Here is a 69,633-nt window from a genome sequence, read left to right as displayed (position 1 = left end):
TATATATATATATATATATATATATATATATATATATATATATATGTATTACAATTAATTATCAATAAAGGATAACTTTTAAAGGATGAAATGTTTTATTACTATTAGAAAGTTGTTACGGTTATTGATTTCTTATTATTTTCTCAGTTGATGTTTCAGAACTCTGCATTACTAAAAGTTGTGGGTAGTGTTCTTTTCCTATCCCAGATTCATGATTTACTTTGAGCATTAAAATGATAACATAAAAATCTTACAAGAAATTGGAGTATGCCTTTGGAATGCATGTAGTTAATATGATTCCTCATCTAGTAAAAACCAGTAATAAAGTGGCTCAAGAAAGACACAAAACTAGAGAATATTTGATCCAAAAAGCACCACAATAAAGCACAAGCAGCTCAAAGGAGAGCCTCCACAGGACCAAGGGCCTCCCATCCCATTGATGCAAGATAAGGCAATACTGTGCTACATAAGCAGCTGGAGCCATGGCTCCCTCTATGTGTACTCTTTCTTCAATTAATGTTATGTTATTCATGATAATGTGATCAGGGCAAAGTGCTCATCTTGTAGTGTAGAAATAGTTTAAGAGCAATGTTGGATAAGAATAATAGACAAAAAATTACATAAGACACCAAAAAGAATTTTGGTTAGTCTAAAGTATAGGTCAACACAATTGTCAAAAAGGTAAGTTCCTAACAATGATGCTTAGCTCCAAGGAATAGGATACTAACTATTACCTCCATAATCACCCTAAAACATGTGATACACATTCACGAAGACACAAATATACATATTTAGAAAATACAATAAATCTTAAAAATAAAATTAGTCATTAAGTCTATTTGTTATGAACAATGTGTGTAAAATGTAGTATGATATGCAGGAGATACACGGTTTAAGTACTAAATGTCTATGATAATCAAGTCCAGAGACACTTCTATATAAGTGAATACACTTAGGAATACGATAGAAAACATATTTTCTTGTAAACTATGGTGTAGATGTCACAGGATATTATCTAGACACTCAATCAAAAAGCATAACATCTTTTATTAGATTCTCCTACACATTTGTATTGTCCTATCAAAGGATCACAAAAGCCTCCAACACCCCCCTCAAAAAAAAGGTAGGAAAAACCCCACAATTCTTGAACAGTCCACTGCAACAGACGTCAGGTCTCAATGCCAGCCCTACACTCTTGCCTCATTTCACAAGCACATCCATACTACTTAAAACATTCTACCAAAGGCTACATTCTTCCTTCAGCATAGAAGTCATTGAAGTGAACAATAAATAATTAATTAAGAGTCTCATGACTCCTTGAGATCCTGAGAATAATGGACTGATGACTGCTGATCCCTGAATAGGTTATTATTAGCACATCCTGAGGACTGGGAAACACTGTGGAATAAGGAACAGAAAGACCATAAGAGACACTGTAATAAGGGGTGAAAATGATATTTTCTGGACATGGCCCAGCGGTGGCAAGCATACCTACAACTGTTAGTGCTGATTCTGCAAAAATTGAAGATGTTGATATTCATGGATCAGATAAGGGTTCTTAAAGTTCAGCTTGCAGATTTATAAACAAATGTTGGATTCTGGGTTAAAGGTAATCATTTGCTTCAGTTTGGTACCAAATGAGTATACCATCAGGGTCCTTTGCATAGTTTCAAACTCATGAATATATAGAATTTCATAAAATAAAAAATCCTACAGTAGAGGGCAGACAGAGCCTTGTGCAAATGTGATTGATAAAGGGGATGAGACTGAGGTAAGAAAGGATGGATCGTAAGAGTAAACATAGAAACTACACATGAATGATGTTGTCCAAGAACAACATTAACCAAGGAAAATGTTCTTTTTTCCTTTTTTAAAAATAATTTATTTATTTTTTTCTCAAATCCTAATTCATTCACACAGGGGTTATAAACACAGAAAGGCAGGATTTGGGGAAGGGAATGACACTGGCATGCGGGTGTTCAGGGGGAATACAGATATCTTTCAGAACCGGATATCTGCTGGGTGAAGGTTCAGGGGACAAGTCACTATGACTCTGCCTATGACTCACTTGTCCTTATCTAAGTTGGTATTGTCTGCCAAGGCTACCTATTTACAAGGTCTATGACTACTCGGACTGGTAAATTTCTGCAAAAGCTGCCTGTTTACAATAGCTTACAGCCATCTGTTTCAATGTTTTTCCACTGAAACACAAGACTTGGTGTTAGTATACATGTATGACAGGCCTATTGTTGATTTTAGGCCTATGGCTGGTTTTAGGCCTTCAGTGTGTAACAGGGCTGCCCCTGACATCTCCTCCCTTCTCTAAGTATAGAAGGGTTGTGGCAATTCTAATCTTGCGAAGGCGGGGATAGAGGCCTGACCTCGAGTACTTGAAGGGGACCTTGAAATGGCTCTGGTCCCCCTGTCGTTGTCCAGTGTAGCATGAGGGCCATACCCATCCTGATGTCTCTTTCCTGGAGAGGGGATACTTTTGACATCAACCTCTATGCAGTCAGGCTTGTCCCTCAGGGAACCCAGATAGATATTTTTATCTTTTATTTATATTCCCTTGCAGTGCTTAGCCTCACAGCCTAAGCAAGAATTCAGATCGCCTGACAGAGAGGGTTCGGGGTGGCCCCTCTCTGCTTGGTCTAGGGGCAGAAGTCCCCCCTTTTAGGTTGGGTGGAGATGGGTTTTGGGAACACCCTGTATAAATTAACAACCTCATCTTGAGACTCGTGGTCCTCCATAGCTAACTTATGATAATGTATCTGAATAGGTTTTCCTACCAGATTATTTATCTGTTGTTTCACAGAGTTAGTCAGCCTATTTGAGGTCCGGGGACCAGCAGAAATAAGCAAAAAGAACCCAAATAAGGAAGTAGGGTTGGCAACCTTGGAGAGGCTGAAAACTAATTCTTGTACCAGCATTCATCTGTCTCTTTCTCTCTCTGATTTTTCTCAGGGCCTTCATTGACCTATTTCATGCTCTCTTTAACCCTCCCTGTTTTGTCTATGTAAAGGCAACATTCTTCTTTGAGGGCTGTACACAGTCAAGAGCTGTACACAACCTTTTCTACTGTAATAGAGTAAATCAAGTCCAATAAGGATCTTTGCGATTTTAGGAGGTCTCTTCAGACAGTGAAACAAGGGATTTCTTCAGATTAGTGATGTCAATCTCTAGCTGTTTGATGTTCTTGTCCGTGGCCCTTCAAGGGTCTGAGTAGTATAAGTTCAGAGGCAAGCATCTGGATTAGAACTTCTAACAGCAGACATCACAGGTGATTCATTTTTACCTGGAAAGGAAAAAGAAAGGAATTCTCAGGGAGATTTCTCTTCCCTGGATGTAAATTGTTATTCATCTAATTTATGGTTGGGCCTGGCTCTGTGGGTGTATCTATTTATTGCATTAATCTTTTTGGTAGCCGGTTAGCTGTGCCTTCTGTGGTATCAAACAGGCATATCAATCCTCGGCCCCGTAAAGGAACTGGGTCTGGGCCATTCCTTTTAAGGGTAAGAGGGTCCTTCCACATATCTGTGGAAGAGTTTTTGTTGGTCTCGGTGGTGCCAGAGGCAGTCTGCAGCAGATTTGCCATGAACTTTCAGCTTTAGAGAGTTAAAAGACACAAGTCATTATGGAGAGTATTTCAGGGAGACTCCTTCTGAGGGGGTACCATTCTCCCTCTTTTGTTTTTAAAGCCAATTTTTCAGAGTTCTTGTAAAATCAGGGGAGAAGTGCCAACAGTCACTCCTTCCACACTCGAGAGTCATGAAGACCCTATTTAAAGAAATATAAATCTATATTAATAATCTTTTGTCAAAGGACTGTTATAGCACTGCTGACAACTAATCAGACTATATAATAGATCGATTAGTAATAGCTTCTTCTACTTTTTGTGAGATTACCTCTCTTTTGTCAATTAATTGTTGAGGAAAATTAGGATTTACATCTCTCTTGAGAATATTAAACAGAATCTTAAATTCTTTTGTGGAGAACTTAAAATAGGATCTTAGCCAATTAGCAACTCCTAGAAACTTTTGAAAATAATTTAAAATAAGTAAACTCTTTCTCTCTTTTTCGACCCAGAATGGTTCCCATCTAAAAGAAATGCAGAGGAAATATGGAGCAGAGACTGAAGGAATGGCTGACCAGTTACTCAAGTTGAGACCCATCCCATGGCAAGGTACCAATTCATGATAGTATTAATGATGCCATGTTGTGCTTTCACAATAAATCCTAGTATAGCAGACCTCTACGAGGCTCTCCTCAACAGCTGACTGAGGCAGATGCAGATACTCAAAGATAAACATTGGACAGAGGGTGTGGGTACTTATGGAAGACTCAGGAGAAAGACTGAAGCCCCTGAAGGAGATGACAAACACAAAAGGAAGACTAAGTATCAATTAACCTGGTGCCCTGGAAGCTCCCAGAGACTGAGCCATCAACCAAAGAGCAAACATGGGCTGTTCCTAGGCTCCAGGCACGTATGAAGCAGATGTTCTCCATCAGCAGAGGGAGAGGATGTGCCTAGTCCTGTAGAGACTTGATGGACCAGAGTGGGGGAAGAGGTTACCTGGGGATGTACACCTTTTAAGAAGTGAAAGAGAGGTGGATGGAGGGAGGAACCCACTGAGAGGGTTGTCTGAACGGGGGCATCATTTGGGATGTAAGTACTTAAATAAATTTAAAAAATTTCTTTGTTAAGGTTAATAAAATAAAATCTTTTTGGTTACTAAATAAAAAACAGTAATAGCCCTGGAGAAATGTTCATCAGCAGCATATTTAGTGAGTGTTTTAAATGAAGCTTATCCACTCTTTTAGACAAACCCAAACTACCAGACCAAATATTACATTGAAAAGTTAAACACTGGTTCTAAATTTGGGACAAATATGTACACAAGGCATGGGGGACCAGGATAATAGGATATTTCACTGAAAAATTGTCTGAGGGCATAAAATTTAAACAATTAGAGGTAACATTGTGATAAGAGGTAATAATGTGATTATTATGTTATGCCTCTAAAACCCTGGGACATTAATTCTGTAACTCTGGATACATTATCAATTGTACTTTATGAATATATATATATATATATATATATATATATATATATAAAATCGCATTCATAATGAATACATTACACACAAACATATATTTTAATGGCTGTAAATGAAGAACACAAAGGTACAAAGTTCATAACAGTAGTTCGGCAAAAAATATGTATAATGTTTACCTGTACTATACTTATGCTTTTGGGCTTTTCCTGAGGTAATCCTATGAATCTCCTGCAAATATGTAATATGAGGGTGCATAAAATATTATAATTCTATAATGACATATTCCCATATATTTTTAAAGTTTTATTAATTTTTTTATTTATACACATGAGTATTTTGCCTGCATTTATGCCTGTGTACCCTAGGCATCAGTGGTACTCAAGGATTTCAGAATAAGTCTAGAGACTGTGTGGAACTGGAGTGACATGTGACTGAACACCAGGTGGTAGCTGTGAATTGAATCTTGTTACTACCCATGAGCAATTATTGTTCTTAACCACTGAGGCATCTATCCAGCCTTCCACCAACCATTTTATGAATATGTATTTCTGTAGGGTAGTATATGCACAGGTGTGTCCCAATACCCTCAGAGAATAACAGGAATTTACTCTGGAGTTGTAGATAAAAGACAGACAGTACCAGTCTCTTAGGATTTTTTGTTTGTTGGTTGTTTGTTTTTGTTTATTAATAATTTTATTTGTTTACATTTCAGATATTATCCCCCTTCCTGGTGTACCCTACAGGAACACCCCACCCCATTCCCATCCCCTTTGCCTCTAAGTGGGTGCTTCTGCACCTATCCACTCTCTACCACCTCACCCCTCAGGCATCCCCTTCTCTAGGACATCAAGCCTCATCAGGATTAAGCACCTCCCCTCCCACTGATACCAGATAAGGCAACCTTTGACTACATATGTATTAGGAGCCATAGACTGACCCATGATGGGCTCATTGGTTGGTGGTTTAGCCCTGGGAGCTCTGAGAGGTCTGGTTATTTGATACTATTATTCTTCCTATGGAGTTGCAATCTCCTTCATCTCTTTCATCCCTCCCCCTAACTCTTCCAATGGACTCCCCAGGCTGAGTCCAATGATTGGCTCTGAGTATCTGCATCTGACTTAGTCAGGTGCTCGCAGAGCTTCTCAGATGACAGTCATACCAGGCTCTTGTCTGCAAGAATATCTTGGTATCAGCATCAGTGTCAGGTTTGTTGTCTACAGATGTAATTGATCACAAGGTGGGGTCATTTCTGGATGGCCTTTCCTTCAGACTCTGCTCCATTTTTGTCCCCACATATCCTTTAGCGAGAGACAACTCTACATTAAAATTTTTGAGATGAATGTGAGTCACCATCTCTCCACTGTGGGTCATGTCTATCTACTGGAGGTGGTCTCTTCAGGTTCTGTCTCCTTGCTGTTGTGTATTTTGCCTAATGTCATCCCCATTGTGTCCTCAGAGCCTCTTGCATCCCTGGCAATGGAACTTTCTAGTGGTTCCCCAGTTCCCCACCCACCTGCCATTACTACTTATTTCTATTCATTCTCCTGGCCTTCTGGACTTCTCTCCTTTCTCTTCCCCTACCTGGTCCTGCCATGCCTATTTTTCTTACCCCTCCCCTCAACCACCCAAGTACCTCCCTCCCTCCTTTTGTCTCTTCTGATTATTTTGTTCCTGTTTTTAAGTGTGATTGAAAAATTCACACTTTGGCCTTCCTTCTTGTTAAACTTCATATGTTTTGTGAGTTGAATAGTGGGTATTCTGAGCTTTTGGGCTAATATCCACTTACGAGTGATTACATACCATATTTGTCCTTTTGGGTCTTGGTTAACTCACTCAAGATATTTTCTAGTTCCATTCATTTGCCAACAATCTTGGTGAAGTCATTTTTATTAGCTGAGTAGTATTTCAATGGGTACCACATTTTATATGTCCATTCTTCCATTGGGGGAAGCAGAATTGTTTCCAACTTCTGGCTATTATAAACAAGGCTGATATGAACAGAGAAGATTGTGTGTCCTTGTTAGATGTGGTAGCATCTTTTCAGTATATGCCCAGTAGAGGTATAGCTGGGTACTCAGAATTTTTTCCAATTTTTTGAGGAAACTATGGATTGTTTTCCAAAGTGGTTGTATCGGCTTGCAATCTCAACAGAAATAGAGGAGTGTTCCCCTTTCACCAAATCTTCCCCAGCATCTGATGTCTCCTGAGATTTGATCTTAGCCATTGTGTTTTGATTTGCATTTCCTTGATGACTAAAGATGTTGAACAGTTGTTTAGGTGCTTCTCTGATGTTTGAGATTCCTCAGTTGAGACTTTTTGTTTAGCTCTGTATCTCATTTTTAGTTGGGTCACTAGCTTTTCTGTAGTTTAACTTCTTGAATTCTATGTATATTTTTGATATTAGTCATCTATTCAATATATGGTTGTAAAAGAGCTTTTCCAATTTGTAGGATGCCATTTTTTCCTATTGACAGTGTCCCTTGCCTTACAGAAGCTTTTCCATTTCATGAGATTCCTTTTGTCAATAGTTGATCTTAGAGCCTGAGCTATTAGTGCTTTGTTCAGGAAAGTTGTGCTCCTGGGTTTGAAGCTCTTTCTCACTTTCTCTTTTATTAGATTCTGTGTTTCCAGTTTGATGTAGATATCCTTGATCCACTTGAAGTTGAGCTTTATACAAAGAAATAGAAACAGATCAATTTGCATTTTTCTATGTGCAGATTGCCAGTGTGAACAGCACTATTTGTTGAAAATGCTGTCTTTTTTCCACTGCATACTTTTGGCTTCTTTGTCAAAGATCAAGTGTCCAGAGGTTTGTGAGTTTATTTCTCAGTCTTCAATTCTATTTCATTGATATACTGTCAGTTTCTGTATCAATATGATGTGGTTTTTATCACTATTGCTCTATAGAAGAGCTTGAGGTCAGGGACAGAAGTTCTTTTATTGTTGAGAATTGTTTTCGTTATCCTTTTTTTTTTTTTGTTATTCCAGATGAAGTTGAGAATTGTTCCTTCTATCTCTGTGAAAAACTGCGTTAGAATTTTGATGTGGATTATATTGAATCTGTAAATTACTTTTGGTAAAATGGCTATTTTTACTATGTTAGTTCTACTAATCCATGAGCATGGGAGATCTTCTAAGGCTGATCTTCAATAACAAGAAGACAACAGAAAGCCCACATACTCATGGAAGCTGAGTAACTCTCTACTCAATGATAACATGGTCAGGAAAGGAATAAAGAAAGAAATTAAAGACTTTCTGAAATTTAACAAAAATGAAGGCACAGTATATCCAAACTTATGGGACACAATGAAAGAAGTTCTGAGAGGAAAATTCTTATAGCACTGAGTACCTTCATAGAAAAAGTTGAAGAGGTTCTTTGCCACTTTCTCTTCTATTAATTTCAGTTTAGTTATGTTCTGTTTAGTTATTGTCAAGATGATCTGTCCATGGGTGAGTTGGATATTGACATCTTTCACTATCAGTGTATGGGAATTGATTTGTTATTTGAGCTATAGTACTCTTTCTTTAATTTTTCCGTTAATTAATTAATTAATTAATTTCCTTTAAATCTTGATTGAAGCATCCTCTATCTCTTTTTCTCTCAAACTTTGCCTTTCACCTCTCCTCCACTTATGTCCCCTTCCTTTCTCCACAGAGATGGAAAGATCTCTCATGGATGTCAACATGCCTTGGCTTATCACATAGTAGTAGAACTGGACATATCTTCTATTGAGGCCAAACAAAGCCATCCATTTAGGGGAATGGATACAAAGTCATGTTATGTCATGGTATGTATTATGTTAAAATGGAGTAGATTTGATCCTATTTCAACCGATTCACAAACAAACTTCTCAATTTTAAATAAAATTTAAATAAGAGAGATTATATTTCTTGATTGCATGTGACTTTGAGTTAAATAGATATATCCAAAATCCAAGAAAGATGTGTTTTTGACTGTTTTGTCTTACTATCACAACAAATCTTTAAGGAGAAAACAGACAATAGTGTTCACACACAAGAAAACATATTTGTAAAGATATTTTATGACCCCAGTGTCTAAAGTTAACCTAAGAGCCCATAGAAAAATTCTAATTGTTATTGTTTTCATTTGTTTTAGAATAAAACATATATCGTTGTTTTGGATATGGATGTTGAATTATTAAAAGAATTCTGTTGGGAGATAATAAGAGAATGTCAAATTATTTTGAAAAAATTGGGAGCAGTATGATTGAAAAAGCAACAAGAGAAAATAATGGGGTGTTAATGTGATAAAAATTTATTATTTTCATGCATAAAAAACATAGGGCAACCTACAACTATGTATAATATATGGTAATATATTCTTACATATAACTAAGTGAATTTAAGAGTAACATTAGAAAATATTACTAATATTAAATAGGTAAAAAAAGTCTTATTTTTTCCATATGCCATCTGATTCTTGTTTTATCCTTCCAAACATCAATTAACATATTTTGTCGAAACATGACAATTACAAACAGTTTTCTTTTTGTTCTTCAAAAAATCTCCTGTCTGACTACATACTGATATTCAAATCTCCTCTCTAACCACATCACTTGCCCACCTTACTTGCTATTCTATAATTTATGAAATGCCAACAAAAAACAAAGTTGTACAAGAAAGGAAAATATTTGGATTACATTTCTACTTCACAGGTCGTCACTAACGCAAGTGAAGACATAAAGTGAAGCAGGAACCTGGAAGCACTGAAGCAGAGGCCAAGATGAAATGCTGCTAACTGACATGCTCAGTCTGCTGTTTTACGCAAGTCAATACTATAGGACTTGATATTTCCTCACTCACAGTGAGTTGGTTCATTTTACATCAATCAGTCAGGGTTAGACTCCTGAGACTTTTCTTCAGGTATAATGAAAGAAGGAAGATTCAAATCTTGCTCTACTATTGTGAAAATAACCACAGATACAGTATGTTCATGAGTGCAAATTCTACATTATTTCCAAAAAGTATGAATTCACAGTATTCCTTGAAAAATCTCTCATTTTTACATTATTTCTGCACTTTCTTTACAATGTTCCTCAAGCTTTGGAAGGGATTACATTCTATTTAGTGATAACCAGTCCATAGTCACATTGTCTGTATTTATACATACAGTCTGTTTCTGCAATGTCTCTTGTCAACTACAAAATACCCTTCACTGATAAAGACTGTGAGCAGCATTTATATACAAGTATAAAGCTGAGTGTTTAGAATGTGATATAACACCATGTCTATTTAGCCAAAACAGCAGTACTAAATTCTTCTCTGTGGTCTTTGATAAAGCCAACCATAGGCTTGTGACATGTTATGCAATATTAAGCATGAGTGTCCTACTATAAAGCTTGACTTAAATCCAAACAAAACTTGTTGGTGAAACCCATAGGAGCCATGTTCCTCTTCCAATACTAGACATGTTTTTCTAGGAAAATCATTTTTATATCTATGCTCAGCTGTGTGGGAGTCCTAATGACTTTTCTCCCTATCAGTTTAGATAGATCCTTCTTGTACTCTGAATATCAGCCAGCCGTGGAGAAAGTGCCTAATAACAGTCAGCTTGATTTTTCACTGCCAAACAAGCCTAGTATTTTGTATATGTAACAAGAGTATCCTAAGACAAAATTCTGATGGAAACCAATAGCCTGTTCTATTGCGGGGCCCTTTGCCTTGCTTCCTGACCATCAGCTCTCACAGTGGTATTCTGCATTTGATACTAAGTTATTCACTTAATAACCATTGGCTCCTGGCAGTTTTGACATCCAGCTATATATAGAGCTTTCATTTATTTTTTTTATTATTATTTTAGGATTTTTAAAATCTAAGTATACTCACTAGTAGGATATTTCCATTGCCCCCTTTTAAACATTTTTATTGTTTTTCTAAACCCTAACTCAACCCTTTACTTTCTTCTACTCCCATAGCTCATTCCCATCTAACCCTTATAAATGTGGTATTTCTCTCTGCTACTTGAATATCAAATGTGTTCTGCTATCCCCCTACATTTATGTTTTTCATCTCTCATTTCATAGTAATTGCTTTTATTAATTTTCTAGCCTTGACATTTACTCTAATTTAAAAAAAATATTGTAAGCATTGGAAGAAATAATAGATATACATTGAAGAGCTTACAGTATTTGTTTATCTTGACACAGTATACTTTTCCCAATTTCACATATGCCCCTGTAAATTTCATAATTTCATCCTTATAGATTAATCAAATGGAATTTTATTTATGTACTACAATGAACTTATCATTACACATATTGTTGGACATCTAGAGTGGCTCCATAAACTCACCTTTTTAACTAGATGAAAACTGAGAACCAATGAGTAAGATTGACTCAGGGGGATACAGAGTATTTAGAACACACTCTGGAATGGCATATCTGAGACATGAGAAATCTGTGTTTTTAATTTTACTTCAACATTCCACCCTAAAGTGTCTGTACCAGTTTATATGTCCTATGACTGTGAATAAATATTCCCCTTTCCAAGTATCCAAGTATAATCATTCCAAGCATGGTTGTTATTTGTTTTCTACATATAAGTGATTATGCCTAAAGTTACATGAAAGCTCAAGATAATTTTAAATAATTTTCTTATGTCTATGTATGATAAAAATTAAAAAGTATCATTAACTTGTATGTCTATTGGAGTCCTCTCTATTGAAGAGGTAGTATTATATTAAAATATATTTAAAAACTCATAAATTCATATTTATTAAAGTACATATTTTGCAACTTCCTATACAAATAGAATTTATAATATAAAATATAAATTACCTGTGCACTTCTAACTTCTATAAGAAAAAAAAATTCTGGGTATAGTGATAGATATTTTTATTCCTAGTAGCTGCAAAGCAGAGATAGACAGTAGGGCAGCCAGGTATAAAATCTCAGTATAGTGAGATACAGCCCCATATGGGAAAATCAAAGAAAATGAGGAGAATTGTATGTTTTTATTTATTCAAATAAGTAATTTCCAATGTAAAAATGTCAATATGTAGTTCAATGTAAAAGAATCATCCATAGCCATAGATTCATATTGTTTCAAGGTCTAGCTTCAATTTTTTTTCTTACAAAATTATACAAAACATTTAAAATTTCTGATGTATAAATTATACCAATATCTTCCACAAGACTGAAATATTTCCATAAAAATAATTACATAAAATTTTAATTTAAATAATGTGGGTATAAATGTATATTATTATTTATAATTTACAAGTTATGATATTAATATAAGAATAGGGTGACATAGAGATGTTTTCTAAAAAGGAATTAAGTGGGTATGTATGGTTTTCAGAATGACATCCAGTACATTAAAATAAATGACCAACTTATGGTCATTTTATGATGGCAAAGAAGAGCACATTAGTTTCTTAACTGCATCCTTCACATCCTTGTTCCTGAGAATGTATATAAGTGGGTTCAGCATGGGGATGATGACTGTGTAGAAGACTGAAGCCACCTTGACCAGAAGCCAAGACCTTTTAGTGGTGGGAAAACAGTAGAGACTGATGATAATGCTATGGTAAGTGCTAAAGGTAATGAGATGGGAAGCACAGATAGAGAAGACTTTGTAACACCTCCCCAGTGGGTAGGCATTTTCATGACAGTGATGACAGTGAAAATATAAGAGGTGAGAATGATCATCAGACTGTTTAGCTCATTGAAAGTAACAAAGATGAAAATGACTTTCTTCTCTCATGCCTCACTGGACAACGACAGGGGAACTGGAGCCACTACAAGGTCACCTTCAAATACTGGAGGTCAGGCCTCTATCCCCACCTTCACAAGTTTAGAATTGCCACAGCCCTTCTATACTTAGAGAAGGGAAGAGATGTCAGGGGCAGCCCTGCTTACACAATGAAGGCCTAAAATCAGCCATAGGCCAAAAATCAGCAATAGGCCTGTCAGACATGTATACTAACACCAAGTCTTGGGTCTCAGTGGAAAAACATTGAAACAGATGGCTATAATCTAATGTAAACAGGCAGCTTTTGTGGAAATTTACAAGCCTGAGTAGTCATAGACCTTGTAAATAGGTAGCCTTGGCAGACAATACCAACTTAGATAAGGACAAGCGAGTCATAGGCAGAGTCATAGTGACTTGTCCCCTGAACCTTTACCCAGCTGATACCCGGTTCTGAAGATATCTGTATTCCCCCTGAACACCCACACTCCAGTGTCATTCCCTACGCCACATCCTGCCTTTCTGTGTTTATAACCCCTGTGTGAATGAATTACGATTTGAGAAAAAATAAATTATAAAAAAAAGTTGAAAAAAAAAAAGAAAATGACTTTCTGACTAATGTAGGGGTCAGAGCAGGATACAGCAACAATGGCATCACGCTCACACACAAAGTTATTTATTAACTTGGTCCCACAGAAGACAAAGGTCAACAACATAAAATGTATGAATATAAAGGAACAGATTATACCCCAGGAATGTGATGCAGCTACCAGGAACCAGCAGAGCTTCTGTGACATAGCCACAGTGTAGAGGAGGGGGTTGCATACTGCCACAAACCTGTCATAGGCCATCACTGCCAACATGAAGGTTTCTGTCACCACAAATATGCATGCAAAGAAGAACTGCATGAAACAGCCTGTGAAGGAGATCGTTCTGTCTTCCATAATCAAGTTTTCTAAGAGCTTTGGTTGACAACAGTGAAGTAACAGAAATCCACAAAGGAGAGATGACTAAGAAAAAAGTACATGGGAGTGTGGAGCTTAGGGCTGAGCCTGATGATAGCAATCATTCCCAGGTTCCTCAGCACAGTGACTGTGCATATGGTCAGGAACAGGAGGAACAAGGGCACCTGGAGGTGTGGGTATTCTGAGAAGCCCACAAGGATGAAGGTCACTGATGATGTCTGGTTTTCTTGAATGCTATGGAGAATAAAAAAGATGGCCTGCCAAAGTCAGAATAATGTCTATAGTAGAGAAGAGCAAAAATAGTTTTACTCTGATGGGTTCAACAGAACATGACTGAGAAATTATATTACATTTTCAACATTGTATTTAATAACATATATTGGAAACAACATTTTCAGCTTTAAAGTTTGTAAAGATAATTAAAACAGGATTAGAGAAGTCAAAATTTATCAAAGCATATTCTAAATAAAAGGATAATCTACCACCATTGAGAACTAAATTCCTGAAAATGATCCCTATATCAGCTTTCATGAATTTCAAAGTATTATAATTGTTCTTTGAAAAGATAGGCATAGTTACTTTTGGGCTAGGCTTATTAATCAACACTTAAAGTAAAAATATGAAAGGTTTTTTTTTAATTAGTATCACAATTGGGCATCCTGAATACACTACAGGATGACACTCAAGAAAATGAAGGAGAAGAAGAAGAGGAAGAAGAATAAGAATAAGAATAAGAATAAGAATAAGAAGAAGAAGAAGAAGAAGAAGAAGAAGAAGAAGAAGAAGAAGAAGAAGGAGGAGGAGGAGAAAAGGGGAGGGGGAAGGGAGGGGATGGGGAGGGGAAGAGTAAATGGGGAGGGGAGGGGAAGTGGGAGGGGAAGAGGAAGAGAAAAACAAGAAGAACAAGAAAAAGAACAAGAAGAAAAGCAAGAAAAAGAACAAGAAGAGGAACAAGAAGAAAAAGAAGAACAGGAAGAAGAACAAGCAGAAAACAAAGAAAAAGAAGAGCAGGAAGAGAAGGAAGAGGAAGAGAAGGAAAAGGAGAAGGAGGAAGAGAACAACAACAGCTTCAAAAACAAGGAAAAAAGATGAAGGAGAACAAGGAGAAGAACAAGATCAATACAAAAACAATAAGAAGAACCTGAACAAGGAGAATGAGAACCAAAAGACGATGAAGAAGAACCACAGCAACAATAAAAACAACAATAACTGTCAGGCGGTTGGGTGTGAGAAGCAGATGAGTGCCTGGTTAAGAATAGATATTGAACCCAGGACATTTATAGGATGGCAGACGTTCAGCTCTGCTCCCAGACCCTGGTTCTTTTCATTTAGCTTCAGCCCTTCACCGCCCCTCCCACAGAGAGGTCTATGGCCATCAGTTTGAGGAACAGTGCCTCAAACACTCCCACATGTAAATGAGGTATTTCCAAGCTCTCAGACCAAGCCAATAGTCTTATCTGCTGCCAGATTCTAACCCACCCTGAAACTGTATATAAGAGCTCTATTCAGGGGAAGTAAAGAGTGTGCTAAAATCATCCTGGTGTCTGAGAGTTTCTGTCACAAGAGATATTTTAACACATGGGGAGAGATCTGCTCTCTGGGAACCTGCCTGGGACACCAAGCTGCCTCCTTGCCAGCTAGCCAGCTTCCTATCAGTCCAGCCTGGGATGGCTCAGCCCAAGCCCAGGCTGGCTCAGCCCAGAAAGACAGGTGCCAGCACCTAGGAGTGACTGAGCAGTGACAATGCAGAAGCAAGCAGAGGCATCAGTGGGGGCAGGCATTCACCACTCACTGCTCACACTCTGTACCCTTTGGCCCAGAAATCACACACCAGGAAGAGCCTGAGACTAATAGACAGTAGACACTTGGGTGGAGGCAGTGGCAGAGACAGTAGCTGACCCTCCCTGCTCTCACCCTGTCCCCAGCCGGGAGATCCTCATGGGATACCCTCCTGAACAGGGAACCCAGGAATAACATAATCGAAAGTAAATGTTATCCTTTTTCAATATTCTAAATCTGGTGTTTGACTACTTTTTTTAAAGAGTTACTTTCCCTATAATATTTTTTTTGTACATGAAAAACATGATTTCAAAATATATTGTGGACTTATATTGTGTCAATGTATACAATATTTTTTCATTCTGTACTCATCTACATTTTAATGGTATGTGTCTGATTAATGTTATACTACTCATAATAATGCAATCAGAGAAAATGTACACTAGATTTTCAGTGTACAAACAGATTTAAAAGAATAGGTAAGGTTAAATTGTCCTTTATATTATAACATGTTTAGAATATGAATAATAAACATAAAATCAAAGAAGAGCCAAAATGCACTAATGTTTGAAACATTATCCAAGAAAATTGCCTAAACATAGAACATATAAAATGAATGCATAGTACTTCTAAATGATACTAGTCATCTCTTCAGTAGTAAAAATGGGTAATTTACTAACATGCAACATTAAAAATACAATGGGTCAGTAGAGACACCAAAATGTAACCACAATTAAAAGATTTTCTGTGCTTTCAGCAGACCACAGATCTGCTCTCAGCACCTATGAGTTGAAGCTCACATCTCCAAGTAAATTTAGCTCCAGTGAGGAGGATACACTTACCTTTTATCTGTAATCAACCCCACACATGTGATATACATTTGTGAAAACATAAGTATGCATATGCATAAAATAAAGTAAAACTTAAAATGAAACAAGTATAAGGTAAATTTGTTTTGAACTTAAAATGTATAGCCTGTAGTATAATGTAGAGAAGGTGCAATGTTTTAGTAAACATCTCTGCTAATCAAACATACAGAGATGTGTGTACAAATGTATACACTTAGGAAGAAAATAGAAAATAGTTTCCTGCTGAACTGTGCTGTAGATGCCACAGGATATTATCTAGACACTCAAAGAGAATAGCATCATTTTTTAGATTCTCCTACACATTTTCATTATCCTTTCATAGGATCACAGTAGCTTCCAACCTAGAGAAACAATATTGGAAAAACCACAGCAATTCTTATACAGCCCTCTGTAACAGACATCAGGTCTCAATGTCATCCCTACAGTCTTGCCTCATTTCACAAGCACATCCATACTACTTAAAATATTCTACCAAATGCTACATTCCTCCTTAAGAATAGACCTCACTGCAGTGAATTAAGTTCATAGATCCTCAAGACACTCAGAATAATGGACTGATGGCTGTTGACCCTTGAACATGAACATAGAATGTCTTGGAGGATCAGGAAACATTATGGAAGAAGGAACCGAAAAACTCTAAGAAACACTGTAAGTCAGGGTGAAAATACTATATTCTGGGCACAGTACAGATGTGGCAAGTATAGCTGAAGTTATTTGTACTGGTTCTGCACAAACTGAAGCTGTCAGTATTCATGGATCAGATAAAGGTTAATGCAATTCTACTCCTTGCAGAATTATAAATGATTGTTGTATTCTGTTTGATACAAAATAAGTAGTCCATCAGTGTCCACTACATAGTTCCAAAATTAGATATACAGATTATTATGAAATAAAATTAAAATTCTAGAATGTGGAAACATAAATTTGTCTAAAGTGTGACAGAGATGAGATTGAGATCAGAAAGGATAGATGGAGAGAATAAATAAATGCACTGTACATGTATAAAATTGTCAAATAACAACCTTAACCAGTAAACATATTTTATGTGACATTTTGAGGGTAATGTACATAAGCAAGCTAACCTGCCAATTGTAACTTTAAGAATTGGGGGAGTGGATGGGGAAAGGAGGTAACATCTGAAATGTAAATAAATAAAATATCCAATAAAAAATCCATTTTTTTCTTTTGGAATGAAACATTAAGTCTATATTGTTCTGATTTTTGAAACCACCAGACTACATATTCAGTCTCAATTAAAGCTAATACATTCTTTTTAAACCCTGGAATATTTGACACCCTGTTATAACTAACATATTTAATTTAACAGGAGGCATTTAGTTTTCTCATGTTTCTCAATATCCTCATGCATTATTGAATCATTCTCTGTGACAGATATTACACAATATATTTGTCTCCTCCATACATAATCCACCAAAATCTTTGCCATTTCTCCACTACCACAAAATACTGCTTTTGCTATTTTAGTTTTCTGATTCCAGTTTGTATGTAGTCTAGACTGCCCTTCAAATAACTATGTAGTCATACTTTGCCACAAATTTAGAACTCAATCAAGAATGCATTTTTAATCCTGATATTCTAGTCTCAACTTTCCAAATGCTGAAATAATATGTCTATGACATCATATTTTACTTCAAACTCTAGTTTTATAAAAAAAAAAAGAAAAGAAAAAAAAAACAAAAATAAAAAACAAAATCAAAAAAGACCCTGTGGTTCTCACTTACCTGCACAGAGTTATGATACCTTAGATTTTACTGTTCTTCCAAGATGTTTCTTTCCTTGATTGATACACAGAAAACATCAGTTCTTCATTGAGGAAGAAAGTTGAATTTAAGCTTTTAGGGGAGCCACAAATTTGGCATTCCATTGTGAAGTACACTATGGTCTCATTTTCTCATGCAAATGAAATAATAGAACTGAATCAACTCACCTAAATGCAGAGGGTTCTGAATGATGGATTTACTCAAAAATTTTTGTTAAGATTAATTAGATACTGAAATCTTCTTGCTTACTATTTATAAACAATAGATATAGCCCTGGAAGAATGTTCATCTGCAGTATATTTATTGGGTTTTTAAATGAAGTTTAGCCACTCTCTAAGAAAAACACAAAATACCAGACCAAACATAACATTTAAAAATTAAACATTGGTTCTAAATTTGGCACAAATATATGTCCTCAAGGCATTGCAAACAGGAGATTAGAGGTTTTTACTGTATAATTACCTAGAAGAATAAAATTTGAACAATTAGTGGTAACACAGTCTTATATGATTGTTACATTTCTAAAGCCTTGGGGCATTTAAACAATCAACTGTATTCTGTAATCATAATGAATAATGATAAAATATATATGAGGTATATATACATCAATATATATAATATATGTATATATGAGAGAGAGAGAGAGAGTCAGGGATGGTGATATATATTTATATTTTGCTCTCCTATAAACGTGTGTTTGACTATCTCTAAAATTATCTTATAATATTTCCTGCAAATATGTAAATAGGAGGACTCATCAAATGTCAAATTCTGTAAAAACATAATCCAATACATTTTTAAAGTTTTAACTTTTATTTGTATGAGTGTTTTGCCTGCATATATGCCTGTGCATCCTAGGTATGCCTGAGAGCCAAATATGTAGAGATTCTGTGGAACTAGAGTGCTAGAGTGACATGTAACTGTGAGTACTGGGTAGAAGCTGTAATTCTAATATAGGCCCTCAGCATAAGCAATTAATGCTTTTAACCACTTAGCCTTCCATCCACTGTTTTATGCGTGTATATGTCTTAGGGGTAATGAATGTACAGTTGAGGATGCCCTCACTGGCCAACAGAATCTTATGCTGGAGTTGTAGAAATAGACAGACAGTATTTGGATCTATTGGAAGAGCAGGATGTGTATTCAAACACAGAGTCATCTAGCTTGCTCCATCATCTCATCATTAAATCTGACTACAAAATAATATCCTGCAGATTTTATTGCTGTATCTCTGTAGTACAACTTTAAATCAGGGGTGTTGGTGGCTCCAAAAGTTCTTTGATTTTTCAGGATTGTTTGAGCTGTCCTGATATTGTTGTGTTCTGTTTTATTTCCTTTTTTGTTGTTTTTGTTGTATTTTCATATGAAGTTGAAGAGTATCCTGATAAGGTATGTTAAAAATTGTGTTGTTATTTTGATGGGAAATACATCAAATGTATACATTATTTTTGATTGAATGGACATTTTTACTATTTTCATTTTATCACACTGGTGAGTATGGGATATCTTCCATTTTCTGATATCTACTTCAATTTCTTACTTCAAAACATTAATTTTTTTTATCATACAAGTCTTTCAACTGTTTAGTTAGAGTTACCATAACATATATTATATTATTTTAGGTGACTTGAAAAGGTACCACTTGACTTCTTTCTCAATCCATTATTCATTTGTTTGTAAGTTTGGTGTCTTAGAGCTTTCCATCACTGTGAAGTGACAAGTATAACAAAATAACTCTTTATTTTTTGTGTCTTTGTTTGTTTTTCAAGACAAGGTTTCTCTATGTAGCCCGGGCTGTCCTGGAACCTACGCTGTAGACCAGGCTGGCCTCAAACTCAGAAGTCCGCCTGCCTCTGCCTCCCAAGTGCTGGGATTAAAGGCATGTGCCACCATTGCCTGGCCAAAGTATCTCTTATTAAGAAAAATATTTACTTGGAGCTGGCTTATAGGTTCTCAGGTTCGGTTCATTGCCTATTATCATCATGGCAGGAAGCATGGCAGTATCTAGACAAGTATGGTGCTGGAGAAGCTCAGAGTTCTACAACTTGAACCAAAGACCAACAGGAGAAGACTTGTTCCCAGGCAGCTAGGAGGAGATCTCTAAAAGCCCACCCCCACAATGATATATTTCTTCCAACACAGCCACACCTCCTAATAGTGCCACTCTGTGGGCCAAGCCTATTCCAACCACCATTGATAACTACTGATCATGTATTTTCAGTTATGTTATTTTCTTCTTAATAAAGAAGCAATTTCCTTCCTGTTCTTCCTAGTGTTTCACTACCACAAGTATTTAAGGAAAAAACTGACAATAATATTCACAAATGAGGAAAGGTATTATAAATATAATTCATGATTCAGCAGTTCCTCTAGTTTATCTAAAACATATAGAAAATTTCTAATTGTCATTGTTTTTTGTAAAACATATTGTTTTAAATGTGTAAAACACATTGTTTTAAACTAAGACATATGTCATTACTTAGGATGTTGGCGATAGTTGAAAGGATTGTGCAAGGAGGTAAAAAGGGAATGTCAAATTATGTTGAAAATAAAAAGGAATCAGTGGAATTAAAAATTCAACAAGAGAAAGTAATTAGCTGTTAATATGATCATAATATGTTCATGCACAAAATAACATAAGATAGCCCATAATTATATGTAATATATGTGAATAAAAATTAAGTATAACTTAGTCAATTTAAAATTAACATAAGAAGATATGACTAGTATTAAATAGGTAAAATATATGCATCATCACTCCTATATTACATTGTAATATCAAGACTTTGTTTTATATTTTCAAACACCAATTAATATATTTTGTTGAAACATTACAATTACAAAAATTTTCTTTTAGTTCTTCAATAATTTTATTTCTATCTACATATTCACATTCTAAACCCTCTAATCTAATCAATTGCAGATATGACAGGATTCTAATTTGCTATTGATAGTCTTATAAAACACACACACACAAAAGTTGTACCTGAAAGGAATCTATTTAGCTTACTTGTATTTTACAGTCCATCAGTAGAGGAAGCCAAAGGCCAGCTTAAGCAGGAACCTGGAGGCAAGGACTGGGAGAAATGATACTGACTGACATTCTTAGCCTGCTCTCTTATACAAATCAATACCACATGACCAGATATACCTTCACCCACAGAGGGTTGAGGATCCTCTCACATCAATCAGTCAAGGGTGGAGCTCATTATAAGTTTCCTCATGCATAATAAAAAAATGAAAGTTCAAATCTTGGGCTAGTTATTGTGCAAATAACCACAGATGCCTTTTGTTCATGAATGAAAATTCTACATTATGTCCAGAAAGCATGGTTTTACAACATTCTTCTCAAAACTTCTCTCTTACATTCTTTCTGCACTTCTTCCACAATATTCCTTGAGCTTTGGAAAGGATGATGTTCTATTTAGTGATGAACAGTCCATAGTTGCATTGTCTACATTTACACCAACTATCATTTTCTGCAATAACTATTGCCAACAACAACAACAAACCTTCACTGATAAAGGCTGTGAACAGCACTAATCTAAAGTAATAAAAAAAGATGCTTAAAATCCAATATGATATCATATGCATGTAGCCAAAACTGCAGTACTATTTTTCTCTTTGGCTTTGACCAAGCCAAACAAATGCTGCTGACAGTATATACAAAATTATACACACACATGTGCATGTGCACACACACATACATACACGCACACACACACACACTCACACACACATACACACACATACCTACATACACACACACACACACGGACATGCACCAGCACACGCACATGCACACACACACACACACACATACACACACACACACACACACACACACACACACTTATATATTGCTAATGGAGGAAGTAAAAGGTCCTACAATGCAAGATGCTATTGGTTTCCATCAGAATTTCATCTGCTTCCAAACAGAACTAACTTGATTAAACCTGTAAAAGCCATGATCTCTTATGCTACTGGATATTTCTTTCTAGAAAAATCATTTTTGTACCTCATGTGGTCTATCGATGTGTAGGAACCCTAGTGAATTTTCTCACTATCTGCTTAGATAGATTCTGCCTATACTTTGAAAAATAGCCAGCAGTATGGAAACTACTTGTTAACAGACAGCTTGGTTTTTCACTGCCAAACAGACCAAGTGTTTGGTATCTTTAGCAACAGCATCCTAAGATGATCATCTGATGGAAAACAATAGCCTGTCTTATTGTGGGGCCCTTTTTCTTCCTCCATGACTACCAACAGCTCATGCGTAGGAGTTCTATATTTGATACTGGGATTTTTATTTAGTAACCACTGACTTCTCATAGTCATGTCATCTAGCCTTATATGGTACCTTCATGTAAATGCTTTGTTTCTTTAAATGAATAGAGGTTCTTTTGATGTTTAATGTACTCACAAAGTAGGAAGTTTCCATGGACCCCTTTCTACATTTTTTTGTTTTTCTAAAACCTAACTCAACCCTTTACTCTTTCCTACTCCCCTCGCCCATTCCCATCTCAGCCTTTTAAATATGGTATTCCTCTCTGCTTCATTCACCTCACAGGTATTCTAATATCCCCCTACCTTAAGGCCTCGTTCATCCATCATCTTCTAGTGATCTAGTGATCACCTTTTGAATTCCTAGCCTTAACATGCATTCTAACTAAAAAAAAAAAAAAAAAAAAAAAAGTCTAAGCCCTGGAAGAAAGGATTTGCATATGTTAGAGAACACACACCAATTGTTTATCTAAGCCTAAGTCAGTTCACTTAATAAACTTTATCCAAATTCATCCACTTTCCTGTTAGTTTCATAATTTTATCTTTCATTACAGATGAATAAATGACTTTCATATACGTAATATAATTTAAATATCTATGAATCTGTTGCTGGGCATCTAGAGTGGCTCCATAAACTCGCCCTTTTAACTCGATAATCAATGAGAACCAATGAGTAAAGTTGTCTGCAGGAAGATACAGAGTATTTAGAGTACACTCCAGAAGGGCATATCTGAGATATAAGAATGTTCTATTTTTCAATTTATTACAACATTCCACACTGGTCTGTACCAGTTTAATATACCATGCAACTATGAATAAATACTCCCCTTTCCAAGTGTCCTCACCAATTCTGATCATCATTTGTTTCCTACATATAGTTGTTCTGCCTAAAGTTACAAGTAATCTCAATATGGTTTTCAATTTCTTTTTTATTATGTCTAAGAATGTTGAACAAATTAAAAAGTATTTATCAGTAACTTGTATGTATTTGGGAAACCTCTATTTTGAAAAGTAATGATATTCTTCAGTTTATTTTATGTTCTAGATATTAACCCTCTCTCAGAGGTATGTAAGTCAGAGACAATTTGAAAACCTTTGTTTCTTCAGACCCCTCCTTCCCAGAATACTATAGGCGGTGAATAACCAAGATATGTAATATTATATCATGCTGGCTATACTCCATTCAAAATTGTTAATGCTCTCTCAGATGTATGTTAGTCAGAGAGATTAGTCAACCTTTATTTCTTGAGCCCCTTCCTTCCCAGAATACAATAGGCAGCAAGTAACCAAGATATCTAAGATTATATTATGCTGGTTATACTCCATTCATAATATCTTTTGGCTGGGCAGTAGTGCCACACACCTTTAATTCCAGCACTTGTGAGGCAGAGTCAGGCAGATTTCTGAGTTCTAAGCCAACCTGGTCTACAGAGTGAGTTCCAGGAAAGCCAGAGCTACACAGAGAAACCCTGTCTCAAAACAAACAAACAAACAAACAAAATGTCTTTAGTATGTGACAATAGAATTTATTCGTTTTAATACATAAATATTATATAATAGATTTACATGTACAATATTTCAAAATCTCCAGCAGTGCTGTATGTAAAAGAATTATTATATGCTAGTTAGGCAATATGAAAGATATCCAGTCCAGATAATTATTTACCAGATGGACAGAGCAGGTTTTGGTTTTATTAACTTACTTCTCAGCCATATGTCCCTTGTTACTTGTTTCTCCTGGCCATGAATATGCTCATGGTCTATCACTTCTCAATGGCAGCCTCCTCTCTTTGTCTTTTTTTTTCTTATCCTTGGTCTTTCCTGAGACCGCTCACTGGATTATCATGTCCCACCTTTCTATCAATACTATACAATCACAGGCTGTAATTGTTTATTAACAAATTAACTTTAAGTTGGGAGCAGAGTTTACAAAACATTATTTGGTGTATGTGAGGATCTCCTTACCAGGGGCAACCAGATCTTATGGGACAGTATGTAACATTTGAGTAAATAACAGCACAAGACCAAACCCACCAGCTGTGTTGGAAAATGCTTTAATATCAGTATCAAAAGACAGAGCATGTGGATATTTTTGGAGTAAGCATAGTCTACAGAATAAGTGCCAGATCACCCAAGAATTCACAGAGAAATTCTATTTTAACCCCTCATCGAAAAAAAAAAAACCTGTAAAGTCAACTGGTAAACTGCAAGATGATCGGAAATGTACAGAATATTTAATGCAAAGATATCACACTTACCTGGAAATACACAAAGGTTTAAAAGATTAAAATAAGCCGGTAGCAAGCGCTGGGTGGTGTTCTTTCTTGTTGGTTCTTCTTGAAGCAGAGGATGGGGAAGAGGGTTAATGGGAGCAAGACTTGATCTTATAAGATATTTAGAGATGCTGTATAATAGTAAAACGTTTACCTATCTTAAGTCTAGGTCACTATGTTTCAGTAGGTGACCTGCCTTCAGAGTTCCTCTAAGGAGAGAAATTGCTCAGCACCTCATCCTAAAACAGCAGAGGATTAAGAAAACTAGCCTTTGATCTATCTGTCCTGCTAGGTGAAGTTGCAGGAAGCAAAAGGAATACTTTGAAAAGTGATTTTAGCCTTTATTTATAAGTGCTCTCTAAACAGTTTCCTATAAAAGTTCTCTAAGAAAACCAAGAAAAAGTCTTTCAGGAAAAGGTGGATAATGGTTTTCTTTTCTCTATGTACTTAACACTTATACATCCATTTCAATACATGATCACATGTTAAAAAGTTCATCACATGTTCATACATTGATTCAAATCATAAATTGAATAAGAAATTTACAACAGAAAATGTTTATTTGCATACCCATTGGGAACAATTATCTGGCTAAACATTTATCACCTGTCCCAAGATCAACAGGGACAAGGAGGGTTAAAAACCATAGCTTTTGTGAATAAGTAATTAGTGAAGATTTGTATAGATAAACCCAGTCAATATTTTTATCTCCTGTCCATGCACCTTTAGGAAATTGTTAGTTCACTTTTTATGACCCTTGTTTAATGGTTTTACAACCTCTTGGAATGAGTAGTAGACGCTTGCTTGCTTGCTTTCTCAGGAGCAATTACCTCATAACACTTGAAGACAGGCAGAGTTCTCATTGCAGATTTGATTATCAGAGAGAACTTAAAAGCTGCCCTATTATAAAATAGCTTAATCATTGCTAATACAATTTTAAGAGTTCTTACAGTTTCCTCTTTAAGAATTAAAAGTCATCTATTTGTTTACATAGAATCACAAGACAGCATACTTTGTTGTTCTGCAGAATTCTTCCTAAAAGTGTGGACTCATATTCAGGAATTGCTGTCTATATTTAATAATAAGAGAAAAGGTATATTAATAGCAGAACTCTTTCCTAAAAAGAAAATTTCCTTGGCCTTGACTACAGGAGCAAATAAATGTGTAGTAGATTTTAGTCAAAGGCAGACCCATCTCAGGAAGATCACCTGCTAGTCTTTAGCTTCTTGGCTACTGGCAGTCAGTAATTTAAAAGGTTGATTAAAATCTTGAACACTGTCCTTTCTATGTTATATATTAATATGATTATCAATAAAATGATTAAAGAAATAAGTGTATTTTATTAATAATAAAATGCTTTCAACTTAATGATTCACTTCACATTTTACTCTGAGTTACTGATCCAGAACTCAGCCGATTTAAGAGTGTCAGTAATATTCTTACATTACCCCTGATACTTAAGTACTAAATAATTCACTAAAACCTAACAGAAAATCGGTCTATGCTTTTAGGATATAATTAATTAATTAATATGAATCTCCATCTAACAAAACCAGTAGACCCATGGCTCAAGGAAGAACCAATACTGAAGAATATTATCAAAATAGCCCCAAATAATAATCTAAGCTGCTCAAAAGAAATGTCAAAGAAACCTCAGAAATTTGCTACTAATGGATTACTGGTCTGTTAATATTATTTTTCAGTATTGTTTCTATTTATCAGAGAATAAAACATGCAAATTTGTACTAGTTATATCAACATGGTGGTTGTTACATTTTACATGCTAGAAATGATCTAGACTTCCATAAATACTAATTAGAAACTATTCAAATAAGAATATCAATAAGAAGGTCCACAGATAAAGCTACATAGATGTATTGAAAAAAATGTTAAATTTATACGGGCTAAGAAATATTTTTGTTAGCAAGAACATATACAAATTATATAAAACATAATTTATCTATGAGAGTTTCAAAATTCTGTAAGAGAAAAAAAGTGTATATAGTGAAGGATAATTTTAATCCTAGTAGTTGCAAAGCAAGAATGGACATTAAGGAAGCCTGGACTACAGAACTACCTCAGTATAACGAGATGCTGTCCCAAAGAAGAAAACAATGCTGAGCCTGGAAACGAAAAGAATCAGATTTTTTGTATTTATTAAAGTAGAAGAATTCCATGCAAAAATAGCCCATATAGTTCACTGTAAAAAGCATTCCTCAAAACCAATAATTCATATTCAATAGTCTTCAAGCTCAAACTTCAGAAGTTTTCTTGATTAAATTACACTTATCATCTAAAACATTTTGATGTATAAATTATAATACAATCTTCCTCAACACCTAAACGTTTTCATTAAAATAACTGCATGACATTTTAATTTCAATACTAGGTGCATCAACTTATAATAGCATTTATACTTTACAAATTATGATCATAAATATGGGAATGTGATAACACTACCATATTTGCTAAAAAAAAAAATAACAGAAAAATAGATCTATTTGCTTCGCAAAATGAAAACCACCAACCTTAAATATGTAACTGTTTAGGGAATGCATTTTACGATGTCAAAGATGAACACTTTAGTTTCTTAACTGCATCCTTCACATCCTTGTTCCTGAGACTGTATATAAGTGGGTTCAGCATGGGGATGATGACTGTATAGAAGACTGAAGCCACCTTGACCAGAAGCCAAGAACTTTTGGTCGTGGGAACACAGTAAAGACAGATGATGATGCTATGGAAAATAGTGATGGTAGTGAGATGGGAGGCACAGGTGGAGAAGACTTTGTAGCGCCCTCCAGTGGTAGGCATTTTCATGACAGTGATGACAATGAAAACATAAGAGGTGAGAATGATCATCAGACTGCTTAGCTCATTGAAAGTAGCTAAGATAAAAATGACCTTCTGACTAATGTAGGGGTCAGAGCAGGATACAGCAACAATGGCATCATGCTCACACACAAAGTTATTTATTAACTTGGTCCCACAGAAGACCAAAGTCCACATAATATGTATTAATACCGAAGAACAGATTATAGCCCAGGAATATGATGCAGCTACCAGGAACCAGCAGAGCTTCTGAGACATAGATATTGTATAGAGCAGAGGGTTACATACTGCCACAAACCTGTCATAGGCCATCACCGCCAACATGAATGTTTCTGTCGCCACAAATATGCATACAAAGAAGAATTGCATGACACAGCCTGTGAAGGAGATCCTTCTGTCTTCCACAATCAAGTTTTCTAAGAGCTTTGGTGTGACAACAGTGGAGTAACAGAAATCCACAAAGGAGAGATGACTAAGAAAAAAGTACATGGGAGTGTGGAGCTTAGGGCTGAGCCTGATGATGGCAATCATTCCAAGGTTCCCCAGCACAGTGACTATGTATGTGGTCAGGAACAGGAGGAACAGGGGCATCTGGAGGTGTGGGTATTCTGAGAAGCCCACAAGGATGAAAGTCACTGCTGAAGTCTGATTTTCATAAATACTATGGAAAAGAGAGGAAAGAGTGATGTAACAATTGGAGAAGTATTATTTTTAAGAAAGAATAGTGACAAAGACAAAAAGTTACTGAGCAGTTTGATTGGTCTTAAAAAATATGGCTTTAAAATAATAGGTTGTTTATTGTTTCAGATTTTTACTATAATATATATATGTAATGATATAAATCTTCAAATTAAAATATTGAATGAATAATTGTGTAAAAAGTATTCCAAATTTACAAAGTAAGATTTTAATTAATAAAAACGCTTCTACTTTCATAGAGACCAAGTACTATGAGAATGACCCCTATAACCAATCACTTACCTGAATTTGATGTATTTTGTAGTTCAGGTAACATAAGCCCAAAACATAGAATTAGTCCATTGCAATTTTTTAATGTTTGTAATTATAATGAACTGTTTTGAATATTAAAGGTTTATTCTTGAAGTACTGTTATGCTATTCATTGTAATGTTATGAGAAAAATATGGCTATGTTCTGTTTTGGGGAAATGGTCAAAAAGTAATAGTGAAAAGAATGTTTCTCATTCAATAAAATGTGTTTAGGCTATGAGTAACACAGATATAAAATCAACCAGAAGGCACACATACACCATTTTAACAGTTTTAAATGAAGTTTAAAGCATTGCCAGAATTAACTGTCAAAATGGAGGCTTCCTAAAATTGATGCCTAAAACTCTTAAATGTTTTATCCATTTCATTAATAGTAAAAAGAGTTTTCTATCAAACTTTGAAAGAAAAGCTGGACTGGAGAGATGCCTCAGTGTTCAAGACGCTTTCTGATCTTTGACAGGAACCAGTTCAGTTCTCAGGAACCATGCCCAGATTCTAAAATCTCCCCATAACTCAGTTCCAGGGATACCCTCTCCTGTCATGCATTGTCACTCTCACTCACCTAAAATGCATATTAATGAAAACACAAATACACATGTTGTGAAATAACAATATATAATGTCTTAAAAATGAAATAAGTCAGAAGGCAAACTTGTAATGAACTTTAAATAAAATGTACTATAGTATGTTATACAGGAGATAACAGCTTAAGTGGTAAAGATCTTGTGATAATCAGGCATCCTGAAAATTATACACAGATGTTCACACTTAAAAATAAAGTTTTGTTTTTGTTTTTGTTTTTTTTAAAGTCTCCCTGAACTATGATGTAGATGCTTCTGGGATTATTTAGAAACTAAATCAATGAAGGTAATTTCCTCTTTTCTTATATATCTGCATCACATTTTCAAATAATGCAACAGCTTCTGACTCAAATGAACAGCAGAAAACCACAAGCAACTCCTGGAAAATCCTCTGCAATACTCATCATGTTTCAACACAAGTACTACATTCTTGCCACATTTCCAAGTCATACCACTACCACTTGAAATACTCTATCAAATGCTATTCTTCTCCTTAAGCACAGAAGTCTGTGCAGTGAATAATACTGCTTTAAAAAGTCATCTGTCCCCATGATGAGAATAATGGACTGTCTGATCCCTGAATATGTTATTGAAATCACATTCTGTAAGGATCAGGAAACAGTATGGGAAAAGGAACAGAGCCCAAAGACAATTAGAAAGGGGCGGGGTAATGTTATCTTCATGGCATGGCATAGCTGTGGCAAACATAGTTACAGGTGTTTGTGTTCACTCCACAAAAATAGAAGCTGGCAATCTCATGGATCAGATAAGGGTTCATAGAACTCAATTTCCTGCATAATCCAGCAAATGTTCTATTCTATTGCAAATGAAATAATTATAAGTTAAATTTGTCTTGAATGGAAAATGTGTAAACTGTAGCATGATATACAGGAGGTGCAAAGTTTTAATAAATATCTCTGCTAAACAGGACACAGATATTTGTACACTAATGTACAAACTTAGGAAGAAAATAGAAAAAAATTTGTTTCACATGAACTATGCGGTAAATGCCACAGGATACTATCTAGACACTCAAAGAGAATAGCATCATTTTTCTAGATTCTCCTACACATTTTCATTATCCATTCATAGGATCACAATAGCTTCCAACACAGAGAAACAATATTGGAAAAACCACAGCAATTCTTGAACAGTCCACTGTAACAGACATCGGTTCTCAATGTCATCCCTACAGTCTTGCCTCATTTCACAAGCACATGCAAACTACTTAAAACATTCTACCAAAGGGTACATTCCTCCTTAAGAATAGACCTCATTGCAGTGAACAGTAGTGAATTAAGTAGTTCATGGATCCTCAAGACACTCAGAATAATGGACTGATGGCTATTTATCTCTGAACATGATAACATGCCTTGAAGGATCAGGAAACATTATGGAAGAAGAAACAGAAATACTGTAAGAAACACTGTAATTCAAGGTGAAAATAACATTTTCTGGGCACAGTACAGAAGTGGCAAGTATAGCTGAAGTTATTTGTACTGGTTCTGCACAAACTCAAGCTGTCAGTATTCATGGATTAGATAAAGGTTCATATAGTTCTACTTCTTGAAGAATTATGTATGGTTGTTGTATTCTGGGTTAAAGGTAATCACCTGCTTCAATTTGATTCAAAATAAGTAGTACATTAGTGTCCACTACATAGTTCTAAAATTGGATAAACAGATTATTATAAAATTAAATAAAATAGTAGAATGTGGAAACATAAATTTGTCCAAAGATTGACAGAGAGGAGATTGAGGTCAGAAAGGATAGGTGGGAGAGAGTAAACAAAGGCACTGTACATGCATGATATTGTCAAAGAAAAATCTTAACCAGTAAAAATATTTTATGTGACATTTTGAGGGTAATGTACATAAACATGCTAACCTGCCAATCATGACTGTAAGCACTGGGGGGGAGGGGTGGATGTGGGACCGGGATAACGTTTGAAATGTAAATAAATAAAATATCCAATAGAAAAAAAATTTCATTTTTTTCTTTTAGAATGAAACATGAAGTCTACATTGTTCTGATCTTTGAAACCACCAGACTCAACATATTCATTCTTTTTAAACCATGGAATATTTCACACCTTGTTATAACTAACATATTTAATTTAATAAGAGGCATTTAGTTTTCTCATGTTTCTCAATATCCTCATGCATTATTGAATCATTCTCTGTGATAGATATTACACAGTATATTTGTCTCTTCCATACATAATCCACCAAAATGTTTGCCAGTTCTATACTAGCACAAAATATTGGTTTTTCTATTTTAGTTTTCTGATACCAGCTTGTTAATAGCCCAGACTGTCCTTCAAATAACTATGTAGTCACACTTTGCCACAAATTTAGAACTCAATCAAGAATGAAATTTTAATCCTGATATTCTAGTCTCAACTTTCCAAATGCTGAAATTATATGTCTATGACACCATATTTTACTTCAAATTCTAGTTTTATTTAAAAAAACAAAACAAAACAAAAAACAAAAAAACCTGTGGTTCTCACTTACCTGAACAGAGTTATGATACCTTAGATTTTATTATTATTTCAAGATGTTTCTTTCCTTGATTGATACACAGAAAACATCAATTCTTCATTGAAGAAGAAAACTGGATTTAAGCTTTTAGAGGACCCAGACATTTGAATTTCCATTGTAAAGAACACTATGGCCTCATTTTCTCATGCGAATGAAATAACAGAACAGAGTCAACTCACCTAAATACAGAGGGTTCTGAATGATGCATTTACTCAAGAATTCTTTGTTAAGATTAATGAGGTAAGATACCTTCTTGCTTACTAGTTATAAACAATAGATACAGCCCTGGAAGAATGTCCATGTGTAGTCTATTTAGTGGGTGTTTAAATGAAGTTTAGCCACTGTCTATGACAAACACAAAATACCACCAGAACATCACATTTAAAAATTAAACACTGGTTCTAAATTTGGAATATATATGTCCTCAAGGGATTGGGAACCAGGAGATTAGAGGTTTTCACTGAATAATTATCTAGGAGAATAAAATATGAACAATTATAGGTAACAGAGTCCTATGTGATTGTGTGTTACATACAAAAACCCCTGGGGTATTTAAGCAATCAACTGTATTCTGTAATCATAATGAATAATGATAAAGTGTATATGCAGTATATATTCATGAATATATATAATGTTTGCACATATGAGTACGTATATGTAATCAAATATATATATATATATATATATATATATATATATATATATATATATATATTTATTTTATTGGATATGACTAAAAAATTATATAAGGAAAAGAGGTCATAAAAGTAGTTTAGGGGAAATTGTTTTATATATATATATATATATTAAACATGCTTATCATATCAAGAACTATGTACTGATTTGATGTATATCCCATCAAAATCACAACACAATTTTTTACAAACCTTGTAGATGCTCTTCTGTTTCCTATGATAAATACCAACAACAAAAAACAACAACAGAGGAAACAAAACAGTACTCAAAAACAATATTAGGACAGCTAAAACAATCATAAATAATCAAAGAACTGCTGGACGCATCCCCTTCCTGAATATATATGAATTCCATATATTTATGATGCCTGTGCACCTTAGATATACCGGATAGCCAAGGATATCTTGAGATTCTGTGGAACTTGAGTGTCAAGTAGCTGAGAGTACTGGGTAGAAAAAAAATGGATATGTTTCCATTGTAAAGAACACTATGACTTTATTTTCTCTTGCAAATGTAATAACAGAACTACATTTTGCTCTCCTGTACTTGTGTGTTTGCTGTTCTCTAAAATTATCTTATAACATTTCCTGCAAATATGTAAACAGGAGGACTCAACAAATGTCAAATTCTCTAAAAACATAATCCAATGCATTTTTAAAGTTTTAATTTTTTATTTGTATGAGTGTTTTGGTGCATATATGCCTGTGCACCCTAGATATGCCTGGTAGCCAAATATGTAGAGATTCTGTGGAACTGGAATGACATGTAACTGTGAGTACTGGGTAGAAGCTTTGATTTGAATATAGGACCTCTGCAAAGCAACTAGTGCTTTTTTTTAATCACTTAGCCTTCCATCCACTATTTTATGCTTGTATATGTCTTAGGGGTAATGAATGTACAGTTGAGGATGCCCTCACTGGCCAACAGAATCTTATGCTGGAGTTGTAGAAATAGATATGGATCTATTGGAAGAGCAGGATGTGTATTCAAACACAGAGTCTTCTATCTTGTGCCATCATCTCAGTATTAAATCTGACTACAAAATAATATCCTGCAGATTTTATTACTGTATCTCTATAGTACAACTTTAAGTCAGGAGTAGTGATGGCTCCAAAAGTTCTTTGACTGTTCATGATTGTTTTAGCTCTCCTGATATTGTTGTGTTCTGTTTTATTTCCTTTTTTGTTGTTTTTGTTGCATTTTCATATGAAGTTGAAGAGTATCCTTATAATGTCTGTAAAAAGTTATGCTTATATTTTGATTGGAAATACATTAAATATTACACTGTTTTTGGTTTAACGGAAATTTTTATGGTTTATCATTTTACTACATTTATCACACTAATATGTATGGGAGACCTTTCTATTTTCTGATATCTATTTCAATTGCTTACTTTAAAACATGAAGTTTTTATCATACAAGTCTTTCAACTGCTTGGTTAGATTTACCATAACATTTATTATATTATTTTAAGCTACTGCAAAAGGTATCATTTGACTTCTTTCTCAATCCATTATTCAATTGTATACAAATTTGGTGTCTTAGAACTTTCCATCACTGTGACAAGACACCTATGACAAAGTAACTCTTATTAAGAACAATATTTACTTGGGGCTGGCTTATACGTTCTCAGGTTCAGTCTATTGTCCATTATCATCATGGCAGGAAGCATGTCAGTATCTAGACAAGCATGGTGCTAGAGAAGCCCAGAGTTCTACAACTTGAACCACAGGCCAACAAGAGAAGACTGGCTCCCAGGCAGCTAGGAAGAGGTCTCTCAAATCCCACACCCACAGTCTCCCAGTGATATATTTCTTCCAACATGGCCATACCTCCTAATAGTGCCACTCTCTGGGCCAAGTCTATTCCAACCACCATCAATGACTACAGATCACACATTTGAAGTTATGTTATTTTCTTCTTAATAAAGAAGCCATTTCCTTCTTGTTCTTCCTAGTGTTCCACTACCACAAATATTTTAGGAAAAAAACTGACAATGATATTCAAAAATGAAGTAAGGTATTATAAAGTTAATTCATGATTCAGCAGAGTGCTGTGGTATATCTAAAAGCATATAGAAAATTTCTAATTGTCATTTTTTGTAAAACATAGTGTTTTAAATGTGTAAAACACATTGTTTTAAAGTAAGACATATGTCATTATATAGGATGTTGGTGATAGTTGAATGGATTGTGCAGGGAGTTAAAAAGGGATCGCGAAATTATGTTGAAAATAAGAAGGAATCGGTAGAATTAAAATTCAAAAAGAGAATTTAATTTGCTGTTAATGTGATCAAAATATATTATGTTCATGCACAAAATAACATAAGACAGCCCAAAACTATATGTAATACATGCCAATAAGATATTAAGTATAGCTTAATTAACTTAAAATAAATGTAAGAAGATAGATATTACTAGTATTAAATAAGTAAAATATATGCATCATCATTCCTATATTATATTATAATATAAAGATCTTGTTTTATATTTTCAAACACCAATAAATATATTTTGTTGAAACATTGCAATTACAAACAATTTTGTTTTAGTTCTTCAAAATTTTTATTTTTATCTACATATTCACATTCTAAGCCCTCACTCCCTAACAGTTGCAGATATGACAGGATTCTAAGTTGTTTTCGATAGTCTTATAAAACACCGACAAATAAAAAGAAATAAAGAAAGAAAAAGAAAAAAAAAACAAGTTGCACATGGAAAGGGTCTATTTAGCTTACTTCCATTTTACAGTCCATCAATAAAGGAAGTCAAGGGACAAACTTAAACAGGAACCTAGAGGCAAGGACTGACTCAGGCCAAAGAGAAATGGTGATTACTGACATTCTTAGCCTGCTCTCTTATACAAATCAATACCACATGACCAGATATACCTTCACCCACAGAGGGTTGAGGATCCTTTCACATAAATCAGTCAAGGGTAGAGCTCATAATACTTTCCCTCAAGCACAATTAAAGAATGAAAGTTCAAATATTGGGCTAGCATTGTGCAAATAGCCACAGATGCCTTATGCTTGTGAATGGAAAGTCTACATTATGTTCAGAAAGCACAGTTTTACAACATTCTTCTCAAAACTTCTCTCTCTTACATTCTTTCTGCACTTCTTCCACAATATTCCTTGAGCTTTGGAAAGGATGATGTTCTATTTAGTGATGAACAGTCCATAGTCACATTGTCTACATTTACACCTACAATCTGCTTCTGCTATATCTATTACCAACAACAACAACAACAAACCTTCACTGATACAAGCTGTGAGCAGCACTAATCTACAGGAATAAAAATAGCTGCTTAAAATGCAGCATGGCATCATATGTATGTATCCAAGACGGCAGTACTATTCTTTTCTTTGGCTTATGACATAGCCAATCAAATGCTGCTGACACTATATACAATATTTTACACACACACGTGTGCACAAACACACACACACACACACAACACAACACACAGAGAAACAGTTATATATTGGTTATTTAGGAAGACAAAATATTTCACAATGGAACAGACTATTGGTTTCCACCAGAATTTCATCTGCTTCCAAACAGAACTACCTTGATTAAAATTGTAAGAGTCATGCTCACTTCTACTACTGGATATGTTTTTCTAGAAAAATTGTTTTGTACCTCATGTGTACGATCCCTAGTGAATTTTCTCATTATCAGCTTAGATAGATCCTTTCTGTACTCTGAAAAATAGCCAGCATATGGACAGTACCTGTTAACAGACAGCTTGGTTTTTCACTGCCATACAGACCAAGTGTTTGGTATCTTTAGCAACAGCATTCTAAGAACATCTGATGTAAAACAATAGTCTGTTCTATTGTGGGACCCTTTTTGTATAGATAAACACAGTAAATATTTTTATCTTTTCCCTTGCACCTTTAAGAAATTGTTAGTTCACTTTTTATGACCCTTGTTTAATGGTTTTACAACCTCTTGGAATGAGTAGTAGATGTCTGCTTGCTTTCTCAGGAAAAATTACCTCATGACACTTGAAGACAGTCAGAGTTCTCATTGCAGATTTGATTATCAGAGAGAAATTAAAAGCTGTCCTATTATAATAGAGCTTAATAATTGCTAATATACTTTTAAGAATTCTTATAGGATTGTCATTAAGAATTAAAAGTCATATAATAGTTTATATAGAATCACAAGACTATACTTTGTTGTTCTGCAGAATTCTGCCCACAAGTGTGGACTCAGCTCTGGGAATTGTTATCTATATTTAATAATAACAGAAAAGGCATATTAATAGCAAGACTCTTTCCTAAAATGAAATTCTTCTGGGCCTTGACTACAGGAGTGTTGGGAGCCGACTCTTAGCCGAAAGTGGCTATCATCTTTACAGCCATCTCGAGCCATATACCCTGACAAGAGACTTGTTTCAACAGCCTGCAATAGCTGAGCGCACTCTGATAAACATCTTGTTACACTGTTTAGTGCCCCCAGCTGCCAGGTGCTCCTGGTATCCATGGCTACAAGGCACGTGATGTAGTGGCTTCAGTTGAGATTGTGCACGAGGGCAAGTCACGTGGTAAAGGGTATAAATACCCAGGATTTCCCTTCTAAAAAAGTAGAGCAGTAGGGGAGTAGAGGAGTAGAGGAGTCGAGGAGGTAGAGGTAGAAAGTAGGAGGTAGTAGGAAGTAGGAAGTAGAGGAAGGAGAGAGAAAGTGAGAGGTGTCAGGAGACTGAAGGAGTGAGAATATAGTAAGAAGATAGGAGAATAAAGAAGACTTGAAGAGACTCCACCGGACTCTGGCTTGTATCTATCTTTTGCGTCTCTCGCCCCTTTTTTCCCCTTCCTCCGTCCCCATGTTCTCTCTTGCTAGACCCTGACCTGCCGACCGGAGCAGCAGAACCGGCCGGCCTTTACAAAGTAACAGAACCTGACGGCCGTTACAAAAGAAACGGCAGTTACAAGGAGCAAATAAATGTGTAGTAGATTTTAGTCAAAGGCAGACCCATCTCAGGAAGATCACCTGCTAGTCTTTAGCTTCTAGGCTACTGGCAGTCAGTAATTTCAAAAGTTTACAAAAATCATTGAACACTGTCATTTCTATGTTATATATTAATATGATTATCAATAAAATGATTAAAGAAATAAGTGTATTTCATAAATAATAAAATGCTTTCAACTTAATGATTCACTTCACATTCTACTCTGAGTTGCTGGTTCAAATCTCTGCAGTATTACGAGTTGTGGGTAATATTCTTACATTATCCCTAATATTAAGTACTAAAATAATTCACAAAAGCCTAACGGGAAATCGGTCTATGCTTTTAGGATATATTTCATTGATTAATATTAATCTCCATCCAACAAAACCAGTAGCCCCATGGCTCAAAGAAGAACCAATACTGAAGAATATTATCAAAATAGCCCCATATAATAAGCCAACCTGCTCAAAAGTCAATGTGAAAGAAACCTCAGAAATTTGCTACTAATGTATTACTGGTCTGTTAATATTCTTGTTCAGTATTGTTTGCTTTTATCAGAGAATAAAACATGCAAATTTGTTCTAGTTATATCAACATGGTGGCTGTTACATTTTACTGGCTAGAAATGATCTAAACTTCCATAAAGACTTATGAGAAATTATTCAAATAAAAATATCTATAAGAAAGTACAGAGATAAAGCTACATATGAATATTGAAAAAATGTAAAATTTATGTGGGTTAAGATACATTTTTGTTCGCAAGTACCTATACAAATTATATAAAATATAATTTACCTATGAGAGTTTCAAAACTCTGTAAGAGAAAAAAAGTGTGTATAGTCATCACTATGATTTTAAGTTTATTAAAGTAGAAGATTTTCATGCAAAAATAGCCCATATAGTTCACTGTAAAAAGTATTGCTCATAACCAATAATTCATATTCAATAGTTTTCAAGCTCAAACTTCAGAAATTTTCTTGGTTAAATTATTCTTACCATCTAAAATATTTTTATGTATAAATTATAATAAAATCTTCCTCAACACCTAAATATTTTCATTAAAATAACTGCATGACATTTTAATTTCAATACTAGGTGCATCAACTTATAACACCATTTATAGTTTACAAGTTGTAATCCTAAATACGGGAATGTGATAACACTGTAATGTTTGAAAAAAAACTGAAAAATAGACCTATTTGCTTTGCAAAATGAGAACAGCCCACTAAAATAAATACTTAACTGTTGAGAGAATACATTTTATGATGACAAAGATGAGCACATTAGTTTCTTAACTGCATCCTTCACATCCTTGTTCCTGAGACTGTATATAAGTGGGTTCAGCATGGGGATGATGACTGTATAGAAGACTGAAGCCACCTTGACCAGAAGCCAAGAACTTTTGGTCGTGGGAACACAGTAAAGACAGATGATAATGCTATGGAAAATAGTGATGGTAGTGAGATGGGAGGCACAGGTGGAGAAGACTTTGTAGCGCCCTCCAGTGGTAGGCATTTTCATGACAGTGATGACAATGAAAACATAAGAGGTGAGAATGATCATCAGACTGCTTAGCTCATTGAAAGTAGCAAAGATGAAAATGACCTTCTGACTAATGTAGGGGTCAGAGCAGGATACAGCAACAATGGCATCATGCTCACACACAAAGTTATTTATTAACTTGGTCCCACAGAAGACCAAACTCAACATAAAATGTATAAATACAAAAGAACAGATTATACCCCAGGAATATGATGCAGCTATCAGGAACCAGCAGAGCTTCTGAGACATAGATATTGTATAAAGCAGAGGGTTACATACTGCCACAAACCTGTCATAGGCCATCACCGCCAACATGAATGTTTCTGTCACCACAAATATGCATGCAAAGAAGAATTGCATGACACAGCCTGTGAAGGAGATCCTTCTGTCTTCCACAATCAAGTTTTCTAAGAGCTTTGGTGTGACAACCGTGGAGTAACAGAAATCCACAAAGGAGAGATGAGTAAGAAAAAAGTACATGGGAGTGTGGAGCTTAGGGCTGAGCCTGATGATGACGATCATGCTCAGGTTCCCCAGCACGGTGACTGTGTATATGGTCAGGAACAGGAGGAACAGGGGCATCTGGAGGTGTGGGTATTCTGAGAAGCCCACAAGGATGAAAGTCACTGCAGACGTCTGGTTTTCATAGATACTGTGGAAAAGAGAGGAAAGGGTTATCTATCTATTGAAGAAGTATTATTTTTAAGAGAGAATAGTGACAAAAGACAAAAAGTTACTGAGCAGTTTGATGGTTATTAAAGAATATGGCTTAAAAATAATAGATTGTTTATTGTTTCCAATTTTTAATATATATATATATTATGACATTATATATATATATACATATATGTATATATATATAATGTCATAAACCTTCAACCTAAAATATTGAAGGGATAATTGTTTCAAAAGAATTCCAAATTTACCAAGTAAGATTTTAATTCAAAAAAATGCTTTTACTTTCATAGACAGTAGGTCTTATGAGAATGACCTCTTTAATCAATCACTTGCATGAATTTGATATAATTTGCCGTTCAAGTAACATAAACCCAAGACATACTATACTACTACTAGTCCATGGCAATTTTTAATGTTTGTAGGTATAGTAAACTGTTTTGAGTATTAAAGTTTTATTCTTGAAGTACTGTTATGTTATTCATTATAATGTTATGAGAAAGATATTGCTGTCTTCTGTTTTGGGGAAATGGTCAAAAAGTGATAGTGAAAAGAAAATTTCTTTTTCAATAAAATGTGTTTAGGCTATGAGTAACACAGATATAAAATCAACTAGAACACACACACACACAAACACAAACACACACAATTTTAATAGTTTTAAATGAAGTTTAAAGCACTGTCAAAATAACTGCCCAAATGGAGGCTTCCTATAATTGATGCCTAAAACGCTTAAATGTTATTATCCATTTCTTCAATAGTAAAAAGATTTTTCTAACAAATTTGAAAGAAAAGTTTGGATTGCAGAGATGCCTCAGTGATCAAGACATTTTCTGATCTTTGACAGGAACCAGTTCAGTTCACAGCAACCATGCCCAGATTCTCAAATCTCCCCATAATTCAGTTCCAGGGACACCCTCTCCTGTCATGCATAGTCACTCTCACTCACCTAAAATGCATAGTAATGAAAACACAAATACACATGTTGTGAAATAACAATATATAATGTCTTAAAAATGAAATAAGTCAGAAGGCAAATTTGTAATGAACTTTAAGTAAAATGTACTATAGTATGTTATACAGGAGATAACAGCTTAAGTGGTAAAGATCTTGTGATAATCAGGCATCCTGAAAATTATACCCAGATGTTCACACTTAAAAATAAAGTTTTGGTTTTGTTTTTGTTTTTTTTAAAGTCTCCCTGAACTCTGGTGTAGATGCTTCTGGGATTATTTAGAAACTAAATCAATGAAGATAATTTCCTCTTCTCCTATATATTTGCATTACACTTTCAGATAATGCAACAGCTTCTGACTCAAATGAACAGCAGAAAACCACAAGCAACTCCTGGAAAATCCTCTGCAATACTCATCATGTTTCAACACAAGTACTACATTCTTGCCACATTTCCAAGGCATATCACTACCACTTGAAATACTCTATCAAATGCTACTCTTCTCCTTATGCACAGAAGTCTGTGCAGTGAATAATACTGCTTTAAAAAGTCATCTGTCCCCATGATGAGAATAATGAACTAAGTCTGATCCCTGAATATGTTATTGAAATCACATTCTGTAAGGATCAGGAAACAGTATGGGAAAAGGAACAGAGCCCAAAGACAATTAGAAAGGGGCGGGGTAATGTTATCTTCATGGCATGGCATAGCTGTGGCAAACATAGTTACGGGTGTTTGTGCTCACACCACACAAACCTGAAACTCATGGATCAAATAAGGGTTCATAGAACTGAATTTCCTGTGTAATCCAGCAAATGTTCTATTATATTGCAAAATTATTCATTGGCTTCACTTTGACACCAAACAATGAGCCCATTATGCTCCAGTGAATTGTTGCCACTCATTATTATATAAAAGATCTTAAGATCAGAAGGGCAGAAAACAAAACAAAGACAAAACAAAGAAAACACAAAACCTCAAAAACCCTCCAAGAAGGTAGAACAGAAACTTGTACAAAGGTGGTGATGATAGAGATAAGTCTATGATCAGAATTCCTGCATTAGTACAGTAAATAGCATGTACCATACCCATGTATAATATTGTAATACAATCACCTTAACCAGAAAAATTAGGTTATGTTACATTTTGAGATCAATGTATATAATTGCCAGGGGCCAGCCCAGGCGTGGTGAAAGATAGAAATCTTCTTTCTTCTTCTTGTAGATTCTTATTGAGGCATCCGAGGGGGGTGGAAGAGTGTCACCAAGGGGTTAAGACCTTCGGCCTTAAGAGATTTGGGGTAAGACTTTCGTCTTATGAGATATTTACGGTTGCTGTACAACAAAAAATTACTTATCTATACTAGAAAAGTTTATTTACTATGCTACTGTACCTGGCCTGCCCTCTGGTATCCACTGGCCAGAAACCTCAATTTCTGACACTTAATACCTCAGCACAAAAACAGCAGAGGATTAGGTAAATAGCCTTTCTACTCTTTCAGCAGGAACTGCTGGTCTTTGCTAGTCTAAGGTCGCAGGAAGAAAAAACACTTAGAGACATTATTATATAGTTTATTATTAAGTGTAAAAAGTTTCCTATGAAAACTATCTAAAAGGAAAAGTGGAAAGGTCCTAAGTGGGGAAAAGGAAAAAATTCTAAGGAAAAGATAGAAGTCTTCTTTCTTCTTCTTGTAGATTCTAATTGAGGCAGCCGAGGGGGGTTGGATGAGCGACAGTAGGAAGGGTAAGACCTTGGGCCTTAAGAGATTTGGGGTAAGACTTTTGTCTTATGAGATATTTAGGGTTGCTGTACAACCTAAAGATAGAATTTTTCCTATCTAAAGGAAAAATTCTCAGTGAAGAAATTCTAAGCAGGGAAAAAGGAAAGGAAGGGAAGAAGGGCTCCTAAGGAACTACTACATCTATGACTACTCTACTACGACTACTATTCTCTTTTTCTTTGTCTTCAGTATTCATGCATCTTTCAGAGTACATGGTCGCATGTTAAAAGTTCTTCACAAGTTCACACCAAAAACCAAATCATAAATTGAAATAGAAGTTTACAACACAGAATGTCTATATGCATATCCATTAGGCATAATTATCTGGCTAAGTATCCATCACCTGTCTAGCTTCACAGGTTCACTGCAGGTTTAAAACTATAACTAAGAAATTAGTGAAGTTTTGTATAGATAAACCCAGGCAATATTTTCTCTTCTGTCCTAGCACCTATAATAAATCATGAGTTCCCTTTTAGTGACCTTTGGTTAATTGTTTTACAACCTCTTGGAATGTGCTCTGAGCAGGAAAAAGTTTGTTTACTATCTAAGGACAATTAACTGATGACACTCAGGAGACTGGCAGAGTTCTCACTGCAGTTTGGACTATCAGAGAGGGACCTAATACCGGTCCCATTATAAAAGAGTTTAATAATCATTGGTATAATTTTAGGAATTTTTATAGGATCATCATTAAGACTTAAGAAGTCATCTATTTGTCTATATAGCGTCACTACAAGACAGTACATCTTTTTGGATCTGCAGAGATCTGCTCCAAAGGTGTGTGCTATTGCTTAGTGATTGTTACATATGTTTAATAATAATAATAATAGGAAAAGCATATTAATAGCAGGATGTTTCCGAAAATAAGTCCGCCACAGCCTTGCTGAATGGGACACACTTGTCGCAGATTATATAATAATTCAAGGCAAGCATTTCAGGATAATCACCTGCTAATTATTTGCTTGTCTGTCCCATTATGGCTCCAGACATATAGTCATGCTAGGCTGACAGTTGTGACTTTAAGGAATCCAAATGTTTGTGAATGAAACATAAAATATATATTGTTCTGACATTTTGCAGCCGTCAAGCTCTACACATTCAATATCATTATTACTGACACATTCTCAATTCCTGGAATATTTGATAACCTATTATATTGAACATATTCAATTAAAGAAATTGAGTTTTCTCTTTTCTCTATATTTCCAATGTCTCCATATTTCTCCAATTTCTCTCATGCACTATTGAATCACTTTTTTTTGAGGGGTATTACCAGTGTATTCTCCATATATACTCAAGCAAGATGTATCTATCTCTCTCTTACCAAAAAGTATTGATTTCTTTTAGTTTTTTTGTAAACCAGATCACAGTTTATTGCAAGTTACAACATAGTTAAGAATGGCTTTGAAATGTTGATCTTCTAGCCTCTACTGAGAGTATTTATTTATGCCATCATATTACCCTTAAAATCTTAGTTTTACAAAGAACATTGTTAATCTCACTTACCTCTAGAGAGTTATGACACATGAGATTTTATTATTTTTTGCTTTTTTTTGTCGTTGATTGCTGCACAGAAAATGTCCACAACAGAGTCATGAAGAAAGTATCAAAGAGTACTGGATATTCTTTCATAGGGAAGGAAGACAGATTTAAAGCTGTTGGAATTGACAAATTTGTCTTTCCATTGTAAAGAACAATAAGGTTCTCATTCTTTCCTTTAAATGAAACAACAGAACTCCATCAACTCACCTAAACACAGAAGGTCCCGAATGATACATTTACATAAAAAATTGTTTGTTAAGATTAATGAGCTACCAAAATCTTCTTGTTTACTAGTCAATCACAAGAAATACTCCTGGAAGAATATCCATCAACAGTATATTTTCTGAGCATTATAAATGAAATTTAGACACCCTTGTAGACAATTTAAAAATACCAGACAAATCATCACATTTAAAAATTTAAAAGGGGGAAAACATTTAAAAGTTTCTAAATTTGGCACAAATATGTCATCAAGACCTTGGGGATCAGGACATTAGGGATTATCACTGAAAAAGTCTACAGTTTGAACAATTAAATGTAACACTGTTTCATGTGATTGTGTATTGCATCTCTGAACCCTAGGGCATTTATATTATCAGCTGTATTTTGTAATTATAATGAATATGTATTGGTTTTAATAAATATAAAATGCAGGAAAACAAAAAAAAATGGTGATGTTAGTCCAGTTATATAGGAAATATATTATATTAATATACTACATGTTATATTAAGTAATTAAATATATTATGAGTGTAATATATAATGTATATGTAATACATTAAGCTCTTCTGGATGTATGAATATGTGCTTTTTGACTCCTCCTGAAATCATCTTACTGAATTCTCCTAAAGATATATAGATATTAAGACTCAACAAATGTAAAATTTTAATGACATAATCCTATTCCTTTTTAAAATTTTATCTATTTAAAAATTTATTTAAATATTTGTGTGTATGAGTGTTTTGTCTGATAAACAAAAAATGTATATTTGTTTGTGCACCATATGTATTCTGGTAGCCACTGAGATTAAATGAGACTTAGATGTGTTTTGATACAGGAATTGCAGGTGACTGAGAACTGCAATGTGGGCACTGGGAAATGAACCTGGATCCTCAACAAGAACAGCAAGTAATCTTAACTAACCACTGTGCTACCTCTCTAGCCTTTCTCCCACCCTTTTACGTATGTATGTGTGTGTCTGATGGGAAAATTGTATGCATTTCAGTGTTGGTACCCTCATAGACTAGAGTGAAGTACATAAAATGTTTGGTATTTAAATATAGGAGACCAGCCATTGGTATTTGTTTAATCTTATACCATGTAATGTTTGGTATTTAGAATATGAGACCAAACATTGCATCTAAGAATTAAATCAGGGTACCAAATTATGTCAGAAATATATGTCTTCAAGACATTAGGGACATAAAAACTAGGAAATATCATTGAAACTTACCAGGTAAACTAGAGTTTGAGAAACTAGAAACTATCTTCCCATGTGATATCTTGATTATATGTTACATTTATAAAGCCTGGTGTATTTTCATAATCAACTTTACTAATTTATAATTATAGTAAATATAATTTGGGTCTCTCTGTCTTTTCATCATAATTCACCTGATTTTATGTGTTCTTTGTCATGAATATTTAGAAAACATATATGTACAACTATAGTTTCCTTGCTGACAGCAAATGATCTCACAAAACAAATATCCAAGTTTTCTTGTTTTTTTTAATATTTGAAAGACTTTTAAAATAATTCTTTTTTAGAACATTTAAATGGATGGATCTATGATAAACAATATCACTCTAGTCCTAGACTTGAAAATAATTTTTTCTTGTTTCTGAGATTATAATTACATCATTTCCTTTATCCCTTTCCTCAGTACAAACTCTCTCCTATATATCTTTTTACTCCTTTCAGTTCTATAGCCTCTGTTTTCATTAATTGTTATGTTTATATACATTTATATGAATGTATTCCTAAATATTACTATGGCTGAATATTATTACTAATATGTATGTTCCCAGGGCTATCCATTTGATACTGGATTATCACCTGATGTTCTTTGCCCTTTGGAAGACTTTTTCTTTCCTTCTTTTTAATGTGAATATTAACCATTTCAATTTCCAAATGAGTTTTTGAATTACTAGTATCTTCTACCTCTTAATGACTTAATCATGAAAGAGTATAATTTACAGCATCTGTCTATTTTTTATAGCTTACAGTATTTGTTGACAAATGTTTTCATGAGTCACTTCATATTCTTCTTCATTTCTCTGGCATTATACTATGTGTCTTCCCTTTCATTTCTGATTGTAAGTCTTCCCCATTTTTTTCTTATTTCTAATGTATCTTGACCAACCAGTTTTGTGTTAGATTTTTATAAAATAAAGTTCATCATATTTTCTACATTGTCTCTTCTGTATTTTATTTACATAAGTTCAAATACTTATCTTTCCTTACTTCTAAATTGTGCTTCACATGTATCTTCCTCAGCGTTCTGTTACTGTGACAAGACACCATGACCATGGCAGCATTTATAAAGAGAAAATAATAATTAGGGTTTGGTTACAGATTCAGAGATTTAGTGTGTTGTCATCAGGGCAAAAAGCATGGTCCCATGCCGGCAGTCACGGTGCTGGAGAAGTAACAAAGAGTTCTACATCCAGACCATCAGGCAGCAGGCAGAGAAAGACACTGAGTTTGCCTAGGGGCCTTGAAATGTCAAAGCCTGTCCCCAGTGACATATTTCCTTTTATAAGGCCACACCACTTAATTCTTAAAAATGGTGTCCTTAACTGATTGAGTAAAGATTGAAATTTATGATCCTTAGTGGGGGAGTTGGGGGAGGGGTCACTCTTATTTAAGACATCATAATAGTTAATTGAATAAATATCTTTTATTTTTAATTAACTGATACTAGTTGTGCATATTTATTTTTCACAGTATAATATTTCATAGCATGCATGTTGTTATGTGAACTAGATCTGAAGATATATGAATAATATTTCTTCTCCTCTCACATAGGGCACTAATAAGAAGCCATTTCAGTCAATCAGAGCTTGAACCAACGAGTTTATTCAGGGTTTGTTATAAGAAACATAATAATCTGTTTCTTACTGGAGCATGAGCAGCTAACGGACACCTACACTATTGAAGAAAAAAATCTCTTTCCAGTAATATTTAATTATTTGTACAAACTTGGGGTGGAGTACTGCCTCATGTGCACCTTCACACAGCAATAATTTATTCCCTATAAATAAGAGAACAGCCATTTTAAGTGCTGTTCCTTATTAGCCATTTTAAGTAACTTTGAAATATATTTTGTTCTTCAAAGAACCATAAATTTCCACAGCACATATTTACTATACAGTAAACCACTATCTACCAGTGTCTCCCATCATATTCCTCCCCAATTTTATCCTCTATCTCTCTTTTAATTTTATTTTGGTAATTAATTTTCTTAAATACCATTAGTGCTACCCATGTACATATGTGTGAGTGGCCACCCACTGGGGACATGCGCGTCTTCTGAGTAGTCTTATCACAAAAATGAGTACTTCCTTTTCCCTCAGCTGTCAATAGCTTTTCTTGAATGGGTGAAGGGATCAGAGAGCCTCACCATCTATGGTGGCATTTTAATTTGTTTGATATTGTGCTGATCTTGGACAGGTAAGCACAATTGCTGTAAGTTGTACAACAATTATGCCATATTCAGAATTCATTATTTCCCAGCTCTACCAATTTATTGGTTCTATATACGCTTGTTCCTTACTTTGTGCAGGAGACCTGAATCATAAGGTCATTCTTCAGTGACAGGTTCCAGGGTGGGAGAAACAGTGAGTTAGAAAGAGTAAAAATGCCAGGGAACATGGAATCATAAGGTCTTGCACAAACTATATATTTTGCTAAGCAAGTTTATGAAGAAGCATTGCATCTAATATATGGATTTCAGGTGAGAGTGAGACAGTGAGCAGAATGCTATTTTATTATTGGACTGAGTCAATAAGATGCTAATCAAGCAGTGTTGAACAAAGAAAACACAGAACATATTAAGTGCTACACAGAACTAGTTATCAGACTCCTTGGGATTAGAAAACATAGCCCCTTGAGCAGAGAAATTAAATTCCAAGTATTTGAAAGTAAAGTTCCCCCAAGATGCAGGCCTCAGACTCAGGTCCCAAGTCATCAATGGCTTTGCAAAGCTTTTCCTTGGTTTTAGATGAGCAACTAAGCTCTTACATATATCACAGACACTGAGAAAGTCTTGCTTTAGCTTAGCTCCCAACAGACAGACTGTGAATGTAACTTTTATTCATCCGATGCAATTTTCATCCCAGAGACTTACTGCTGAATAAACACAACTTTTCTATTTTCTTTTCTGAACTCTGGCTGGCTGGTTCAACACAGCTCAAACTCCTAAGATGACTGATTCAATCTGGCTTCTCTCAGATTCTCATTGATTTTATTTTGCTTGGCCTCAAACTAATTATTGCAATTAGTTCTAATCTAGTTCCTTTTATTCTCTGCCTTTAAATCCCTATGCTGGCCTGCACTGAACTTTAAAAACTCATGAACAAACTCATCTTCACTACACTGAACTCCCTGCACCTGTAATTAGCAGGTATTACATTACTTTACACCATTGGTAATGACCTTGCCTGTAATTTTTGTTATTATTAATTTATTTTCTTAATTATTATCAAGGGCTTGCCATCTCACAGAATTGGATAAGAGTTATCCCCACCAAACTTAATGAATTTTGATTACTATCACAGTGCTGTCCTAAATTTGAACGCTTGCTCAAATTAACAAAGAAAACATTTGCTCCTAAGATTTCCTTTATTGTAAACTCTCCCTTACTGCTTTACTTTGTTGCTTGCTTTAAGACTAGTGAAGATTTATGTTTATTTATGATTCAAAGAGTGCAAATTGTGACTGTAAAGGCATGTATCCATTTCTTATATGTTTTGTGATATTTTAAACACAATAGTTTCAAAAGAGTTACTGATAGTACACAGTATGTATATCATATCTCTTTTATGATTTTTTTGTTTATTCATATCTATAATTAAGTTTTTAAACTTATTTATTTATTTATTTACTTTACATATCTATTACAGCCTCTGCTCTCCTCTCCTCCCAGTCTTATCCCAACTTCTCTCCTCCTCCATAACCCCTCCCTTTCTCCTTACAGAACGAGAGGCTCCAAGTGGGGCCCATGTTGGTTCACACTCCTAGAGTCTGACCCTGACCTATTTATTTCAATAATAATTAAGCATAATGCCATTTGGGAAAAATATCCTAGTATAACATAATCCCTCATTTGTAAGGATAAATACCTACATTTAAACCCAAATCAATGTATATATTACTTTTTCCAAGAAGTGACAAGATGATGGTTTGTAGAGATGTGCTAGATGTATTATCTTAAGTGGTTAGGGAAGGATCTGGTGTGGTCTCAATCACATTTAAAGCATAGAGGTAATTTGGGTTATTTAATTAACTCTCTCTCTCTCTCTCTCTGTGTGTGTGTGTGTGTGTGTGTGTCTCCCTCTGTCTCTGTTTCTGTCTCCCTCTGTCTTTCTCTGTCTCTGTCTCTGTCTCTCTCTCTCTCTGTGTGTGTGTGTGTGTGTCTATGTATGTCTCTCTCTCTTTCTATCTCAGGTGACCCCAGTTTTTCATTGGTTACACACTTCTTTGCCATACAATAATACATAATCAAAAGTCATTTCATTATTTTTCTCAAGCCTACTCTTTTTCCTGAAAAACTCAATTTAACGAGGTCAGCTATACTTAAGGCCAAATACAGTATTAAAAAGGACAAAACAAACACTCATACAAGAAAGAGCAACGCCATCTGTATACTACAATGCCAGAGGTGAATTATTCAAGATGATGGAGCTCCCACAGCCAAAACTGTGTCATGCATCCATGTTGGCAAACATGTCACACCTGACAGTCAAGAAGAAAGAAAACAGTTTTATCTCCTCTCTCTCTTCTGGAAACTTAGTTTGTGGTGCATAAGAAATAGTCATGGCAATCAATGACAGGGAAGTTCAAAAGAAAGGATAGAAAGTATTTTTTTTTAAAGAATCAAATTACTTCATAGGTTTAAGTTGAGGATAACAGTGTTATTTATAAAACAACAACAAAAAAATCCAGATAAACCTCAAATCCTATGTATAAAAATTACACATAATTTACTGAATTCATTTCAAAAAGCTTTATGATTTTTGAAAACAAGATGCTAATAATAACTAAATGGTCTTTTGTAGACACATTTTATTTTCATACTGGCGTATTATCAGTGACTTGAATTTCCCCATATGACTCGATGTTTTAAAAATGACTATTGGCTAAATTAGGATGATAACTTTAATTATCTTGTTTTCAGCTCACATGTACATTCCCAAATACCCAGGGGTTTCATTCCCTCCTGATCATGCAGTTATTTGTAAAATAAACAACATGCAGTTAAATTTTTCCCCTGAATCTGGCTCCCCTTCAGAGACATTCTGAGTATCCCAAGGTTTTCATGTATAATGGGAAGAAATTAAGTTTCTTAGCTTCCTTAGAGGCTAACCGTTTACAAGAAACTTCCACTGACAAGTTAAAAAGAGTCAAAATTTTATATATATATATATATATATATATATATATATATACAGATTATAATTTATTTAAATCACCTTTTTTCAAAAGAGAAAGTCCCCATATGATTTAGGAAGTGGGTACAGCAAGCTAACTAATTGCTTTATAGTGGTATTGCAATGGTCCATACAAGAAAAGAAATGTTCTACAGAGACACTCATGCTTCTTCTTTCCTCTATCCACGTATCAGAAGAAAATACCCCAAGAAATTGAAATCTTCTTCAGGAGTTTAAGACTGACAGAATCAAAAGGGGACACTTCAGCCAGCAGGTGTTGGAGGGGATATTTTATAGAAAGTAATTTAGTATATGTCAGATGTGCTCAGAGGAGATGCTGTAGACAAAAGTACAGTGAGTCAATCATGGATGGGACCACACCTTGAACAGTGCTCCTTATTTGGCACAATTAGTATACCTTATTAGTACACCTCATGCTAAGATCCTAAAGATGCATGGGGGAATCACTGATTCTCTTCTCATCGTTCTAATGTAAGCATATTTAATAAATCTCTTTTTAATTTTTCTCACTCTCACTTATTTGTTTCAGTAATTATATTTTTGTTTGGCACAATAAAGGAGGATGGTTGAAACTGGTTTATTGAAGCTGTCATGACCAAGTTCTGTCCCATAGAAACTACAGTCACAGTGTTCAGATTTACCTGACTAAGGAATGCATGCATTAAACACCTTTAAAAATACTTTCCTATGTTTTGCACTTTTCCTTCCCCTTTTATCTTAGCTTTCCTCATCATTGTCTGCCCCTTCTCACCCTCCATCTTTTTCTTTAACAATGAAAACCCTCTGTATTGCCACATTTTCAAACTTCTCACTTGTCATAGCACATTAGTACTTCTCTAATGTGTAAACATTATGAACTCCATGGTGAAAATATGACATTATTCACTTTTTGCATTGTTCTGCAAAATATGTAGATAGATAGATAGATAGATAGATAGATAGATAGATAGATACATACATACATACATAGATACATACATAGATACAAAGATACATAGATATATAGATACATAGATACATAGATATGTTTTTAGATAAAAATTTTAATTTTGTCAATATTTGAAACTCATAGATATTTAAGTAATGAGCTTGCCATCCAATAGGTCCATCTCTCTATTTCACTACTTCACAGTATTCTATAAAAAGAATCTTCTATGGACTCTCTATCTATATAAAATCTTTCTATTGTTTATTTTTGGCTCATATATTAATGATGCTATGAACTATCCAGAGTTACTGTCTGTGGATATCTCCTCTACCACAAAACTTATAAACTCTTTGAAATGTCATTTTGAAGACATAATAAATGATTTCTTAGTATGTATATATTCAATATGTATATATGTATGTATATTTCTCAATATGTGTATATATTCTTTTCCTCATATTATATTTTCAGAAACTTATGTATTTATATTATTAACAATGACTATGAGGAGAGTTTTATCTAAGAATGAGTACGAGAAGCTTCATGAGGAAACAAAAGACAGTAGAACAGGAGCCCACAGGTTTTTCCTCAGTAAGATACATTTTTGTTGTAATTATTATTTTTTGGATTTTGTTTGTTTTATTTTTGTCTTCTGAAATAAGAGAAACCAGTTTCTTCTAAATGTAAATAGAGGACCTGAATACATTTACCTGCTTACAAGGTCATCAATTATTTCCAAAGCAGCAGCTTTTGTGAATCACCTTCCATGCTCAAGTGAGATTTCTGGTTATGATTTCAAGCTACTCATTGCACTATAAGTAACCCTTGTGCCATCTTGCTTTAAGTAAAGCCATTAAATTCATTGGCTCAACATAAAACAGTATACACTAAATCTAATAGAAGAAAAAGTTGAAAATTTGGCCTTGAATACATTCATAACAAGAGAATTGGACAGAGAACACAAATGGCTCAGGCTCTAATATCAACAATTGATTAATAGGACCTCTAAAAACTGAAAAGATTCTCTAAGGCAAAGGACATTGTCAATAAGACAAAATGGATCACTACAAGTTGGTAAGAGATCTTCACAACCCTACATCTGACAGAGGGCTAATTGTGTAAAATGCATAAATAACTCAAGAAGTCAGACTCCGACAAACCCAATAACCCAATTACAAATGGTGTACAGAGCTAAAATGAGAAATATCAAATGACTAATATGCATTTAGAAATGTTTGACATTCTTAGTCATCAGGAAAATGTAAATCAAAAGGTCCCTGAGAATGTGATTTACAGCAATCAGAATGGCTAAGGTCAGAAACTGGAGAAATAGCACATGCTGGTTGAGTTGCAAACTTGTACAACCACTCTTGAAATTAATCTGGTGGTTTCTCAGAAATAGGAAGTAATTCCACCTGAAGAACCAGCTATAGTGCTCTGAGGCATTCACTCAAAATTTGTTCCATAATACCATAAGGATACATGCTCCACTATGTTCATAGCAGCTTTATTCATAATAGCCAGGAACTGAAAACAACACAACTATCCCTTAACAGGAAAAATCGATATGGAAAATGTGGTTCATTTACACAATGGACTACTATTTAGCTATTAGAAACAAGGACATAATGAATTTTGAAGGCAAATTGACTAAACTAGAAAATATCATCCTGAGTGAGGTAAGCAAAACCCAAAAGGACATGCATAGAATGTACTGACAAATGGGTATTAGCAATAAAGTACAGGATGATATCCCACAGACACAAAGAAATTAAATAAGAAGGACGGCCCAAATGAATATGCTTGAATATCACTTAAAAGAGATGATGCATAAAATATGCATAGGATGCAGAGGGTGTGAGGGTTGGAGAGAGGAAGAAGAGGGGAATGAGGGGGCAGGGTCAAGTGTACGAAGATACAGGAGAGAGGCCCAGAGGGTCAGAAGAATTGTTAGAAATCTATAACTGCGAGGGTAGAAAAGTTGAGCTAATCTCTAGCAAGTCCCAGAGACCTAGGATGGGAGTGGGTTCCCAGAAGAATATGAGAATGACCTTTGTCGGGATGCATAACAGTGAGGATATGGAATCTGAAGAAGCCGCCTCCTTTAGCCAGGCAGGATGGACCACCAGTAGAGATAAAAGGACAACAACCTACCCACAACTCTTGTGATTCAAATTTGCCCTGTCTACAAGAAGTAAAGGCTCAAAGATTGAGCTGAGACTGAAGCAATGGCCAACCAATAACTGATCCTACTTGAAACCCATCATATGAGCAAATACCAATCCCTGCCACTATACTTGAGCCTAGCATAACTGTCCCCTGAGAGGCTCTATGCAGCAGATGACTGAAACAGATGCCGGTACCCACAGCCAAATATTGAAATTCAGAATCTTGTTAGGGAATAATTGGAAACATACATTTTAGTAAAACTGAAAATAGTAGATACATCCCTTAATGCTTAAGATCTTCCAAATGTAAACCAAGATGAATACAGCCTTGATATGAAAGCTGTTGATCTGTCTTATTGTAGCTTGTTTTATTCTGTTTGTCCCTCGGTCTCCTGGAGGCCTAGTTGTTTTTGAAGAACAAAGGGAGAATAAATGGATCTGGAGGAGAGACAATGGTAGAGGGAACTGAGAGGAGTGAAGATAGGGGAAACTCTTGTCAGGAAGTATGGAATGAGATAAGAATCTATTTTTAATAAAAATAAATCAAATTAAAAAATTCAACCTCTAGCTGATAGAGAAAAATGTGGCTAGAAACATACACACATGCACACACTAAAAAATACACACACACACACACACAGACACACACGACAGAGAGAAAAAAACTACTCAAATATCTCTATTTTCAAATGATATGATCCTGCACACATGTGACCATTAAGACACTATCAGAAATCTCATGAAATTTAATATCATATTAAATAAAATAAGTGAAAAATTACTCTTCAAGAAAGTGATATTTTGTTGGACAATTGACTTCATTTTGACAAAATAAGTAGGTAAGTAGTAAAGCCTTGCTTTCAGTCTGCTTAACAGTCTTAACCTCAAGTTGTAAGTCTTGTAAAAAAACAATGCAAGACATACATTATGGCAATAATTTAATAAAATAAGATTCGGGATATTAAGTGTAAACTATACTATAAATGAAAACAAACTTCAAAAACGTAGGTCTAAATTTTCTGCTAGGTTTTTTATAACATAATTTAACAAAACTTCCAAATATTATGTTTCAAAAGATCTATTAATTGGCATATAAATGTGTACCTGGATAAATAGCTTTATTAAGATGAACAGTTAAATAGACAAGTTAAAAGAAAATAATACAGCAGATAGTTTGTTATTAATTTATTTAAGAAAATAAAGAAAGCTGATAAATAGTACAGGATATAATTTTTGAGGTGTCATATTTTCAGCAATCAATTTATATTTAACTGTACAATGGTTGCTGTAAATTGGAAGAATTTTTCTACTAAAGACAATCAACCTTATCATATAAAGTGTCCCATATGATTTGGTGATTTAGATTAACTATACTCTTAATTGGAAAACTGTTTTCTTAGTAAACTTGTTTCTAGTTAATGGTAAATATTTGCTCAACATTGCTGTGGTTTGATTCCCTGGGGCCATGCATTCAGACTTAAAACACGCACTTTGATCTCCAAACTTGACTTCAGGGCCTTACTCACATCAAGAATGTTTTTATGCTGACCATTATTCTTTTAATAATGAATAAGTTTTTCTTGGCTTTTCTAGGAACACATTTTTAGGATGAAAATATTATGACTTAATTCCAAATTAATTGTCATTAGTCAAACTTTTGTAAAATTTATTGTTTTTATAATTTACTGAATTGGTTACAGAAATCATTGATAAATGAGCCTACTGAGTATGTCTGGTTTTGGATGGATGGCGAATTACCATGTCAGATGTGTGAGACTCTAAGATGAAAGTATATTTTTTTTAGAGAAGGAGCTCTGTGAAGCTAGTGGCAATAACACCATATGATTCATCTGAGATTCATAATACAAGGTACTGAACTATTTATTGCATCTGTAGAAATCTTGACATGATTTTGTCCTTGAACTTTTATGTACCATTGGTGGGATTAAAATGATATTGATTAAACTTTCCAACTTTAAAATTCTTTGACTGCATGGACATATAAATGATTCTCACAGAGACACTGATAATTTGTAAATATAAATGCTGTGAAGTTAGAATCCATTCAAAGGTGTATGATGAGTAATCCTTGTTTTTTCCCTAACTGGAATAAAATGAAAAGATTAGAAACATTGAGTAATAATTTGAGATGTTACAACAAGCTATAGCTGAAAGCTTAGGAATACTCATAATAAAACCAAGGAGAACATTCTTTGAAGTGTGCTTCCATTTCTTTTTTCTTATTTGTTCCTACAGAATCTATAAAATAATAACTGTTAATAACTCCAGATTTGTTTCTCTTATATTACAAATTCTAAGTAAACTCAGGAAATAATGACACAGAGGAAAAAACAGTCTATGTTTTGTGGTCATTCACTGTCAAGTGTAATACAATATTTATGGGTCTGCAATTAAATTCTTAAGATACATCATAACAGTAACAGTGACAGAATAATATTGAGTTAGTAATTCCTCAATATATTTTTATGTGCAAGGAAATTGGGAACAGACCTTAAACAACTTGTTCCAGCCACATACAAATAGTTTACTGAAGCAGAATTTTATTCAATGCTAACTTGATCGAGTTGAAGATCTTACAGAAGTCCCATCTGTCAATAGAAAACTACTGAGTAAGTGGGCTATTATTAATGCTTGAGTAGTTAGCCATGTTACATACATACTAGAGACAAGGTTGTTGGATGGAATGATCTTAGTTCTAGAACAAGGTAATTATATCAAATTAATGCAAAGAGGAAGAGAGACAGTTCAGATATGCATGATAACAAAATGATATTACATATGAAATAGGAATGAATGTAAAATATTTACATATTGAAAAGTATATTGTGTGCTATTCAAAATGTAGCATTTATCTACAAAAGTTACAATTATCAGAAGTACAAGGAAAAACTGTAAAAGTAAAAAATATATTTACTTCTGAATGTCAAATTCCAAGCAGAACACTGTAAATTTTTCAGACATTTAAAGCCAATGCAAAATAACAAGTAACCTAGTTTTAGAGATTCAGGTTTGCTAGAAAGAGCTAAGAAATCTAAGTATTTGGAGATTTCAAATGATTGAACAATAAGAATTTGTGAATGAATATAAAATACTGTATGAAATATCACATTCATGAGTGATCTCTGTCTAAGCAGTACCAACAGGAGAATTTAGACCAAGTTGAATCTTGCAGAAGGGAATTTTAACCCATGAAACAAGAAAAGGGGAAAAAAAGCACTGCAGATGGCTTGATACACTAAACAGAAAACAAGATTCTTTAGTTTGCATTGTGAAATGGTAGTTTATATTATACCTCTGTCTTCCAAAACAAGGTCTCCCTAAATAATGTAAATTAACATTTATATTTAAAGTTGAACATTTTGTTCAACCATGTAAGCAATTAATGATAAATATGGTTCTCTCCATTGGTATTAATGATTTACGGGCTAGATGAGTGAGTACCAAAAATGACCTAACCTTGCAAACCTGTCTTACATTAGGAGAGTCCACAGAGATTTTCCTGAAAAAAACTTTAAACATTCTTCTATTAGATATTATGATGATTTACAGTCTACTTCTATATTTCTGTCTTCCTGCCTCTATATGAAAGCCTCTTAGATTGAAAGTGTATGCACTAGCAGTTACAAACATTAAAACTCTAACTAAAACAAAAGAAATTACATAGATTCTTTTACATCTTGGTAAAAGGATATGCATGGAATATAATATGCTATAAAATCCTAAATTGTTTTGAAGTACAATGGAAATCTGAAATATTCTTTAAGAGTTATTTAAAGATTTAAATATTTAAAGTTACTAATGCCACTGTGCATATCTGAATATTAACAGCTTAGTTTAAAGGCTATATTACTGTACCAATATTATCAGAGAAATTGGTCTTAAGACTTAGGTGGCTAAATGGGATTTCTATGCAGTTTGGAGTGTAGCTTTTCACTAAGTGATAACATTAAAGTTTACACAGGGTTGTACATGTCTTCTCAGTATATATTAAGTGAGGTGAAGTTTTACTCCTACTAATCTAAGAAACATTCTTTGATTAAAAACATAGTTATATTCTTTTGAAATACCTGTTAGTATATGATGTGTCATAAATTACCACATATTCTTCTGTCTCCCTTCATAATATCCACATCTTCCACTGTATCCTGCTGCCTGGGATGCACTCTCTGATTTCCTCAAAAAAGGTTGCAAATGCAACATCAAGTGAATCAGAGTACTGGAGTCTTATTTGTCTTCGTGGGATTCTCAGAGTATCCGAACTTACAGGTGCCTTTATTCCTGATCTTTTTGATCATATACACCATCACTGTTTTGGAAAATCTAGGTATGATTTTTGTCATCAGGATCAATGCTAAACTCCACACTCCTATGTACTTTTTCCTCAGCCACTTATCCTTTGTTGATCTTTGTTACACCACTGTGATTGCACCAAAGCTGTTAGACCTTCTAATAACAGAGGACAGATCTATGTCCCTCAAAGGATGCATAATTCAGTTTTACTTTGGCTGTGCTTGTGTGGTTACCCAAACCTTCATGTTAGCAGTAATGGCTTATGACCGCTTTGTGGCCATTTGTAACCCTCTGCTCTACACAGTGGCTATGTCTCGTAGGCTCTGTGCACTCCTAGTAACTGGAACTTACCTATGGGGTGGGCTCTGTGCCACCACACTAACATACTTTCTTTTGGCACTATCTTACTGTAGGTCTACCACCATTAACCACTTTTGCTGTGAGTATTCTGCCATAATTTCTGCAGCCTGTTCTGATTCTTTTTTCAGCCAGATAGCATGTTTGTTAATTTGTATGTTCAATGAGATTTGTAGCCTCCTTATCATCATTGTCTCCTATGTTGTCATATTCATCACTGTCATCAAGATTCCCACTAAAGGAGCACTACAAAAAGCTTTGTCTACCTGTGCCCCACACCTGACTGCCATCTCTTTCTGCCACGGGATTATTCTTCTTCTATACTGCGTGCTCAAGTCAAAGAGCTCACTGCTTCTTGTTAAGATAGTCACTGTGTTTTATAGCATGGTCATTCCTATGCTTAATCCTCTTATTTACAGCTTAAGAAATAAGGATGTAAAAGAGACTGTGAGGAAGTTAATCCACATAAAAATCCTTTCTCAGTCATTATAGATACACATACATTACACTTGCACACACAGCTAAAATATTTTTCTTAATTTTTTTATTCATTGAATTCCTAATATTAAAATAATGAAACAAAAATAAAATATTTTTAGAAACTGTGGTAATAATGTGTGTGTTTGAGTGTGTGTGTGTTTGTGTATATAATAGTTATATTATTCACTGTAACTAACTTTATAGAGAATGAAAATTATGGTATTATCTTAGATGGAGAGAACTAAATCATTGTTCTCTAATGATGTCCAAATTTAATTTAATTAGATTTTGTATTTCACTTTTAGTTTTACTCTCCTTTTCCCTTTCTTTTTCTTATTATATAATTCTTTTCCTTCTCCATTCTTTATATGTGTTCCTCTGTGTGCTTGTTTGTAATTGTGCATAAGCACCTATACATATCTGAATACATGTGGATGTGGATGATAATTCCCTTTGTTTCTTTCTCCAGCATAAAATAAAGAAGCATATTACATCAACTACACTCAACAAACTTCACAGGATCAGTTTTAGTGTCAACTTTTATGACTTCCCTCACTAAGAAAGAACTACACTGAGGGAATGATAATGTTTATAACTTTTCTGTCAATCTTAGTATGTAACTGCTGGTTCTAAGATTATAAAACTTATATTTGTCTGTACACCTGAAGCTTATACATTCAAAACCTTAATGTTTATAACATAGTAAGGCTACCTAAAATGTTATAAATTTTGTTCAGAGCAGTGTTTATATTATGTGAAACATCACTTACTTTTATATGGATTTTTATATATGCTTATCTGTACTACAGCTCTTGTACTATTTCCTTTTGGAAGAACTACATTGATATATGAGTCTCTCCTAATGATTCATTTCCTCTACTGTTGTTCTTCAAAAACTTTTAAGAAATCTAGTTTTGAAGATAGAGCCATTTCCTTCACAGGATGCACCAAGCATTTCTTCACTGGATGTATGTTATTAAAGAATATTTTATCTTTAGTTATTTTATTATGTCACAGTGTGGGTTTATGTGCCTGAGTACAGTGTCCATGAAGGTCAAAGACAGTGTTGGATCCTTTGGAAATGGAGTTACACTCAGCTGTGGGATGTCAGTATGTGTGTTGCGACATGAAATCACATTCTCTGTAAGAGTAATATGTGTTCTTAACCACAACTTTGAGACTCTGGGTACATATGTCTGCTACTAGTTGCATGCATGTTGGCAGAGTTGAGGTATGGTTAATTTGTGGTGATCCTTAATGATCTTTTCTAAAAAGTCGTAGTCTTTCATCAGTGACTATGTCATTCTCTTGAGCTAACACTGATTTTAAAATATTAATATGCTGTTTGCTCACATGATCCTCTCACAGAACTATGTTCACAAAAAACTACTGTAAGCTTGTTGGCACTGTTACCATATCTTAGTTTGAATAAGGCATGAGACAGAAGAATGTTTTATTTCCCCCTAAATTTTGAATAAAATGCATTGCCTGATTTTTTTCTCTCCCTGTCTGTGTTTTTGTTTTAATCACCATCCTAATGATTTCAGTGGTACTATGGTACACAATGGTCCACGTGTCTGCCACTTAATTGTCACTGAGATTTTCATAATACCAGCCTTTTTTATCCTTTTTTTCTTCTGAATTTTCAAGGCTTGCAGAAGGTATCCTCTGTCTTTGTTTGACAGATAATCAATGAACTACAACCAAAGAACCAAGAATATGATAATAGATAATCAATGACAACTGGTAAAGTAGCATATAATTTTAGGACTTTTATTTAGTTTTTATAGCAACTGTGGTATTGCTCCGTATCAAGTCAGTTCATCAATGTAAGATAATACATTAATTAATATAACATTATCACATTATTTTACACAATAGAAATTACAAGGACTAAAATTACAGAGGTTTTAAAGGGAACCAACAAATTAGATATTCTAATATGAAGATATGAGTATCAGTACACTCATCCATTCTCAGCATTTCTCTAGATCACCATTGATTTCAATTTATATCTCATGAAGTACAGTTATCTTGAGATACCCTCAGGTATATACATTAGTGCTCAGTATTAAACCATCACTTATTTCAGTATTTTGTATACCTGTAAAACCAGACTTCACTAGAAAGAGAGACTTTACTAATTAAGACTGTTAGTGATGGTTTTCTATGGATACAAACATATATGTTTAGAATGTAGTTTCATGCTAAGCATCAGGATTAATCTCCTTATAGATCTAATACCATATACTGTCATAGCTTGGAAGATTTACATTATTAGGTATGGATGCCTTCCTATAAAGTGGGTCCCAAATCTAATTCTAAAGGTGTGGATTACCTCCAATATGGTTATTTGTGCAATTCTGTTTTCTTCTACCTAACAGAGAAGGCAATTATAGTGTCAGAATTATAATTTACTCGATATTTACTATCTACTGTTTTAAAATTTTGAGGTTTCAAAATATAAGATCTATGTGACAAATGCAGTTCATTTTTATTGTAATTACACCACCCAAAACATTATTTCTTATTCAAAATATTATTTTATTTAAATGCATATATTATTTAGCAGAGCATTTAGTTAAATATCACAAGTGATTTACAGACTACCAGATATTAAATGGGTGATATATTCCTATAGCTAAAGTACATGGCTTATTGGTACATTGATGTTTATTTTTAAAAACTTAGAAAGTTATAATTGCATCAGTTTGTTATAAATTATTTCTAATAAATAAATTATATTATTTCTTTTGGAAGTAACAAGCAAGAACTTAGAAGAAAAAAAAGACTAGAATTTGCAATTCATAGTAGAATGGACACTGTAGTATATTAAATAGTACCATGATTTTGTTATCACAAAAAACATGAATCATGATTATCAAGTGATAGTAGCAAAAATAATAATCATTTAGTTAAGACAATTAAGTAGTTTACTAATTAAAAAGAGATTTTTCCATCAATTCTATATATGTATATTTCTATTCTATTCTACAAGCATTGAAAAATGAGAAATTTATTTCATCGATAATATGTGCTAATTTTAAAGTTGTGCATGTTGAATTTCAAGTATGAAATCTTTATTTAAACCAAAAAGTTATTGCTAAGTTGCTTTATATTTTATAGCTGAATATTCAACGTCCAATTAAATAGATTTTGTATAATCAGCTAACTTGGCATTAAAAATCACTTTTGTTGTTGGTTGGTTGGTTTTATAGCTTTTCAATAATTTTAAATATCTTAGAAATTCTGCACAAATATTTCTGAATATGAAGGAGCAAGCAAACCACACTATATGGCAACATATGGCATTATAAACTTTCGGTCACCAACTTTCTGACTGACTCCTTGACATCTTTGTTTCTGAGACTATAGATCAGGGGGTTTAACATAGGGATGAAGACTGTATAGAACACTGAGGCCACTTTGACCATGAGCCAAGAACTCTTTGTGTTAGGTACACAATAGAGAAAAAGAATTGTCCCATGGAAAATAGTAATGGCAGTAAGGTGGGAGGCACATGTAGAGAAGGCTTTCCTACGGCTCCCGAAGGAAGGCATCTTCATGACAGTGATAAAGATGAAAACATAGGAAGTAAGAATAATAATCAGGCTGCTTATTTCATTAAATGTGGCAGAGACAAAAATAATCTCCTGATTAATGTAAGGGTCACTAGAGGATACAGCCACAATAGCAGCATGCTCACACACAAAGTTATTAATGACATTAATGCCTTGAAAGGATAATCTCAGCAAAAAGTAAGTAAGTGTCAGGGAACAGATTAAACCCCAAGAATATGATGCACTCACTAAAAAGGAACACAGCTTTGGAGACATTGCAACAGTGTAGAGTAGAGGATTACACACTGCAACAAATCTGTCATAGGCCATCACTGCCAACATGTATGTTTCAGTCACCACAAATGTACATGCGAAGAAGAACTGCATAATGCAGCCTGAGAAAGAGATGGTTCTGTCTTCTATGATCAAGTTTTCTAACAGTTTGGGTGTTACAACAGTAGAGTAACAGAAATCCACAAAGGAAAGGTGACTAAGGAAAAAGTACATGGGTGTATTGCGGAGCTTTGTATTGACCCTGATGATGCCAATCATGCCCAGGTTTCCCAGCACAGTGATTGTGTATATGGTCAGAAACACGAGAAACAGGGGCACCTGTAGATCCGGGTATTCAGAGAAGCCCAAGAGAATGAAGATCACGGAATTAGTCTGGTTTTCTTGGTCCCTGAGTTAAAATAGAAAAAATGAAAGAGAGAAGCAATCAAATAAGATAGGCTGACAAATAGAGTTTGGAGGTTTAAGGATTATTCATAAAGAGCTATATAAGCATTTGATCCAGTAGTTACAATAATTTAAATTCAAAGCACAAATCAACACATATAATAAACGTTTTTATCATTTGTAGTTTGTCATTATGTACTTTACAATAAAATACAATTCACAATATTGAAAGGGAATCACTCTGGCATTAGATAAAATCATATCATATAATTAGAGAATGTGGTATTGCCTGCTGTAGCAGGTATACTGTAAACTTGTGGTATATCTAAAATATATTTTAGTTATACAAAACAGTCACATTGATTCCTTACATCTAACTTCCTAATTATTCAAAGCAATTCTGATTATGAAAAAAATGGAATGAGTTATTTCTGTATGTGCTATGTTCTTCCAAATTGTCTCAAATACTTCTTTCTACTATCTACTTAAATTTTCATTAGAAGTACATTAAAACTATTTACTGACCCTAACTTAATATAAAATTACACTATTACTCAAAATAAAATTAACACAACTACACTTAAGCATGACATGTCTGTGTGCCAAGAGTAAAAGCTTTATAGTTCTCATTGTATTGTGATTATATTCTTTGAGGTAATATTAAACTTGTGTCCTTGGTATAAAAAATCATTAACATATTTGTACATTTTTTCAACTATTACTTTAGATTATATTGATTCTATCTACTGGAATTACCATATCCCAAATATACTTGCTTATTTTATACAAATTATATTGAGTCCAAAATTCTATAATTAGAATTTAAAAAATTTAATCCAAATCTCTGTTTTTTCTCTTATGCTATTCTAGTAAAATTTGACCAACATAGGATGGGTTATTATTCTACCAACAACAAACATAGCTTCAGCAAGTTCTGACACATCTTTTCAACATATCTAACTTTGGAGTCCACTTCTTATATTATGTGTTTAACTTAATGAACTTGGGGCTAAATTTCAAAATCACTCATTTTGCTTTGGGAAGTGTCTGTCATCTATGTTCAATTGTTTGATGGTTCAGTGCCCTGTGTACACAAGGTGCATTTGTATTTGTAATAAACAAATTCACTCCTTCCTTTCTGGTAAGTTGCATCCTGGTTTTTCTCATTAGATTTCTTTTATGTGCTAAATATCACACTGAGTATTTTAGAAACTAAAAAATTATCAAATATAATTTTTATCCTTAGTTTTTCTGAGATTATTATGAGATGACATACATATCATGACTTGTAATTGATAAAAAACTGACTGTATATATAAAGAAGAAATACATAATGAATAAATTGATATTCTCTAGAAATATTGGTCACATAATAATAACAAATATAGTGACCCAGATGTTTGTAAATTGATCTAGTTATAAACATTATCATAAATGTTTATCATAGAAATTATAGTCATACATAAATTTTAAAGTCTGAGAAAATTAGAGTTATACATTATACATTATTTTTCTTTTAAAATAAAAGAAAATAAAATGAGAGTTGAATAAACTCACCACAAAGCAGAAAATTTTGATATATTCATTTAAGACTTTTTATAAAAACGACAGGCTCTAGGATTGCTTCTGCTAGAAATTTTATTTATTTTAAGGAATATAATACAAAATGTGGGAAAATAAAGGTTTTACTATATATGTCAAAGAATATTTTAGAAAAAAAGACTTCTACCACATAATCTTTGCAAAAAAGTAATCTCAGTGATACCTGAGAGAAAGGGAAATAAAAAACCAAAACCTTAACATCAATCTGTGTCCCATATTTATGTCACAGATACCTTGGGGATGTGAACCCTAGAGAATGCAAATGAAGAACTGCTCTGGAGGCCTAAATCAAACAATTAGATGAAACAAAACCTCATGTGATATTTTGTTTGCAATTTTATCAAAACTTTCAAAGCCATATTCAATGCTTTTAATATCTTATAAAATATTTAATAAGATATCAATATTCTTTAAACTTAAATATATACAAATAGCTATAAAATCCCTATAAAATAATGCATAAACTACGGACTAGTTACCATGGTACTAGAAGGCACCATACAAGCTTCCAAAGGATGAGAGAAACCAATAGTTCTTTCTAGAAATCCCACTTGAACCACAACAATAATCAACAAAGTATTATAACCCTACCAATAGAGTAGTAGCATGCATGCATTCCCAGTAACAAAAAGTTCTTTAATTGGACTTAAGAGTGATCCTTCAGCCTCAGCAAGAGAGAATTTATGTCTAGTACTGGAAAACTAGATAACTAAATACTCAATTCTAGTGAAGACATTGACTGCCTAATCTATAATAGCATTCTAAATATTTGTTCTTGTACCCACAGATAAATGTATTCTTCACCTGTAATCAAGAAAACTCTTTGCCACAGGCAGAAACCACCACAGAAAATCACAAGCAATCAATGTGCAGAGTTATGGAGTTCAACTTGCCTATCTCCCAAAAAGGTCTGCCCTAACCTTGGACACAGGATGACTTTTCTAATCAGTGACACAGGAAACCTCCTCTACCCAGAGACCCAGGAGGCTTGACTAACCAGAGACAGCACTGCCTGACTCCCAGGAAGCCTGCTTTAATCCAGGTCAAACAGCTATACTTTCCTCCAAAGAGGACTACACCACTCTGAGACACCCAGGCCAGTTAACACCAGAGGTAAATAAATGGAAAAAAGCAAGTACAAGGTTATAAGTCACAGAAGCCAAAGGGAGGAGAGGCCTTAGTTCCTATTCAGGTTTGATGCCCCAGTGTAGGGGGATACTAGAGGGGTGGAGCGGGAGAAGGGGAGTCGGGCAGCACCCTCATGGAGGCAAAGGGGAAGAAGGAGAGGTAGGTTGTGGGATGGGGTCTTGTGAAGGGTAACCGGGAAGTGGGATAATATTTGAGATGTAAATGAATGGAATGATTAAATAAATAAATAAATAAATAAATAAATAATAAAATGGCCATCTTACCAAAAGCAATCTTCAGAGTCAATGCAATCTCCATCAAAATTCCAACACAAGTTTTCACAGACATGGAAAGAGAAATTCTCAACCTCATATGGAAAAACAGAAACTGAGAAAAACCAAAACAATTCTAAATGATTAAAGTACTTCTGGAGGAGTCACTATCTCAGACCTCAAGCTGCATTCATTACAAAGCAATAGTGATAGAAACCACATTGTATCGATACAGAGACAGACAGGTTGATCAATGGAGTAGACTTAAAAACCCAGAAGAAACCCCACACACCTATGGACACTTTGTCTTTGGCAAAGAAGCCAAAACCATACAATGACAATAAAAAAGCATCATCAACAAATGATGCTGGTTTAACTGGTGGTCTCTGTGTAGACAAATGCAAACTGATTCATATTTATCACCTTGTACAAAGCTCAATTCCAAGTGGATCAAGGACTTCAGGGTAAAACCAGATATACTAAATCTAGTAGAACAGAAAGTGGAAATAGTCTTGAATGCATTGGCACAGAAGAAAATTTCCTGTACGGAACAACAATAGCTCGGGATCTAAGATCAATAATTATTAAATAGGATCTTATAAAATTGAAAATCTTCTGTAAGAGAAGCAACACTTTCAATAGGATGAAATGGAAACCTACCTATTTGGAAGAGATCTTCTCTAAGCCTATATCTCATAGAGGCCTAATATCTAAAATATATAGAGAACTCAAGAAGTTAGACTCTAAAAATCAAATAACCAAATTTAAAAAATTAGGATCAAACCTACACAAAATTCTCTTTTTTTCATTTTTTATTGATTATTTCATTTATTTACATTTTGAAAGTTATTCTCCTTCCCAGTTCACCCTCAACAAGCCACCTATTCTCTCCCTCTGCCCCTATGAGTGTGCTCCCCTACTTGCCCATCCGCTTCTGCTTCAGCACCCTAGCATTCCCCATACTGGGGCATCAAGTCTCACAGGATGAAGAGATTCAACTCCCAGTGATACAATCCTCTATTACATACACAGCTGGAGCCATGGGTCCTCTCATGTACTCTTTGGTTGGTGGTTCAGTCCTTGAGAGCTTTGGGGTGTCTGGTTGCTTGATATTGTTTTCTTCTTATGGGATTGTAAACCTCTTCAGCTTCTACAGTCCTTGCCCTAAATTCTCCCTTGGGGTCCCAGAGCTCAGTTCAATGGTTAGCTGTCAGCATCTGCCTCTGTATTTGTCAGGCTCTGGCAGAGCCTCTCAGGAGACAGTTGTAACAGAGTCCTGTCAGCAAGTACTTCTTGGCATTAGCAATAATGTCTGGGTTTGGTGTCTTCAGATGGGAAGAATCTCTAGGTATACCAGTCTCTGGATCACCTTTCATTCAGTCTCTGCTCCACTCTTTGTCCCTGCATTTCTTTTTGACAGGAGTAATTCTGAATTAATATTTTTGAGGTGTGTAGCCTTATCCGTCAACAGTAGCCACGCCTATCCACTAGATATGGTCTCTACAGATTCTCTCTCCCCTTTGTTGGGTATTTTGGCTAATGTCCTCCCTGTTAAGTTCTGAAAACCTCTTGGGTCCCTGGCATCTGGAACTTTCTAGTGGTTACACCCAGTTCTCCCTCCCCCACTGCTACACACCTACTTTCAAATTCCTGACCCTCTGTACTTCTCCCTCATCTCCTCCCATATCTGAACTGGCCACACTTTTCCCTCCCCTTCCTCTCTTCCGCTCACATCCCTCTCTCCCTCTACTTCACAGAGATTATTTTCTATACTCTTCTGAGTAGGACTGCAGCATCCACAGTTTGTGTGATCTTCTTTCTTCTTGGGTTTCATATAGTCTGTGAGTTGTGTTGTGGGTGTTCTGAGCTTCTGTTTGGCTAATTTTCACTATCAGTGAGTACATATCATGTGTGTTCCTTTGTGACTGGGTTACCTCACTCAGCATGATATTTTCAAGTTCCAACCATTTGCCTATGAAATTCATGAAGCTATTGTTTTAATAGCTGAGTATTATTCCATTGTTTAAATGAACCACATTTTCTATATCAATTCTTCTGTTGAGGAAAATCAGGGTTGCCTCCAGCTTATTATAAATAAGGTTGCTATGAACATAGTGGAGCATGTGTCCCTGTTATATGTTAGAGCATATTTTGGGTATATGCCCAGAAATGGTGTAGCTAGGTCCTCAGGTAGTACTATGTCCAACTTTCTGAGGAACTACCAGACTGATTTCCAGAGTTGTACCATCTTGCACTCCCACCAGCAATGTGGGAATGTTCTTTTTCCACATCCCCATGAGCGTGTGCTGTCATCTATGTTTTTGAATTTAGCCATTTTGACTGGTGTAAGAAGGAATCTCAGGGTTCTTTTGATTTGCATTTCTCTGATGACTAAGGATGTTGAACATTGCTTTAGGTGCTTCTCAGTCGTTCAAGATTCTTCAGTTGAGAATTCTCTTCAGCAGAGATTCTCAACAGAGGAATCAAAAGATGTTGCACCATACTGCAAGGACATGCACACCACTATGTTCATAGCACCCTTACTTATAATAGCCAGATAATGGAAACAATCCATATGTCCCTCAACCGAGGAATAGATAAAAAAAATGTGGTCCATTTACACAATTAAATACCATTCAGCTATTAAAAAGAAAGACATCATGAATTTACATGTTGATGGATGGAACTAGAAATTATCAGCCTGAATGAAGTATCCCAGAGGCAAAATTATGTGCATTGTATTAGCCCAAAAGTATAGAATACACATTAAACAACCTACAGGTTATAAAATGTTTAAAAAGAAGGTAGGCCAAAGTGACAATGGTTTAAGATTACTTAGAAGGGGAAACAAAATAATCACAGGGGGTACCAACCTAACTTCACATTTTTGACACAGAATTGTTCCTGTCTAAAAGTAATACAGGGACAAAAATGGAACAGAAACTGAAAGAAAGGCCATCCAGTGACTGGCCATCTTGGGATCCCTCCCATGGATGGGCTCAAAACCCTGATACTATTGTGTCAGGAGCCATAATGGGACAAGTTAATAATTAGCAGTTGATCATCCTGAAATGTTTGCCTCGGATTATTATATAATCTGCAACAAGTGTGCCTCATTCAGCAAGGCTGTGGCAGACATATTTTAGGAAAGATCCTGCTATGAATATGATTTTCCTATTACTATTAAACATATGTAACAATCACTAAGCAATAGCACACCACTTTGGAGCAGATCTCTGCAGACCCATGAAGATGTACTGTCTTGTAGTGATGCTATATAGACAAATAGATGGCTTCTTAAGTCTTAATGATGATCCTATAAGAATTCCTAAAATTATACCAATGATTATTAAGCTCTTTTATAGTGGGACTGCTATTAAGTCCCTTTCTGATAGTCAAAACTGCAATGAAACCTCTGCCAGTCTCCCAAGTGTCATCAGTTAACAGCCCTTAGATAGTAGCCAGACTCTCTCCTGCTCAGAGCACATTCCAAGGTGGTTTTAAAACAATTAAACAAAGGTCACTAAAAGGGAACTTACGATTTATTATAGGTGCTAGGACAGAAGATAAAATATTGCCTGGGTTTATCTATACAAAGCTTCACTAATTTCTTAGCTATAGTTTTAAACCTTCAGTGAACCTG

At 34.6% G+C, this 69,633-nt stretch overlaps 4 protein-coding genes and 1 pseudogene across 4 annotated transcripts in view; 1 reads left to right on the top strand and 4 right to left on the bottom strand.

The window, feature by feature from the left end:
- Nucleotides 1-12,423: 12,423 nt before the first annotated feature.
- LOC114637445 lies at nucleotides 12,424-27,277 on the bottom strand (annotated as a pseudogene).
- Nucleotide 27,278: 1 nt separating this feature from the next.
- On the bottom strand, nucleotides 27,279-28,217 carry LOC114637444 (olfactory receptor 5D13-like; the record flags this gene model as incomplete). The annotated part of the gene is made up of 1 exon (XM_028785665.1): nucleotides 27,279-28,217. A coding segment is annotated over one exon (939 nt), but the record flags the coding sequence as incomplete, so codon positions are not given.
- Nucleotides 28,218-38,599: 10,382 nt separating this feature from the next.
- On the bottom strand, nucleotides 38,600-41,075 carry LOC114637443 (olfactory receptor 5D13-like). Its single transcript, XM_028785664.1, has 2 exons — nucleotides 40,983-41,075; nucleotides 38,600-39,559 (listed from the first exon to the last, which is right to left on the bottom strand). The coding sequence occupies exons 1-2, from the start codon at nucleotides 41,073-41,075 to the stop codon at nucleotides 38,600-38,602; spliced, it is 1,053 nt and encodes a 350-aa protein (XP_028641497.1).
- A 16,535-nt stretch (nucleotides 41,076-57,610) lies between these two features.
- Nucleotides 57,611-69,633, bottom strand: part of LOC114637441 (olfactory receptor 5D13-like) — a 16,043-nt gene continuing 4,020 nt past the window's right edge. The window contains exons 2-3 of the mRNA XM_028785663.1: nucleotides 62,084-62,992; nucleotides 57,611-57,641 (exon numbers count right to left, since the gene is read on the bottom strand). Coding sequence (XP_028641496.1) covers nucleotides 57,611-57,641; nucleotides 62,084-62,992 — 940 coding nt within the window. The remainder of the gene's footprint in view (nucleotides 57,642-62,083; nucleotides 62,993-69,633) is intronic.
- Nucleotides 57,815-58,762, top strand: LOC114637367 (olfactory receptor 5D13-like). The gene has a single exon (XM_028785597.1). The coding sequence runs from the start codon at nucleotides 57,815-57,817 to the stop codon at nucleotides 58,760-58,762; it is 948 nt and encodes a 315-aa protein (XP_028641430.1).

Source organism: Grammomys surdaster, unplaced genomic scaffold (genome assembly GCF_004785775.1).
Source record: "Grammomys surdaster isolate TR1022 unplaced genomic scaffold, NIH_TR_1.0 125284, whole genome shotgun sequence".
NCBI classification, from domain to species: domain Eukaryota; kingdom Metazoa; phylum Chordata; class Mammalia; order Rodentia; family Muridae; genus Grammomys; species Grammomys surdaster.
Note: the sequence above shows the minus strand (reverse complement) of the source record. Positions and strands in the feature narration are given on the sequence as shown.

Excerpts from the sequence above, each read along its gene's own strand:
- LOC114637367 (XM_028785597.1), top strand. The coding sequence starts at position 57,815 with ATGCAACATCAAGTGAATCAGAGTACTGGAGTCTTATTTGTCTTCGTG.
- LOC114637443 (XM_028785664.1), bottom strand. The coding sequence starts at position 41,075 with ATGGGGACAGATGACTTTTTAAAGCAGTATTATTCACTGCACAGACTT. Across the intron at positions 39,560-40,982 it reads TTGATAGAGTATTTCAAGTG|ATAACCCTTTCCTCTCTTTT; the intron begins GTAGTGATATGC and ends TTCAATAGATAG.